The following is a 72,089-nucleotide window of genomic DNA, read 5'->3' as shown; positions in this document are numbered from 1 at the left end:
TAGTGACTGGCCACTTGAGATGTTCAAGAAATAATTATTAAACGAACACACGATACATTCATAAGTACAATGTTGTAGTAGGGGATTGGCTCTGGTGTCAGAAGAACTGGCTTAAGAGGTACTAGAACTTACTGGCAATTTGTTCAACCACTCTGAACCTTAGTTTCCTCATCTATAAAATGGGAATAATATTACATGATTGGCCCACCCAATTATTATTGATTGCTAGTAAATAGCAAAAAGTACTAAAAATTTACTGGGCACCATGATAAGCATCCCTAAGAGTCAGGCACTATTATCCGATACAAAAATTGAGATTTAGAGAGGTTCAGTAACTTGTTCAAGGTCACATGGTAGTAAGTCAGGAAACCAAGACTTGATCCCAGGCAGATCAACTGCAGGGAGAGAAACATTTAACCACTTCCTTATGTGTTGACTGGTATTGTGGTTAACTGAGAACATGGATTCCCAAACACACTGTAAACACTAACATATTACACCAATGTAAGACATTTATCTTCTAATTTTTATAGTAATTACATATTTTAAAAAATCAGCTTCTAGAATTAGGTCACATTGAGCTCAAGAAGGTATTGCATTAAAAAAAAAAAAAAAAAGGTATTGTATTCACTTACACAGTGTGTGAATAACATTTATTTGTTATCATGTCTCCTACCAAGAAAATGGAAGCTGCAAGAGAGCAGGAACTTTTACTGCTGTATCCCAGTACCTAGAGCAGATTAGTAGGTCACTAAGAAATATTTGTTGAGTGAACATTTTTTATATGTTTTTGTTGGTTTCAGAGAGAGAAGAAGGGAGAGAGAAACATCAATGAGAGAGAAACATCAATCTGCTGCCTCCTGCATGCCTCCTACTGGTGATCAAGCTCGAAACCCAGGCATGTGCCCTGACCGGGAGTCAAGCCTGTGGCCTTTTGGTCCATGGGACAACACTCAACCAACTGAGCCACTTGGCCAGGCCTGAATGAACTTTTGAACGCTAGAAAAGATGTGAAGCATCTCTCATACAAAGCTAGTGAAAGTCTCAGTCGATAAAACCACTCTGGATGACAACTTGTCAATATCTAATAAAGTCAAATTACCTATAACTCAGCAGTGGCCATGATCCAGCAATTTCATTCCTTGGACTATACCCTAGGTGATGTTTTGCATGTGGGCATAAGAATATTTATAGCAGTATTATGTGTAAGAATAAAAACTTGGAACCACCTAAGGTCCATCAGTTGAAAAATGGATTTAAAAGTTATGGCATCTTGATGTAATGGGATATAATATGCACTGGGGCTCCCCCAGTCCTCGGACATGAACTTCATAATTACGAAGTTAAGGGAGAAAAAAAACAGTGGTAGAAGGATTCAAATACATCATTTACATCAAATACAAAAATTTGCAAAACTGGCTAGATCTCCTTGAATTTAAGCCATTAGCCCAGGGCCATTTAGCTTGGTAAGCTGCAGAGCTAGGATTTGACCCCAGAGCGCTTTCCACTACATCGTTTCGGCTCTGGTAAGCATCGACGGTCAGACCCGTCCTAGACTCTGGGAAGCCTGTTGACTGCTCTTTCCTTAGTTTGAGTCAGTGGTGGTACCAAGGGAGTGGCTGGGGTGTTGGTGTCTTTTCTTCCCCCATTCTCTGAAATGAATAATAGATGTTTAATCAATTTTATGTAAAGCAGCTTCAAAACAAGTCCCTCTGACTTGAACATGACACCTATTTATAGAAATTTGGAGCCACAACCGGCCTGAGCACATTCTTTGCCTTTATACAAACTAAATGGTCACCTCTAGGTATTCCAGAGGCAGCAATACCTTCAAGAGCCAGAACTCTTTTGTTTCTGGAAGGTATAGACCAACTCAAACTCGGGTTAGGCGGAAAAAAAAAGAGAATTTCTTGGCTAACAGTGAAAAGCCCAGGAAGGGACCTGCCTTCAGGCACGGCTGGACTGAGTTAAAACTATGTGATATTTCGCCTCCTCCTGGTCCTGTTTTCCACTGTGGTGGCCCTATTTTCAGCACTGCTCTTTATACTTATGATTTCTAGCTTATGTTATTCACGGAAACAATCTCAGCAGAAGCGACAAAAGCCCCAGCTTCGAATCACTCCATCATGTGCCCTCTGAATCAGTTACCTGGTGCTGGGTATGGCAGTCAGCTTCACTCAACAATAGGGACTGAGAAAGTGGGAGAGGTGATGCCCCAAGGGAAAATCTGGATGCTGTTCCCAAAGAGAGAATGGGTGTTGATTGGGCAAAAACAACATGTACCCACCAAAAAGAGTAAAGGGGCTAATTTCATCAGAGTGTTCAAACATCTAGGTTATTTCAGCACATTGAAATGCCTTTGTCTCAAAAGAGCTTTCAACATTTTGTCAGTGGTTCAGTAGTAGGTGTTGCCACATCCTCACTTCTTTTTCTGTTTTATCTTTGTCTTCCTTGTCTCCTGACTAATGTGGTAGTGGTGCAACTTTGCTTGAACATTTCTGCACATTTTCATTTACCCTGCTGTTTTTCAAAGGACAAGAGCTGCCAACATTCTAGAAAGAATGTTAGCTCAGATTCAACCTAGCCTGAAGCAGGTTCATTCCTGCTTTGCCTAAAGGCAGGTCAGGGAATTGCTCTCCAAGTTTATCGAGACTCCATTCCTTATAACATGGAATCTTGTATCAGAAACTATAGGTAAGCCCGGCTGGTGTGACTCAGTGGTTGAACTTTGATCTATGATCCAGGAGATGGTAGTTCCATTCCAAGTCAGGGCACATGCCCAGGTTGAGGGCTCGATCCCCAAGTAGGGGGCGTGCGGGAGGAAGCCAATCATGACTCTCTTATCATTGATGTTTCTATCTCTCTCCCTCCCTCTCCCTTCCTTTCTCTGAAATCAATAGACATATATATATATTTTTTAAAAAGCCAGATTCCTATAAGCACAGGACTGGGATGGGACTACAGGTATCAGATACATGTCAGGCACTGCCCAAGGTGAAAATACAAAGGAGTCATGATTTCCAGGGATGTGGAAGGGGACAGAGATTCTACTCCAGATGATGGTGAATTTGTGAGTGTGCAGCTAGAGACTCCAAGGATCACAGTCTCAAAGTCTGAAAGATTTCTAGTAGAAGTTCATTATGGCCTGGCTGGTGTGGCCCAGTGGTTGAGTGTTGCCTATGAACCAGGAGGTCAGGGTTTGATTCCAGGTGAGGGGCATGCAGGAGGCAGCTGATCAGTGGCTCTCTCTCATCATTGATGTTTCTGTTTCTCTCTCCCTCTCCCTTCCTCTATCTGAAATCAATAGAAACACATTTTTTAAAAAAAAGTCACTATGCCCAGAGGGTGGGTAGTGCAGGTGAGAACCATTGTGATGGTGATGGCTTTGTCAAGAGAGGAAGAGCCTAATCCACACTGGATTCCCCCTCCCCCTCCCACAAGCCTCCCTCAACTGGCTCCCAAGAAGGACATGGAGAATCCCAAGTCAGGCAGCACAGGACATGGGCCGTCTGTGTCTTGGAAGAGGAGACTGAGCCACTGTCGGGCGGAGGGGCTTCAGGAGCCAGTGCTGAACCAGTACAGTTACAGTAAGGGATTTCCTGGGGCCAAGTGACTGGGAGCTGCTGGAGACACTGTCCCAAGCAGTGTCCAGCTGAAGTCCTTAGGGATGACTTTGCAGCTGTCAGGCCCTCTCCACTAGTTAGTGGTGGCTCTGCAAAATAGTTCTCTGGTGCCAGGGAAGCTTCTGCTCAAAGTAGAAGCACTTGGCCAGTTTATTCCACTTGGGCTTCTACAGCCCATTAGTCCTCAATCATGTGCCTTGATTTTGTGCCATCTCTTACCAAATTGACTGTGTCTCCCTCCCTGCAGCTGGGTGAGACAATCATTGGCCAGATTAACCTTGTCTTGAATAGGGTCCTAGCAGAGGAAGACCCTATAAGAAATCACCACATTAAAAAACAAAACAAAAAACCCCAAAAACCCCTAGGAATGAGGCCCCTTTGAATGGTTTCAAGTATGCCAGCAGGTATACCAAGATGAGTGACACTGATTGGCAAGACTGTGTGGCTTCTCTAGGAGGAGAGGGAACAGAAGGCAAGAAAGGGAGGGACAGTGTTTTAACAACAATGCTGAGAGCAGCGCAGCTGGCACTGAGGCATGAAGCCAGGAGAGGAAGGCTCATTGGCAGAGCCTTTGCCTGGAGTCCTGGGACACTTTCTAGTGGAAATGGCTGAGTGAGTTTATTGTAGCAACTCTGGGGCACAAAGAAAGGTTTGACTACTGACAAATAGTCAAGAGGACCTAGGCCAAAGAATCTAGCTGGATGGAAGGGCTCTGGCAGACACCTATAAACAGGCTTAAAAGGTGAAGAGGCAGCTCACATGGGGTCCAGCCAGCGTCAAGGTGCTGAGCGAATCCATAAGATGATTCCAACAGATGGGCTTGTGCCCTTTTCTAGAGCAGGCCCTTTGCTCCCTGGCTGTTGGAGACTGCCGTCTGGCCATGGTGGGATTACTGTCAGCAGGTCAGAGGCCTGTGGGCAAATTCTGCCCTCCTTTGGGTAGGCTGGGATGGGGAAAGTTTCAGCCCCCCTTTTACACCTCTGAATTTAGGTCAGAGAATTGCAGCAGAATTGGCCGTTTCTTCTGGGTTTAACCACACTCTATAAAGAAGCATGGTTTCACAAGGGCCAAGTAAAGTCAGGAGGAGCCAAAATGTGACAGGGGCCCTGTATTTTTTTTTTTTTTTTGGTACCATTCCTGACACTAAATGTGTGTTGTTTTTACACACACCAGCCAGTTCTATCTATGACACCAATTGTATACACAACAGATCAATTCAGTTCTGACACTATCTACCTAGAATTAGGGTCAGATCCTGCCAGTTAGAGGGCTCGGTCCCGTAAGGCTGCCCCCCTTCAGACACCAGCTGCAAAAGGGCTACCCACACTTCTGCCCAGCTGACCACAAATTTGAGAGTTTCCATGAGCTCCTCTCAGGTTTGGTAATTTGCTGGAATGACTCACAGAACTCAGGAAAACACTTTCCTTACCTTTACCGGTTCATTAGAAAGGACATAACCTAGGAACAGCCAAGTGGAAGAAATACGTACTCCAAGTTACAGGGGTGGTGGTGGGTGGGACTGAGAACTTTCGCGCTCTCTCCTGTCCTGCCATCTTCCCAGCCCCCGAATGGGTTCACCAACTTGGGGGCTCATTAGCATAAGTAAGACTCATCACTCAAGAGATTCTAAGGGTTTGGGGAGCTCTGTGCCAGGAACTGGAGACAAAGGCTGATTTTTTTTTATACTACAGCTCAAACTAGGCCCCACCACCCACTCTGTCTACCAGAGCAATCAGGTCAAGGAGGAGAAACTTCCAGAAAGGGCAATATTCTCAAACTCTGGTGCACATTAGAATATTCTGGGAAACTTAAAAATATAGATTTCTGTGTCTCAGTCTCAGTGACTTTTGATCACTGAGAGAGGGACCTGGTCTCTGTATTTTTAATAAACCTACATGATTCCTATGCTCCCCAAAGTTTGAGAATCGTGGAGTAAGCATTTCCTTGAGTCTCCTCCACCCCAACACCAGTCCTTTCCAGAAGCAAGTCTAATCACACTCTGAAGGAAGAGCCCGAGTCTGACTGTAGGTCGAGATCCCCTCCTGATTTAAGGACAAAGAATTACAACTGAGCACAGAACAGATCTGCTGTGTGTTGGGCAATGTGCCTGCTAGGTGTTTTTATGTGGTTTATCTGTGAGGGAAGCATAACCATTATTATTTCATGGCTGAGGAAACCAAGACTCAGAGAAGACTAGGGCTGATGAAGTATGGCTAGAATTCTAATACTTACCTCAAAATGGTAAGTAATTAAAAGGCAGCACGTTGAGCTGGTGTGACTTGGTTGTGAGCTGGAGTTGCTGCAGCCACAGGACAGTGTCAATCACTCTATCATCACTTCTGGAAATGGCAGCACCGATGGGCAGCTCTGCCAGCAGATGCTAGTCACTGGAGCGGCTACCTTCGCCGAGCCTCCCTGGGAAGTCACCAGTCCTGCTGAATGAATGTTCCGATATCTTTCTGCTGAAATCCAATCTCTGAGGTAGAGCTCAACCACCAGTTCTGGAAATTGCTGGGGTCTATACATCCCATGCTGAATCTAGCATGGCTGATGCCAACTTGGGCCTCTTCTGACATGAAGAGTGTGCCCTGGATTGTTCGATGGGTCTAAGTCCTGTCTGTAAGGCCAGGGTAGGCCTCATGGAGACCAGCCCTTCTGTTCAGGGTCGGGGTAGAGGGAGAAATAGTAAAGTGTCAACTAAGGCTTTTTGAGTCAGCCAAAGTCAGAACCACTGGGAACAGTGGGAAAATAAGTATGGGAAGAAATGCCCAGCCGGCGTGGTTCTGTGGTTGAGCATTGACTTAAGAACTAGGAGGTCGTGGTTCGGTTCCCAGTCAGGGCACATGCCAGGGTTGTGGGCTTGATCCCCGGTAAGGGGTGTGCAGGAGGCAGTCGATCAATGACTCTCTCTCATCATTGATGTTCCTTTTTCTCTCTCCCCTCCTCTCTCTGAAATCAGTAAAAAATATTTAAAAATATGAGAAGAAATATAAAAATCAGCAGGCAGGACTTTAAAAGTAAGGAAGTGCACTAGGTGATAGGCAGTGCTGTTCAGGGATGAGTCATTGAGTGGACAGCTTGGCCAACATACCTGAAGAATGTGCTATGGCAGGCACAGGAAATATATGCACCTAGCTGGCCTGTGTTCTACTTCTATGTAGATTCTTGTCCATCTTGGGTGGAGGCGGCAGTGTAACATGACATTGATAGAAGGGGCAGGACAGGGAGGCGGTGGTGTCATCAGAGAAACTGGCTGAGTGATCACCAGGGTGTGAATTCACCCATGAGTCCAGGGCCTGGTCCTTGCTCTTCTAGGCAAGAAACCCAGTCTTGTCAGGACCTCAAGAGCTCTCCTAATTAGGGATGCTAATACCAACTACATTCTTAAGAGACTAATGCATAAACTAAAAGCCCCCCCTTTTTTTTTTTCCTTTAAAAGGTGGTTATACTCTTTCAGTCTGTAGCATTGAAGAACTGACGATGATGAATTAGTAATCGAGGGCCATTTGATGAGAGTGGATTGGAGCAAAGAGCTGGAGAGTCTTGGGCTACAGCCAAGCCCCACAAAATAGACCTGCTTCACAAGTGGCACTTACCTCTGATGACCAGATTGCTAATGCCCCCTGGATTCAGTGCCTCCCACGGACAGTGTTGAATATAAGCAGCCAATGTTTGCATTTCGACTTTCTTTTTCTGTGTATCTGCATCAAAGTTGCATAATTTAACTTGTGCTACAACCTTGTTGTGCAGAGAAGATGGCTTTTCCTATTATTTTGTTCATAACTGATCTGGGCTCATCTAGAGCTTCCACCTACTTGATTAGTTGTTGGTGGTGATTATGTAAATGCCTGATCTGGCTTAAAGCATGGTAATGCGATAACTGAAATGACCCTTTTAGGTATGTTGAAAGATAAACTAAAGTATATTAAAAATTTCAGGTTTATGTAAGCAAAGATTGATTGGGATCAGGGCAGCGCCAAACTACAAGTAGTTAGGAGCCTCCACCGGCAAGAGTTTGGGGAAAGGCTTTTAGAGAGAAAAAGCAGAGAAGCAAAGTAGGAAATTATTGATTGGCTACGGCATAAAGCCTCGTTGGCTGTTTGTGGCTGGCTGTCTTAGGTTTCAATTTCATAACCCTGAGGCATTTACAGACTTAGACTTGGGCCTGCTTATGTAGGCCACATGGCATTAGAGCCACTCAGTCTAATGGCCTCCTTGTTTAATTAATTTAATAGGTATGCTCGGTTTCTCTTGGATAAAAATAATACAGCTCCCAGAAAACCTCCCCGTCCCCCTGCCTGTTTTCCTAAAGCGGTGAAGAGGAAGAGGCATGTTTCATGAGCCTTTGGCGCAGCAGAAAGCCGGGTCCCCCGGCTGGGCGCCTCTGCCTCCTCTGCTCCCCTCTCCGCCTGTCTGCCGTATGCCCTGCGGGTTTCCGAAGCTGCAGCAGTTACCCTGAGGCCCGTGACAGCCTTGCCGTGCTTCCTGGGGACACTGCCGCCCTCTCCCTTTGCGCTGGCCTCTCCTCCGCCCCCTCCGACTGAGCCCTGAGCCTCTGCTTTGTTCTCCACTCGCCCCTGCCCTGGGGCCCTCCACGGCCTCTGCAGTGGGACCTTCTCTCTTTTCAGACCCTCATCCTCTCGTTAATTCTACTGCAGCCATCGCCCAAGAGCCTCTCTACCTATGGCCTTCTCCAACTTCTTTTTCTTTCTCAAGCAGCCATGTGATCATGTCACTCCCTTCCTCCAAAATTTCTAAAAGCACCTTATAGGATGGCAATTCAACTGTTTAGTCTGATACACAAAATACTCTGGACAGCTTTACCTCAATTTGCTTTCCAGCCCAGTGTGCCCTTCTCCAGCCCCACAGGCCCGTCTAACACATCACGCCCTTTCATGCCTCTGAGTTTATGCGTTCTTTCTGTTTGGAATTCTCTTTTCAATCTTTAAAGCCTAGCTCAAAATGCTTTTCTGTGAAACAATTTTTTTCCTTTTCTTTATGTTTGTACGGATCTCTTATATGGCAGTTATCTTCTCTATAAGAAGTTAAACTTAAAGGCTTAAGGAAAATTTGTGTCTTCAATAATAATTTAAATACCAATGAACTATAAACAGTCTTTTATGTGCACAAGAAGCAGCCCCTGGACATTAAAATATACCCACTTTGACACTGACATAGCTAAATAATTTTAAAACATGGACATCTCATAACTGGCTTGTTAGGAGTGCTTTTGGTTGCAAGTAACAAGATCCCTGTTTGCAACGGCAAGTAACAGTAGGTTAACAAAAAGAGTTTTCTTTTTCATATACAGTGAGAGCTCAGAACTGAGCTATCAGCACTGGCGCAGCTGCTAAGAAATGCTAGCAAGGACCAAGGCTCTTTCCGTTTTTCTGCTCCACCTTCCTTAGCTTATGGGCTTTGACCCTCATGCGTGTCACCTCATGTCACCCCCTGACTGTTGCATCTCCAGGCCTCACGTCTGCTTCCTAGACAGGAAGAAGAGGGAAAAGACAGTAGAGTTGAAAGGGACAAAAGGGCTCCGCCAGTTACATCTACCCCTTTTCATCTGGAAAGTAAACGTTCCTGGAAATCGTGTCTAAGAGGGTCCTGCTCACCTTGTATTGGCCAGAACTGAATCCCATGGCCGCCACCAGCAGCGAAAAAGGAAAATCAAGTAGTTTGCTTTCCAGCCTCAAGAGTAGAAAAGGGCAAGAGAGCAGGGCATTATGAATGGCTTTGGGGCTGCCAATCCCCAACGTCTATTACAGGGCTATACTCATGAGATGGATTATAAAAAAGAACCCTGATGGGAGGTGGGGAGAAAGAATAGTGAAGGCGAGAGTATATCAAATAAAAAATTCAGGTCTGTCCTGGCCTTAGTGCGTTAGCAAAGAGGTGTCTCAAATCCAAGAGACTCCGAACTTCTCTTTATGATACTCTCCTCTCTTTTAGATTCCTCCTTGAGGATAAAAATCATATTATTAATTAAATTATTGACATAATGTACAAGCCGTAAAACCCACTCATTTACAGTGTGTCAGTCAACGGTTTTCGTACACTCACAGCGTCGTGCACCTACCACCCAAATCGAAGTTCAGAACATTTTCATTACCCCAAAAAGTAACCTCCGACCTAGCCCCAGGCCAAGGCAACCACTCGTTCACTTTCCATTTAAGAACAAACGTGTAAGAGTCTGATTTTCTGCTGGAACGTCTAGTGAAAACACTATAAAAATGAGTGTCAGGGTATAAAGCTGGATTTAAATATAGTATGAAAGGCAGTTCATCTGCTGTGGTGGAGTTTTTCTGTGAAGAGCTGATTCGGTGTTGCACTCGGGGAAAGTAGAGTTTCTGAGCACATCACCTCTCTCCTCATTTTGTCCTAAAGAATCATGCTGTTTTGCTAAATCCTGTCTGTCTTATATTCCAGCCTTTCTTTAAGGTAAGTGAGATTTATAAAAATATAAAGTAGATATAAAGTTACAAAACCCCAATTCAAACTCAAAGTCTCATTAGTGGAAAGGCTTTGCTTAAAAACACACACACACACACACACACACACACACACACACACACACACACACACACACACACACACACTAAGACCTGAAGAGGCCAAACCCGCTGCTGATTGACAGTGAGCACCGAAGCCAGGTGCCCTTTCTCCATGTGGACGGGGACAGCCCCATCCCACTCTGAACATTATAGATGAGATGTCACTTGCCTACTGAAATGAAAAAGAGCAAATGGGCCTGAGGCTCAGAGTAACTGCTTTCACTATTGTTTGCAACATTCCCTCTAACTGTCATATCCTGCTCTACTTGTACCTGTTGCATCAAGATGAGAGAAAACAGGAAATGAGGCGTGTTTCAGCGCAGGCCGAGGACTGCCACCAAGGAGCTCCAGGGCCAGGGCTTTCTGATCAGAGGTCTGAGGAGCTGTGGAAAAAACCAGAAAATTCATGCCAGATAATACTGAAAAAAGAAAAACTGTGCCCCCAAAGAAGTGAGGGAACATTTTAATAAATCACCTTTGATACTGGGCTACATACCACTTAAAGTAGGGAACTTACGCCTGCATATTTGAAGGTTTTTATACCTCTTAGCTGGTTTTTCCTATAGCTTTTAATTACTGTCACCATTGTGGGGAGATGTTTTGCACCAGTTAGCCATTACAAATGGTGTATAGTTGAGCTGACTTTATGTCTGTCCCAGTGAGCACCCCCAATGACCTCACAAGGTACTTCAGCATCAGATGCATTGGTCAGTAACTACTCTGTAGCCCTCCCCAGAGTGGTGTTTTTTTGTTTTTTTTTTTTTGTAAACCAGGTAGCCTAAATTTTAAGTCACATCTTTTTTTTGTAAATATCCCACCTAAATTTAGTAAAAACAGGTCCAGAATATTAAATTTATTTATTTATTTAGCTACGCAATTAGTGTGTCTTACCAATTACTAGTTGTTTGATTTTGGTAGATTATGCATTTTTCCTGAGTCTGAATTTCCAGTTATAAAATGAGACTAACAATACTTACCATATAAGGTGCCTGCATCGATGAAAGGAGCCAGTGTACTTGAAGGATCTTGAGGCCACGCCCATAGAATGGCCTACTAATGGTGATCGCGGCCGTCGTAGCAAACCCACACAGTGCACCTACTACGTGCTGCATTGTTCACGTGCCCTGCTTCTGTATTGACTTGAACCAACCTTGCAATAATCCTATACATAGGTATTATGGTTACCTCAATTCCTCAGGTGAAAAACAGGGAAAAAGACATCACACATCTGGAAAGTGCCAGAGCCTGGATTTAAAACCAGGTATGGAAGTGATCTCCCTGCTTTTGCAAAAGACCTCTTATTTCACAGTTAAATAGTCTGGGAGTCCTTTTTGAAATATTAGGGAAGAGATCAACATAATTAAGCCGATCCCACCATCATGGGCACACCTTTGAGACAGTGTGTGAGGCACTGTGTGAAGAGGGGCACACGTGCTTCCTTCGTGTTAGTTAGCATGTTACTGCAGGCTACCTCCTTGCCCTAAACCAAACAAACATGGGCACAGGGGACACATTTTCTCCTGCTTGCTGTGTGTGTGTGTGTGTGTGTGGCTCAGGACTTATTTAAGAGCAATTTGATGCAGTGGTTGCCATGGTAAATACTTTTCATAAGAACTAAGTAATTGTTGGAAGCTGTTACAATTTATCATTATTTAGTTTCAAAGTGATTTGAATGTTCTCACGTTCCTCCTTAATTTAAACATTTTATCTGCACCAGAATTTCTATTTTCATTTTCTCTGGACAAGACATACACCATTAAGGACTGAGATACAGTAGTTACAGTGAAAACAGATGCATTTTTTCCACCAAAGAAGATGGTCAATGTGGTTTTATGCTTCTTTATCTGCAAGATGTAGAGCATCTGGCTCTGACCTCACAGTACAGGTTGTTTAAATCCAGCAACGGATCTGTCTTCAGCAGTTTGGGAGGAAAGGGCAATTGAGCCGTTTGATCACGGAGGGAGCGTTTGTGAATGCTCACGTTATAAATGCGCTCAGTAGCATCACAATGGAATCACAGCTCATTCAAATTCTAAACGACAAAATTTAAATGCCGTTTCATAGCGTCGACGAGCTCTGCAGCTGTGTGTCAGCATCTACTGCCAAGTGTCCCCTGTCTCACTCTGCTGATACGCGGGACCCGCAGATACCGAGATAATGAAGTATCTTTAAAAATAAAAGGACTCTAACACCAAAATGACATCAAGAACTTGAATTGATATTTGTCACCCATACCTCGATAAAGCAAAAAAAAAAAAGGCAAACATAAAAAAACAATAGCGATGATATTAAAATGGGCTTGCCATTTTTAAATAGAGCAGAACTTTAATAAAGTGCCATGAAATTGAAATTTGGGGGGAAAAAAAAAGGAACTTAAATTGATACAAGTAGGATTGGACCATGAAGTGGAAGGTGTTTGCTGTAGCCACATACTCAGAGGAATGGCCAACCCAACAGTGTAAAAAATGCTCAGGTGTTCTGTAATCACAGGGTTAGAGACTTGCCATGTGTCCTTCTAGGGCAAGCTTTGCTTCTGTTCCTCAGAATCTAAAACGTCGTACTTTCTGAGACGATGTTGTAGGACGTCTATTGTGGACTTACTTGCTTTCTCTTGCTTTTCTAGAATGCACGACAATCCTGCCTATTAGCGAGTTACCTGGACAGGTACGCACCTCTCTTCTCGCCTTCCCAGCCTCTGCCCACCTCCTCCCCGTCCCTCCCTTCCTGCCCTTCTCTCTTTCTTGTTTCTAGACCATTCCAAGGTAATCAGTGACATAATGATGGCATAGATATGGGTGACGGTGAGCGCGGAAGATTCAAGAAACAAAGCTGTATTTGAGGCTGAGTCATGGAAAACACCAAATTCTTTATTCCGAGATGCTTTTATTTTGCTTCCTTTTTTATTAGTAATAAGTGATATAACTTTCAACTCTGTGTTTCCATGAATGGAGGCTGAGTGTCCTGCACAGGTGGCTTTTATATCCCTGACTTCGGAAACAACAGGAGCTGTTTCCAAACAGAAAGCTGCTCAGCCTTTGACTCCGGAACCTCTCCCCTGAGGCCCTCCCGAGTCCATTTTTTACAGTTTGCCTCAAAACTCCTCTTCTCCAGGAATCCTCTACCAATGTGCCGCCGTCTACTGCAGTCTCTTCTAAATAAGTTAAAAACACAGTAAGTATAAAATAACAAGTTTTCGCACCTCACGGGATTGACAGTTGTTAGCGTGCTGGCACGTGGGATTTTAGCCTTTATGTGTATTTCTATGTACGTCAAAAAATATCCCCCAATACATTTGAAGTACCATCGACCCCCAAAGTGACCACATTCCCTTTCCTGCCTCATGCCCTGCACTGTCAACCATGAATTTGCTGTGAGTCCTGTGAGCTCATTTCTCACTTTCTGCTATTTCTTCATTCTGTATCATGAATATTTTTCTTTTCTTTTTAGTATGTTTTTCTTTTATTGATTTCACAGAGAGGAAAGGAGAGGGAGAGAGAGAGAGAGAAACATCGATGATGAGAGAGAATTACCGATCGGCTGCCTCCTGCGCAACCCCCACTGGGAATCGAACCCGAAGCCCGGGCATGTGCCCTGACTGGGAATCGAACCCTGATCTCCAGGCTCAAGGGTCGACGCTCAACCACTGAGCCAAGCCGGCCGGGTTTCTTTTATTTTTGTATGAAGTTCTTGGCGGTGGTGCTAGGACAGTTTTCCCTGCTGGATGGAGATGAGCCAGGTGGAAGCTGTATCCCCCCCGGCCAGCCCTTCTGCCACCGGTCTGTGGACCCCCTCTGGCCACCAGGTTTGGTGAGCAGTGTGTCTTGCCTCTCTCCTCAGTATGTCTTGTCTTCCCCCTGCTACAATTCTGCATCCTGAGTAACAGCTTCATAGGAGAGCTCGAATAAACGCATGATGCTGCACCTAACACCATCTGGGCCCTGTTTGGGGGGCCCTGTGACTCGGACTCCCAACTTGGCTTTTGACTTTCTAACTGATCAAGTTTTCCTCTTGTTTGGCTGCTAGAAGCTCAAAAGCTAATATACAGCTGAATGACCGGGAAAGATTCCCCTGACGTGGTTTTGTGTATTAAGCACATCATGTCCTTATTTTCTAACCTTCATCTGTCATTTGTCTCAATGTTCTTTCTTTAGATTTTTTTTTTATCCTGTATAGTTTATATGGTTCTCTGAGATGCCCCACATTTTTTTTAAGTAAGAAAATAAAAATCTAACGAACAATCTGCTCTGGTCAGTGGGAGTTTTCATTGTTTCTGATCCAGATAACACAGTGAGCTGACATGTAACTGAAAAAGAACATTTCTTATTAGGAGAATTAATTATTTCTTGTACTGAGGTGCACATCAGGTGTGGTAGCCATTTTCATTTATTATTTTTCTATAAACCCTTTGTGAATCTTTCTTATCTAATAGCTAAATAGATTTTGATGCATTAAATGAAACTCATGAAATATGATTTGGAGCCCAACTGGGTGTGGCTCAGAGGTTGAGCGTCGAACTAGGATCCAGGCGATAGGGGTTCGATTCCCGGTGGTTGCAGGCTTGATCCCCAATCAGGAGCGTGCAGGAGGCAGCCCTTTTTCATCGCTGATGTTTCTACCTCTCTCCCTCTCCCTTCCTCTCTCTGAAATCAATAAAGATATATTTTAAAAAAAGAAAAAAAAGAAATATGATTTGGAGCCATGGTTTCAGGGTATATTAGGCTTCAACACTCCCCTCCCCAAAGACCTATATGCTGTCGGTTTAAGTATTTTCCCTTTTACTTTACTTTAAGGAAGAAATAATCAAGATTCTTTTCCTCAGGAACTGAGGGGATTTGGGACTAACCTTAAGTAGGTGGCGTAGGTGACCAACCTGTGGGCATGTTTTCCTACCGGCCTCTTGCATTCTCAAAAGCACCAAATGTCAGAGTTATGTTCCTTTTGGTCTTTTGATTTTTTTTTTTTTTTTTTTTTGTCTCTTTTTGAAACGTGAATTTCCCTTAGAAAGGTAAGCCATCTTAATGAGGATTTGTTTACAAGAACTTCTCATGTTTGACATCTGGCTGGGAACAACCTGAAAACATGTAAGTAGGAAACTGGAGGTACAATAGCAGCTGAGGAAATGTGCTTGCGATTCTGTCTAGGGTGAGCCCCTAGCATAATTGAGTAGTCCTTTTTTATTTCCACCAGAATTTTAAGACCTTTCCTTCCTTCTTTCCTTCTTCTCAAAATGTGAAGTTCAACAGGTTTTAGTCTATTAAAAAAAGAATTATTATAAGAGTTGACAAAAGAGGGGAAAGGCATTCATGCCACATAGGAAATTTCCCCTAACGGAAATTTTCAGTAAATTTTTCCTTCAATGAGTCTTTCTTTTAGAATTTTTCCCTTCAGAAATTCTTTATTTAATTGTCCCATAGAAAATCACATTATACATCTAAACTGTGGTTTCCCAAGACCATGAAGTTTCCTAAATGAAATTAAGCATCAGTAGTGGTGGCACCAAGTTAAACAAATGTGTCTGTGGAGTTGTCAGCGCTGTGGATAGGTTTAGGACAAAACTGCCAGATTTTATAAGATAACAACCAAGTACAGCATGACCTCAATAGACCCTTTTCTTATTTTAGCAAAACCACATTCTGCTTTGAGAAAGGTCAAACTCAGTGCAAGGGTATAGCCTTTTTTCTAGTGGTCTTTCATAAACGTGTTACTTGAAATAAGACACAGGACAAATGGGGAATTTGCCTCATCTAGACAGTTTACAATTTCATCTCAAAGTTCCTAATTCTCTGGGCCGATCTTTTACAGATTTATCTTGTTGTTTTTTCCATAATGAATGATGCTCAGTCTTAGTACTTTGAAAAGTTATTGACTATTCTGCCCTGGCTGGTGTGGCTCAGTGGTTAGAGTGTCGGCCGGTGCACCAAAGGTTCACGGAATTCAATTCCCGGTGAAATGCATGTACCTGGGTTGCAGGTTCGATCCCTAGCCTTGGTTGGGGTACACTCAGGAGGCAACCAATTGATGTGTGTCTCTCTCTCTACCCTTCCCTCCCTTCCACTCTCTTCAAAAAAATAATAAAATAAAATAAAATAAATCATTCTTTAAAACATAGCAAAGTAAACTTGCCGGCTGGGGGTGGGGGCAACTATATTGGGCCACGCACATACACCTGGGGCAGAGCCTATGCCTGAGCATAGAAAAGAATGAAACAGAAGAAGAAAATATGCGGAGAACTAAGCTAGCGACCTCGAGGAAGGAAGAAAGGAAGAGAGACAAGCGCCTAACCACAAGGTGCCCTCGCATGGATTCTGGCATTTTCGCTGCTCCTGATAAGTTTCCATTTCCTGGCTCAGGTCCCTCCTGATGCGTGATGTTACTTCCTGACACTTGGCTTCCTGGTAACACTCTTGTTAAATTTTCTCTTTGCATATGAGGTGAGGACTTAATTTAGTTCAAGTGGCTTTTTATTGCCTGCGGTGTGAGAAAAAAAATGTGATTCTGACAGTCATTTACTAGGTGTGTAACCTTAGGCAAGCGATTTAACCTCCTGGCTTCATTTTCCTCATTGGTAAAATGAGATTGTAAGAGTTTTACTTGCCAGGGTGGCTGTAAAAATGACACATATGAATTAATATATGCAAAGAGTTTAACAAAATGCTTGGCATGTGGTATGTTCTCAACCCATTACATGATATTTTCATTACTGGTTTTCTTTGCAGGCAGACTGCCACTATACTGAGCATAGGACACCTTGTGACGCCACCAAGAATTATACAATGCCACTGTGATGTGACGTGCCACCTAGATTCAGGTACACTCCTGATTTTACCACCCTCTAAAGCAGTGATCTATACCCCTAAGGACTTTCCTGAAAGACTCAGGAGAGACTGGAGTGGGCTGGGCACAGTGGAGGGGGTGCGGGTGGAAGGAATGCCTCTCCAGAGGGACCGCGTGGCCTGCAGCAGAGGAGGGAAGGGGCTGATGCTGGCCCCTGACCCTTTGTTGGGGCTGGGAGTCTGTGAAAGTTGTGAGGGAAGTAAGTTGTTAACGGGACTGGCTGATGGCTGCCAAAGGCTCAAGTGGCATTTTCCTGGTTTTAGTAGAGCCCACTTCCCATGTGAGGACTCTTGGTTTAGACTAGTGACTGTCCAGTGCAGCTCTCCCGGTGATGATCACTGGAAAACAGCAGACTGTGCTGCCGCCGACACCTGCTTCCCTAACAGGCTTTCTGTCCAGCTGACTAGCCGGTAGTGTGCCCGCGTGAGGCTGTTATCACCAGCATCAAAGGATGTAAAATGGGCCTTGAGAAAAGGAGTTCTACAAGCACATCATTTCCACCCCTCCCCAGCTTTACTGACATATAGTTGACATTACGGAAGTGTAGGGTGTGCAAGGTGATGATCTGATACACATATACATTGAAAAATGATGACCACGATAAGGTTAGTCAACGCCTCCATATCATCACATAATTACCTTTTTAAAAATTTGTGGTGAGAACATTTAAGATCTACCCTCTTAGCAATTTTCAAGGATTAATACAGTATTGTTAACTATAGTCACCCTGCTGTACATTAGATCCCCAGAACTTAATAATCTTATAACTGGAAGTTTGTACTCTTTGACCAATATCTTCCCATTTCCCCCCCTTCTCCCAGCCCCTGACAATCACCATTCTACTCCCTGTTTCTGAGTCAGGTTTCTTTAGATTCCACAATTTCTTTAGACAATTGTTGTATAAGTGAAGTCATATAGTATTTGCCTTTTTCTGTCTGATTTATTTCACTTAGCATAATGCCTTCAAGATCCATTCATATTGTCACGAATGGTAGGATTTCCATTTTATGGCTGAGTAATATTCCACTGTGTATATATCACATATTCTTTATCCATTTATCCATCCATCCATCCATCCCTGGATGCTTAGGTTGTTTCCATACCGAGACTATTATAAATAATGTTGCAACGAGCACAGGGGTACATATATCTTTTAAAATTAGGGTTTTTGTGTTCTTCCGATAAATACCCAGAAGTGAGATAGCTGCGTCATATGGTAGTTCTATTTTGAACTTTTTTGAGTAACCCCCAACTGTTTTTTTCATAGTGGCTGCACCAGTTTACAATCCTACCGTCAGTGCACAAGGATTTCTTCTGCAAAACAAGTGGGAGGTGGAATAGGGAAGCAGAGAGAAAAGAGGAAGCCGGGGGATGCATTGATTCGCTTAACTATTTATTGAGGCTTACTCTGCATATCAGGCGCTGTCCTTGGCACTGTCGATAGAAACGAAACAAAGATCCCTGTGTTTGGAGCTTCAGGTCTCGCAGGATAGAGCTGAACAAGTTTTCATCACAGCCTGGACTGGACACGAAAGTGGGAGCTGTTGATGCGCAAGGGCAAGTTCACATTGACGTCTACAGAATGCTTCCTGCCGCCGCATTTGAAACTTGTAGATATTAATTACATACGTTCACTTATGAGGATCCTGGCAGGAACTGCGGTAGCGCTGTTCCTGATGCTGTTGGTGAGCCACCATTCACCGTATATAAGGCATGGAGAGACCCAAAACTTACGTTAGAGAGGAGAAATGAGGCTGGAAAATGTTACATGCTCTTACAGTGTTAGCCTCAAGTGTCCATGACACTGTGGATTTTTCCTAAACTTTGTTACCAGAAAGACAGTTAAGTGACGTCATCTATAGAAAGGTTCAACTCTTCTAGCCTGGAAGACACCACAATCTCCACGAACATTTTCCGGGTCTTTCTTCTGATACGTAGCTACTTAAAAATCACTTGTGATCCTGTAAGATGTGAGATAGCAAGCACATTTCAGAGAAGTGCTTTTCCATGTGAAGGCTGCAGTAGGCACTGCTAGTTACCTTTTCCGTGAACGTTTCCCTCTTTTCTCTTGTTGATTTTGTTAAGGCAGCAATGGCTCATCCCAGCGTAGACATGAGCCTTTATTGGACGTGAATATGCTGGTGCTGGTGCTGGTGCTGGTGCATGTGATACAGTTCTGGCCACTAAGATATCGCCATCATCTGGCACCATCTTTGGCTCCTTCCTTCCATCTCCTGCCTTGAACGGGATGTGATGACTGAAAGAGCAACAGCCATCTTGGGCCGTCAGAGTCAGAGTGAGAAAATCACAGAGGTGTCATCTCTGACTTAACTGAGATGTTGAACCAATGCCTGCAGCCGCTACCTCCATCCTCTTGTTACGTGAGGAAAATAAACGGCTATAATCATGCATCATTTTGGTCAACAACAGATCACATATACGGCAATGGTCCTATAAAATTATATTGGAGCTGGAAAATCCCCATTGCCTGGTGATATAGCCGTTATAATGTCATAGCGTAATGGGTACTCGTGGGCTGGTGGTGATGCTGGTGTAAGCAAACCTACTGCACTACCATTATTTAAAAGTGTGGCACATACATGCTGGTAGGTGATAGCATCGAGGTTTGGGTAAGCACACTCTATGAGGTCCACACGACAGAGTCGCCTAACTGCGTGTCTGAGGATGTATCCTGTGATTAAGAAGCACGTGGCTCTATTTGTCTAAGCCACTGTGGTCCCGTTTTCTGTCACTTGCAACTGAATGTAATCCTAGCTGATATGAGACATTGAGGGCAGAGTAGTGCTAATTCTGCTGGTCAAACATCCTCACAAGCAGTGATCGTAACTAGACTTTATTCTTTCCAGGGTCAAGACCTTCTGGTTTCCATGGGCTTGAATTTCATTTTTCTCTGTGCATTTTGGGATATGCCTTTCATGTGCAGGTTTCCCTCAGATGTCTGGATTCATTGGCTGGCCATTAATTTTTAAGACTGACTTGTGAAAAATTCTTTGGAAAGTGGGTGTATGGACAAGGTTTGTTGCCTGGAGGGCTTTGCTGTAGGATGATTGGGTAGTGAATCAGCCTTATTTCCACTGAGAGACCCTCTGATGTCAGTGTATGGAGGTCTTTTCTCTGGAACTGTCCAGTTTCTCCAGAGGAGAAACCTCTGCTTGGGTGGAGGAAAAGATAGGTATATGCTGGTTGCTGGCATTCTGGGAGCAGGACAGGGAGGAGCCTGAGGATTCCATAGTTCAGTATATAGCTTCTTAAATAATATACCAGATTTCAACTCTATGACTTGTTCTTGCCTCCATGGAGCCTAGACTCCAACTCCAGAGCCTCTTGGGTTAATTTCTCAAGAGTATGAATCTCTATTCTCCGGTGGGGTGGTGAGTAGAGAGGAGAATATTTGTTTGGCTACTTGAGAGTTGGGAAGGGGACCTGGGGCTAGAAGTCCAACCATTTTCTACACATGTGGTCTACCAATCCCACTAATTTTAGTCACACCTTCACTTCCACCTTTTGTGGACCTTCCTGCCTCCAGTTACTGAGAGTCTCAGTTTCAAGTTCATTATTCATTGTAATTCCCCCTCTGCTTAATTTCCAAATTCTCCTGTTCTGTTACGCTGGTGGTGACTTCTCCATTCACTTTCCATCTTCTATAAGCCTGTTGAACATTCTTTGTTTCTGTTCCTCTCCATTTTGCTGCTGGAGCCTGTTGGGGGGAAACCTCAAATGTCTCAATTCAGGATCAATTCCAAAGAACTAACGCATCGTCTGTTCAAATCCGTAAGAGCTTTAAGTGGAGAAACTTACGTACACGGTGGTGGGCTGTGAAAAAAACCGACACCCCTTTCAGGACAGGCTCTCGTTTTATAGGATGTTAATAGTAAAGCCAAGTGCTGGGCAGTCACATAGACAACCAGGAAGAACAACGCATTCCCAAGTTAACAGATAGCAGTTAACAGATAGCATCAGGCCGTTACCACGCTCTACGCCTTCATTAGCCTCCTTCCTGGGGCCTGTCCTGTACCTGTTACCAGCTATCGTTGGGCTGCATTCCAGTCCTCTAAGTCAGCCAAGCCTGAGGCTACAGAGAGTTAAGAGCCCAACATTTCGCACACACCTTGGCTGCTGGAGTTATATGCATCTCCGTGAGCTCCCCTATAGGGGCTAATAACGTTTCACTGTATTTCTTTACTGTAATTTTACTGGTGTTTGGGGGGGGGGGGGGACACACAGGTGTGTGGTCACTCTACCATGTTTTCCTTCCTTTTTCTAGTCAACCTGACTTTGAATCCCAGGAATTTCAGTAGTGAGCATCCCAATAATTGGCTGTAGGAATGAAAACCCCTGAAAATGGTTTAATAGTTCAGCAGATTGTGGCAGGAAATGGAACCATTTTTTAGTGAAAGAAACCCTGCCCAAACAGGCTAAAGCAAAAGAAGTTATTGTCTTATCAAAGTTAGTAGGTTCAGAGGATTGAATGGACAATTTTGGTCTATAAAAGAAATTCAGGAAGATTATCTATTATGTAGGAAGAAGGGAAGCTACCTACATTAGTCAGTAGAAGTGAAATAAGTTAAATTAGCAAATTCAGGGCAAAGTAAACATGCGAGTCAGTAGTTTTGGAAGGAGAAACAAAACAAAGAGAGACATGGGCAGGAACTGCAGGATGTCTGTTTTTAAGAACACAAAAGCAAGGGGAACCAAGAACACAGCGGGAAGTGAACCTGATGTGGTTCAGGCTTCGCTCAGGTTGTGCTGTGCTCTTTCCCCACAGTCACTCTGGCGATGGAACAGCCTCCCAGTGATAAAGGCAAAGACCACTTGCAAATGAGTAAATAACAATTAGGGGCAAAACCACAGGTCGGCTAGTGAACTGAACCTTGGGGGACTATCTGGAGAAGAGTTTTGGAAATGATTTGCAGAGAAACTTTAGAAATGATTTGGCTACGTATTAGAATAATATCACGAGGAAAACAGTTTCTGTTTGTAACAAGGATGATCTAAAACTTGTGGGATTGAGAGAGCCAGGTACTTCCAACCCGATGTCTTTCTCCCTGATTGGTTGACGTTAATGAAGACAAGGAATCACGGGCTCATATATTGTAGCGTCTGACTAGTTGTTTCATTGGCACCACTGTCTGGAAGGAAACTCCAGGAACTCAGGCCTTGGAAGTGCTGGTAGTTTTTACTCCTGCTGAGCTGGGCAAATTGTTCTACTATTGGAATGGCTGAGCCTACTCCTCCAGAGTGGATGATAGGAGAAGGAAAGAGAGTTAATATAGAGCCAGCTTCAGACATAACTGGATCCAGGGACTCAAATGATGTCATCAGGACTGTTTCCCCCTCTCCCAGCTCTGCTTACCTCTCACAGTTTCATTCCAGGCTTCTTCAGTTCTAGACGCCTATGCTCCCAGTTTAGTAAATCCATCAAAAAGAAGACTTTTTCCCAATAGCTTTGAAAAAACACTCCTGGAGGTGACTCTGATATGTTCTGCTATGTCACATATACACCTCTGAAACAGGCAATGACACTAAGGAAAGGGGGAACTCTACTTGGCCTGGGCTGGTCACTTGCACAATCTTGTGAGGATGGCTGTGTGGCCCTGAGTGAGAGCTGAACCCCAACTAAAACACCTAGATTTGGTTTCTCACAGAAAAGAAGGATTCTATCATAAGGGGAAGGAACCAGACTGTTAAAAAAAAGAGATGTCCATGGTTCATTTACCATGGATGGATTAGAATCTTATCCTTGTGTGCTGGCCAACATGGACTGTAAAACATTATAAACTTTTTGAGTGAACATGGAACTGATTTGTTCTATATAATTTTAAGTACACATTAATTTGGTGTGATGATCATAGTACCTGCAGAAATGATGCTATTATAGCCTCACTCTTTTTAGGCTTTATAAATCCCAGCTTAGAAATTTGGTAGCTGTGAGCATGAAGACCATGGCAGTGGCTAACTGTAGAGGAATCACTTCTTAGTAGGGGATGTGTGCCAACTGGCTTGTCTGACTAACCTTCATCTCAATGTCTTTTCATTATCAAAAGTTTTTAATCCAACTTATTGGAATTTTTCCCCCACTGGAGAAGAATTGAATGGTCACGGTGTATGTAAATTATACCTAAAAATGGCTACTTATAAGAAAATAGGGTTTGCTTTACATTTTATATACAGTCAAGTTTTCTGAAATATTTATTTTATAAAATGAGGAATACCTATGGAATATAAAACTGGGAACTGGTAGGGAATTTTTGTTTATTAGATGGAGTCCAAATGTTCATATACCTAGTCGGCCCAGTGGAACCAAAAAAGTCAGACTCAAAACATATGCCTACCTAAAAAACTTCAGTAACTTCCTCTCACGAAATCTTCACCAGTTAATTTGGAAGTTGTGAGTGGGTTTCTTGCTCATGTCCCTGTGGTGGTCCAGTCTCCTGGTGGAGGTCCCTTGTTCAGAACTTTTTTGAAGGAGGCACCGACCCTGCTGCTGGTCCCCTGGAGCTACTTTTCTGCTGCTCCATCCAATACAGCACTTGCTATACTAGCTTTGCTCCATCCATTCAGAAGGAAACAAACACAATGACCCCAGCCCGCTCTGTCCTTTATGACCTGGGTCTCAAAACAAAAACAGTGGTGCATGTGCCTAGTCTGACAAAGTATCCTGAGAAAGTTTCTTCAACTTCTGGTTCTGTCGCTTCTTTTCACAAGGATCGAATGAGTCCACAGAACCAAGTGGGGCAGGGTGGAGTTGCCACATTCTACAAGCTTCCAGGCATAACTAAGTCAAGCATCAAACACCCCTGTGTTTGTTTACAGATTCAAATATATGTCCCAGAACAGGAGAGACTGTGTGTCAACCGCCCACATGCCCCTCTCTGCCAAGTCTTAGGTTCACCAGATCACCTGCTTCTCAGATAAATCGCTTTTTAGAATAATGCCATCAAGGCTTTCAGAAATAGTGTTTAATCATCTGTTCCAATGGATCAAGGAACAGAATGCTATATAAAGGCTGATAATGGTTTTATTCTTTCCCAACCCTACAGTATCCGAGTAGCCTACACTTTCTTTGTTCTACATTTTATACTTGCCGAATTACTCAGCACATATTCATAACTGAGGCTCTATTTCTTGCACTCACATTGCTTAAAAGAGAGAATGAAACGCTGTAAAGCATTCTGCAAATGTTACATGCTGTAATGCTTAATACACATTTTATGGACAAAATTGGGCATTGTCAAATTATTTTCAGATACTTTCCCATTGAAGCCAAACATACATTTTAGTTCTTACCCAGATCCAGTGACGGGATCAGTGGTGAAATAATTCTGAATTTTTTTTACTTGTGCAAAGTTTCCTTTCAGTGGCAATTCTGAACGTGGGCTAGCTCCAAGCAGCATTCCGCAGAAGAAGAATCACATCCTCTGTTAATGAGCTTTCCTGTCCTTCTTCCCCCTCCGAAGCACATATTGATTTGACTTTTTGAGTTTTTAAAAAATGATTTTGCAATAATCTGAATAAAGTTTCTTTTGACGTTATGATTATAGTGGTGAGATTAAAATTCATCTCTAATAACAAAATGTATAGTAATCTGAAGATTAAACCCCTTAGAAGAGTTTGTAAATCATAACAGTACTCAATTTTATTTTAACCCTCTTAATATTTTTATTGCAAAAATATTAAAAAGAATGTTTAAAAGCTTAAATAACTTTATCGTCATATTAGAAGCACCTTTTAAATTTTTTCAAATTCCCTCCCAGTTTTGTCTATATGGGCATATATACATTTTTTTTCCTCTTTGGGAAGAAATTGTACTAAAACGGTGCTGCCTAGGATCTGAGGTTCGATCCTAAAACTTTCCTGCCGTTGTGGAGTGTGCATGTTCTCTCTCATACACACACGCAGACGCACACACGTATCTATACACACATATGACCTTTTAGTATCCTACAGGTGTGCAGGTTAAAACGTGGTCTACTTAAACCAAACATTCAGTTTCTTTAGGTGAGTGTGGAGGTGGGGAGGGTGGCACCTAACAGGCTCTGCATCGCCCTTCAAGCTTCAAGTCCCCTTCCTGTACCGCAGAGGCCTCTAAGCCAAACATCACATCTTCCAGACTCTCTTGCAGCTATTATTATGGAAGTGCCTAGGTCTCAACAATCAGATACTTCCATGTAAGACCTGGAGGGCTATTTCTCTGATAGGCATGGTGAGGAGCCTTTTTTTTTTCTTCTGTAGGGGCCCCAATGTTCAGTCATTAGCTCTGTGAAGGTCAGGAAGCGTGGGACAGCGCATCCATTTTGCTGGTTCAGATGACAGTTGGTTTGGTCTGATTCTGGAGCGGGCTGTGGAAGTGGCAGTTTCTTGATCCTGGTGGCTTCCTGGAGGTGGCTGTGATGATGTAGTTCTGAACTACAGCCTACTTCTTGGGGTGAGGTGGGCCATTTCCAAGATATTTTTATTTAGCTCACATTAAAAAAAGGCAGAAAAGAATTGAGAGCTCATACTTAACAACAAAGTTATTAAGAGTCACTAATCGCTCCCAATTATTTCACATTCTCAGTACCTTTTTAAGTGTGAGCAACTATCTGTTAATTTTGTTTTATCTATATTGTCACATGCAAAACGAATTTACTTTGATAAATTCTACTTACTCTCAACTGGGGACAGAATGACATGATTTTAATCTTTTTATTAAGAATATTTTTAAAGGTCTCTAAAGCACTATCAATTCACTTGAGTCAGAGAGAAAAGTAAATTAATTTAAATATTATTTCTAAGACTTAGGAGAAGTAGCTATAACTGATAGCAAGAATCTGATGTATATGCTAGTCCTTCTCAGATCATTGTTTTATTTTTGCAGATTAATCACAAATTGTTTTTTTAAAGAGGCTAAACCCAGTGGCAGCTCTAGCCCCAAAGCAGCTGTGCTGATGATAGCGCCTGAAAGAGAATACCACTGTGGTTATGCTTGACTACCCAGCGAGCTAATAGTGTTCGAGGCACTTCCTGTGGGGTGCATCCTGGTGGAACGGTGGCTGCTTCTCACCATAACTAACCAAATGCGGATGGAATTACAGGAGCTAGTTTGGGCACCAGTCCTCAGTGCCACTTTCCTGATGATCTCTGTCAAACAAGGAACATGACATCATCACAAATAATGTACTCTGAATTTGACAAAGTGTCATAGGAACTAATTGATTTGCCTCTGAATGGACTTTGTTCTAAGCTGGACTTACGTTAAACGTGTCTTAATTAAATCTACCTATATGGTTCCAATCCTTTGGAAATGTGGCTCATAGATAAGGTGTATATGAAGATTTAGTTTGATTTTTTCAGGAGCTGAGGCAGGAAACAAAAGTTTTGTATTTTCAATGTAGTAGCAAGAATATTGGAAAATGAATTTTGGTATGAGAAGCTCATAGTTTGCATCTCTAGCTGTTCAAATGACAATATCCATCAGAAAATGGTGACACTTTCTCATAATTTCTGAGGCTTTTCTATAGAAATTACATTTTAAAACAAACACTCAAACTGTGTATTATATTTGTAATTTCCTGTGGAAGCTAATTGAATTTCCTTATACCAATAAAAAATGGTGAAAACTATAATTTATTCACTCCTTCCCATAATTACAGTTGTATATGCCCTGGTAGAAATTAGTGAATGAATTAGTATCATGATAAGTGACTTTAAATCAAATCTATATGTTCATGGCAGTAAATCTTGATGAAGGGTATTGGCTCTGGAATCAGACTGCTTGGGTTCCAATCCTGGCTCTCTAGCTTACTAAGTATGTCTTCTAGAGCATGTCTCAATCTCTCCTACATTATTTCTTTACTTGTACAATGGGCACAGTAATAATGCCTCTGTTAGGGGGCTTCTGTCAGAATTTATTGACATGACTTTGTAGCAGTTAGCACAGTGCCTGGTACAATGTAAAAGGCTGTTATTATTACATGTATATTATTTGTGCCTTGTAGCCTATCCTTTGGGCATGTACCTTGTTTCCTCAACTTGATTGCAAGCTTTGAAAAGGCAGGGACCAGCTCATATAGTTTTTTAGTCCCTTCATCATTTAGTGCAACATCTTTTAAATAGTCAGCAATGAGATTTAAAATTAAAGGGCAATTTGGGGATAGATTATAAAGGACCTTGACCATCAGTTTTCCCAGGCCTGTTCCGGACCTGTCTCCCACTCTAGCATAACCCCTGAATCCTCTTTGAATTGTGGCATAGGGAGTTCATGGCTGCTTCTTACCCTAATCAACAGCAGCCAAACTAATTAAGCATTCAGACCATTGGTCCTTTGGCCCGAGGCTGTATGTAGTCATACAAAAGATCCCAGATGGTCGTCATTTAGGAGCAGTTTCTGAGTTTCTTAGGCATTCTGACTACTGGCCGTATATTATTTCTTTCCCTCGTCTAAGTTAAATTATGCAGAATATAACTTATGCGCTTCTTTTCCTCTTCTCAGGGTAGAGTGGTGAGCTAGCTTGTATTTTCTTTATCAAAGAATCTACTTACAGTCTGAACAACGCATCGGCAACAGGCTCAAAGGTCACCCAAGGTCAGTGTACTGACCTTTGTTCTTTAAACATGTTAAGTTTTACTTCTTCAGTTGTTTTTGTTTTGTTTTTTTTTACCTAGCAATTTGATTTGAGCTAGTCCAAAAAAGAATTAATACTGGTAGATATTGACTTATATCTATAGTTCATGAAGTAAACGCTGAGTATAGCAGCACGTTTCCTTACTGATGGTGTGGGAGTTGCACTCTAACCTGGTAGAATCCATAGGTTGGATGAAGGCTCTGAGAATTTAAAATATTTTCATCACCACATGAAATAGTTGGGAAGTTTGTATAAGGCCTTCGGGCTCCTCTCATTCTTCCCAGTGCTCTGCCAATGACATTCCCTCATCTGCAACCAGCTCTGCAGCTCCCTGTTTCATATTTCTCCTGTCCACTTCCACTCTATCTTAATTTTCAAAATAAATTCCTAATTAGTTTTTTTTTAGTTCTATTTTGTTAGTGATTACTTGCAGCCACACATAAATTTGATTATAGCTCTATGGTGCTGTGAAAAAGCTTGCAATTGGATTCCAAAATGACAGTCAGTGTAAATTATAAAGTACAAAACACCGTGTTAAAGCACTGTCAGCAACAAATAAAGATGTTTAAAAAAATGTTTTGGAAAGGAGAAAGAACTAGACTGAGAGAGGAAATAATCCAAACCTAGGAAAGGAACAACCACATTCACGAAAGCATGTGAGGGACAAGAACAATGGAAACACTTAAGTGAGTTTATTTTTAATAAAATATAGTAACATACAATATATTAGTTTCAGGTATACAACATAGTTATTCAACATTCATATACCTAACGAAGTGATCGCCACGATGTCTAGTAGCCATCTGACACTATGCAGTTATCACATTATTATTAACTATATTCCCTATGCTGTACATCACCATGACATTTCCTTTATAACTGGAAATTTGTACTTCTTATTCCCCTTCACCTTTTTTGCCCTTTCCCCACCTCCTTCTCCTCTGGGAAACATCAGTTTGTTTTGTACATCTAGGAATCTGTTCCTTTTGCTTTTTTAAAAAAGATTCTACATATAAGTAAAATCTTATGGTATTTATCTTTCAGACTTCTTTCACCTAGCGTATACCCTCCAGGTCCATCCATGGTGTCGCAAATGGCAAGACTTCGTTCTTTTTCATGGTTCTGTAATATCCCACTATATCTATGTGCCACAACTTTTTTTTTTTAATGTAATTTAAAAAATATATATATCTTTATTGATTTCAGAGAGGAAAGGAGAGGGAGAGAGAGACAGAAACATCAATGATGAGAGTCATTGATCGGCTCCCTCCTGCACGCCCCGACTGGGGATGGAGCCCGCAACCCGGGCCTGTGCCCTGACGGGGAATTGAACCCTGATCACCTGGATCCTAGGTTGACGCTCACCCGCTGAGCCACGCCCGGCCAGGTGTGCCACTTCTTTATCCATTCCTCGGCAGGGGGCACTTGCATTGCTGTCATACCTTGGCTATTGAAAATAATGCTGCAGTGAACATAAGGGTGCGCTACTTTTCAAACCAGTGTTCTGGTTTTCCTTGGGTAGATACCTAGAAGTGAAATTGCTGGGTATGGATCCTTGGTAATCCTCCAAGGACTGAGTCACAGAGGGCATTAGGTTGCATTAGATCTGCCGGTGACTCTTCTGGAAGACATAGTGGATTTTTATTCCCCAAGGGAGGGCTGGCGATGAGACTTGCAGAGGAGCTATTGCTCGGCACCCCTTCGGCATAGTTGAGCCCTAACTTGTTTCGGAAATTGCACAGGAACTAGGTTTGCCAAGATGAAAACAGCACAGTTCCTGTCTTCAAGCACTCTTAGTCTTTGAAACAGAACGTGCGAGGCGGCAGGTGCAAAGGGCCCGTCTGCAAAAGGAGAAAGCGCCGGCTGAGCTTGGAGGAGTCCTCAAGGCTCCGCAGAGGAGGAGCGCCGGGCTCCACATGGCAGAGGGAGTTGCGATCGGCTTTCGTGGTTTAAAAAAATAATGTGAAATAGATCGTCCCTACAGGAAAGGGTTGGGATGATGACATTTTACGTAGAAGGTTTAAAACATTCAACTGGAGCAGGAACTTAGGCAAGTCCCCTGCGACTGTCGGAGAGGAGAAGGATGCCGATGGCCCGCGCGTGCCGCTGGTGGTGCCGGCGCCGCCCCGCGGCGCGTCCTCCGCAGACCCGCACTTGCGCTCGTCAGTGCCGACTGCCTCTCCCTCCGCTAGGGCCGGGCCCACTGCCATCGGACTCCGACGCAGCGCGGGGAGAAGGGTGCCGGAGCGGCTCCGGCACCCTCCTCCCTCCCCGAGTTTTAGGCTGCGTAGGCACATCTGCAGTAAGTTCAGCGGTTTTCCCTCTTTTTCATGACAAATAAAAGCATTCAGATTAGGGCGGTTAACACCCGCAGCCCCGACCCCTGCCAGCCGGCCGCCCGCCCCGCAGGGTTCCCTGCGCGCCGGCCTCGGGCTCGCCCGACAGCGCCAACCGCCGCCGGGGGGCAACCGCCTCGGGCGGCGCGCGCGGAGCGTTGCGCGGCCGGGACTCGGGCCGGGGTCGAGCAGCGACGGAGCCGGGAGGAAGGCGAGGCCCGGCCGTGGGGGCTTTTGACGAACGGCCTTGAGAGCCAATGGGAAGCCCGGTCGACTTTTCCCCCTGCCAATGGGGAGCGAGCCCCAGGTGGGGGGGCGCTTCCCGCGGGCTGCGGCTGGATTCGATCCGCGCGGCGGCGGCGCGGGCGGGGCGGGGCGGGGGCGGAGGCTCGGCCTGGGCAGCGGGCAGCGGATCCGGGGAGGAGGGAAGACCGGAAGCCGCGGTCGCGTCCCATCCTTAGATTCGCTCCCCGGGCTGGGAGCGGAGACGGCGCAGCGGGTGAGGCTGGATGTCGGCTCCTTAGTGGAAGGGAGCGGCCGGTCGGGAGCCTCCTCCCCGGGCGCGCGCCGCAGCCCCCGGCCCCGGGCGCGCCGGCCCGCGGACGGACGGACGGACGGACGGGCCGCGCAGACGCCGCCGGAGACGCGCCGTCCGCGGCGGAGGCTGACGGGCGCTCGAGGCCCGCGCGGCGCCGCCACCCCCACCCGCCTGCCCGCCGGTCCCTCCGGCCGTCGCCATGTCCTCCTCCTCCTCCTCCCCGAGGGAGACGTACGAGGAGGACCGCGAGTACGAGAGCCAGGCCAAGCGCCTCAAGACCGAGGAGGGGGAGATCGACTACTCGGCCGAGGAAGGCGAGAACCGCCGGGAAGCGACGCCCCGGGGCGGGGGCGATGGCGGCGGCGGCCGGAGCTTCTCACAGCCGGTAACAAAGCGCGGCGCCCCGCGGCGGCCCCCCGGGAAGCGGGGCCCGGTGGCGGGGACGGGGCCCGGGGCCTCCCGCCCGCCTTGTTTCCCTTTCCTGCTGCGCAGACCGGGTAGGGAAGCGCTGCCTCTTCTCTTCGGGGCTTTTTCCTTGTTTGCGCTGCCTGGTCTCCGCCATCCCGGCCGCGGGCCCTGAACTTGGAGAGGGGCGCGGGAGGGGCGGCGGGGCGCGGGGGGCTCTTTGTTGGTCTGACTCTCGGGGCTGCCGGCGGGCCCCGCACGGCCCTCCCGCTCCCTTCCCTCCTCCGCGCGCAGCATCCACGCGCGGCCGCGGCCACGGCCACGGGCACGGCCACGGGGCGGCGGCGCCTGTTCCTCGCCCAGGTTCGTAGGAGAGCCTCCGCGAGTGACTTGCTTCGCTCTAGCGCTCACGTCCCGCAGTTCAGAGGAGGTTTATCTTAAATTTTTTACTCTGGGCAGGTATGGCGCGCATGCTTTGCTACCCAGTTTTATGGTTATTGCCTAAGACAGTTTTTAGCTCTACATTGAAAACAATGTATCGGTACGTGTTAGGACGTCCCTACTTTCAAGGGGGGGAACACACACCTTAAAGGCACCTCGGTTCTTCATGGACAGTTTATTCCCCGCGGAAGACGGACTTGAACCCAGGAGCATGAAACACGTGTTCCTAGATTCCTGTTTCTCTCATCAAAAGTGTTAGCTGGAGGTACAAGGAATGTGAAAGTCGTTTATCCGTAGCAAATAGGAACTCAGACTTTAAGGAAACAAGCAAAGCAATTGTTTTTGCCCCTTTTATTGGTGCATTAAGCTGTCATAATGACTTAGATGTTCTTTAAACCTTTAACACATTTTAACCGTGATTTGATTTTATTTTCCTTTTTCTTTTCTTTTTTTTTAATCCTCACCTGAGGATGTGTTTTCCATTGCTTTTCAGAGAGAGTGGAAGGAGGGGGAGAGACAGAGAGAAACATTGATGTGAGAGAAACGCATCAGTTGCCTCCAGCTGGAGACCAGACCCAGGCCAGGGACGGAGCCTGCAGCCAAGGTCGGTGCCCTGGGCGGAGTGGAACCCGGGACGCTTCAGTCCTCGGAAGACGCTCTAACCGCTGAGCAAAACGGCTGGGGCGTGACTCTGTTTTTCATTTTTTTGTTTTTTGTTTCTTTTTCATTGTTTTTGCCCTCCCTCCCTTTCATTGTGATTTTTTTGAAAAGCAAACCATACTGGATATTTATGAAATTATACACATGTTCTATATTAAAGTGTTTTTCACCTTTGGTAAGAGGCAAATTAAAAGCTTTTTAGCTAATGTCTGAATTTTTGCGTAAAAAATTCTGATCAGTAGTCCCGAAACTTCTGTTAGAGTTTCCAAATACTGTATGATAATATGATGGATAAGGTTATAACACTTTTTAAAAAAGGAACTCTTCTCTAAATAAACTAGTTTTCTTATGGCTAGATACTACATTTGATTTTTGTGCCTAGCTATTTGGATTATTCAAAATGTAACTTGGAAGTGTGAATAAAGAAAGTACATTTCTTTAAAGAAATGTTTAAAGCCAATTTCATTATGGAACTTGGAAACAGTAATATAATAACTGATATTTAGATTCATTGGGTCAGTGTGTTTCTTTTGCCAAACTCTTGCTTGAGTTTTTGTGCAGCATCACGAAATGTCTTCCATTAAATGTTAATCTTGGAAGGACAGTTAGTTTAGAAATTTTTTTAAAAAAACAGATTAAACATTAAGCCAGTAGTATAGGATGTTGGGAAGAAAACAATATAGAATTGATACGTCCGGAGAGAGTTGTATCTAGAAGTGGAAGTAGCACCAGGCAGGACTCGGGGAGAGTCAGAAGTCTTAATTAGCTACCATGCAATCTATGTGACCTTGGGAAAGTCAGTTAACTGTGTTGAATTCTTAGTCTGTAAAATGTGAAAGTTGATCTACATGCCTTCCATACCTGAAGTTGTAGTTCAGTGATTAATGTAATGCAGCTTTGAAATTACCCAGGCAGGAACTAATATATACAGATTGAGTTATAAATTCAAATTTTTGTTTATCTTACTGCTGTTAATGTTTCTTATGGGAGAGTGAATTGCTTTTATTTAACAGTAGAATCCATATTGCACTGTGAAATCTAATGAATGTGTATTTTTCTTGTTTTTGAGTATTTTTCTTCATGTAATTCTTGGTACTGTTTTGAAATCGTTACCACTATGGAAACCTGTACAGAGTAAAATACTGTTAGGATAGGCATTTTCTGGATAGAAGTTTCCTGTCTAGTACGTCATCATCTAGAAATATGGTAATTCACCTAACTGAAAAGGGTTTGACTCCACCCTACTGGTCCTTCAGCCCAGCTAGAGAAAAAACACTTTTGTGGTCAAACTGTTAGAGTAAATGCAGAGTAGGTACAACATGGGCAGTCTTTTCAACTCTAGTTGAAAGTTCGTAAAGTACAGAGTAAGATTTACATTGTTTGGCTTTTCATAATTATTTTCATGAGTGCTTTAATAGTATAACTAGATTTAAAGAGGAAAGTGAATACATATTTAAGAAAGTGTTCCAACAAATGTTCCTAATTTAAAAATGGTCATTGTGAATGATCATGATGTTTTAAGGTACAAAGAGAAATGAGTTAATAGTTTGGACATGAGAAATAACACATCCTTCAAATTTGTGTCTTATGGCACTTATTTTGAAGAGCAAAAATTCCCTGAGTGATATAGATTCACTGGGCTACATTGCTGAACAAAGCTTGATTATGGAGGTTTTATGGTATGTATTATACAGTTACTTTATTCGTACACCATTCTTAAGTTTAGCAGGCATGACCTTCGAGGTTAGATTAATAGAAAATTTCTGTATCTACTCACTTTTAAGAAAGCATTTTGACTTCCAAATGTTACGGCTTCACTTGGCAAAACTAATTGAATTGAATTGTAGGTTACCTAGGAAAGATCTGCTTTTATAAAGACTGGTATCAAAAAAAATTTCTGGAGTACTAATTTATTTTGAAGATTTTCAAGTTTTTCTTTTACTCTGTTCTGCTAGTGAGTAAACTAAACAGGAAATTAAAGATTGTTAAAGTGGTTAAATTAAAGATTGTTAAAGAGGTTTGTTTGCTGATGAGGTGAAAATTTATTTCTCAACTTTTATTAAACAGATTTGCAAAATGGCAAAATGCCAAGATGAAAACGTAGATCCTGGGATTTCCAAATAAAGGAATACATATTATGTAGAGAATCTAGTTGAATTTGATACACTACTATACTTTAATGATCTAAGTTACAGTGATGATAGGAATATGATGATGGCTTACTGGGTGTATATATGATGGGAGATGGGATAAGGTCACTTTGTTAGCTTAGCTCCCACAGGAAAAGCTTAGAGACTGTGACAGTAAGCATGGTAACTACACTCTGTGGAATAAAACATTTCAAGGATGTGTGCCCTGGAGGTAAGTACCAGATCCTTGAGGCTTCTAGAGCAGGAAAATCTTTAGCTAAACTACAGTAAGTGAGGATTTGTAGGCCTAATTTTGGGAAAGAAATGAAAAGCAGTAGGTATTACTATCTTTTGGTTTTATTTCTTCATGTTAATAGAGGCATAAGCCCAAGCAAGGCAGGTGCCTTGGCTCTGCTACCAACATGCTTTGGAACTCACTTTGCTACCTGTCACATGAGATGGTTGGATTAGATGATCACTGTGACCTCTTAACTCATTTAAAAACTAATTCTTGAGCCCTTACCACGTGCCAGCTGCAGTTCTCAGTGATATAATAGTAAAAAAATTATGTTCTGAAAGTCAATGAGTCTACATCATTCAGTGCTTTTCTTTTTTCTCTATGAAATTGAATGTAACTTTCAAAGCTCGCATTTGCAGTCACAGCAACAACTCAGATGAACTTAAGCAAAACAAAAAGGGGGCAGGGTAGGGAATTTATTGGCCTATATAACTGGGAAAGCCAAGTTGTGTCGCTAGTTTCAGGCATGGCTGGACCCAGGGATTTAGATGATGTCATAGAGACTTGATTCTGTCTCTTTCCATATTTCAGCTCTATCTTATAACTAGCAGATAAAGAGAACATTCTCTGTTCCCCAATGCCCATATTTATCTCCTCTGATCAACCATTTTTTATCTCTCACTTAATTCCCCCTTCTAATCACTGTGCTATCTTTGAAGTTGGGGAGACATGACTGTGTGATTGAAAATACCAATATAATAATAGGGAGTTGAAGAGGTTTTTTTCTTTTTCTTTTTTTGGTGTGTTTAACCAGAAGTGGGAAGGGGTTATGGGTAGGGAAAACCAAAGGATTTGTAGTACATGAGGGGGGAAAAGATTATTTTTAAAAAGTTATTTGAATCACATGGCTGTTCTTTATAATCTTTGTTAGGTGATCAAATATACCTAAAAACTTTGGATGGGAAAATAAAGAGGTTCTTATATTTTGGATCTGTTATATTGTTTCTTTAAAACATTAAAAAAAAAAAAAAAAAGACCAAGTAAAGAGATGTTTTAATTTAGTAAGAAAAAAATGTAGTTATATTCTAAGCATAGTGTGAGTTAAAAATATTTGCAGCTGCCCCGTAAAACTAGCTTGTAGGAAATCTCCAAAGTCAGAGAAGGGATGATCTTAAATATTTGGAAATGCTGTACTCCTTTCTTGATATTACATTGATAAATTCTAATGTATCCATAGAAAGATGACCAGAATGGAGAGGGCACTTAAAAATCACATCATAAGAGGAATGATAGAAGAATTGGAGGGGGGGAGGGTTATTTGTCCTGAAGGGTAAACTTAAAGGTGTGATTTAAAAAACCATAAGTAATAGAAGGTTATCATGTAGAGAGGGAAATGTAGATAAGGGTAGCAGTGCCAGCCTTTATTGAACCTTTATTCAATAACTACATCTTGCGCTGCTAGGCATTTTGTATCTTTTGTTTATTGTAATCTTATATGATGAGGATATTGTTCTTTTTTTTTTTAAGTCAAACTCAGAAAGATTAACTAGTCTAAGATCATGGAGCCAGTAAGTGTCCAAAGATTCAAAAGCTGATCTGACTCCAGAGGCCATTTTGGATAGGAAACTACAGGAAGACAGAAATGGATGCAATATTTTGAATATTTTCTAAAAATGTAATGGATCGTCTCACTAGGTAGTATGTGTCCTATCATTGGAGGTGTTTAAGGAGAGGCTGGATAATCACTTGGCAGTGGGTCTCGTGTGTCTGGTGTTGGGAGATGAATTATTGAATTTGAGATTGGTCTTTCTTAATCTTATCATAGGAGGGCTGAAAAGAGAGTTCAGTGGCTCTTGAGCAACAAAAGAGCTGAAGGAAGTTGTGCCTGGCCTTTGTGAATTTACAGTTAAATTGTTGCTGTTCTGTATGAAGAGATGCTAATGGGTTTTGCTCATTCTTCTTAGAAGCTTCCCTTCTCTATTTAGTAGAGCTTGATTTTCAGTCTCCAGTTGTCAAAATTAGCACCTAAGATTGGTTTATTAGAGTTTGTTCTTGAGATAGTCTTTGAGGGACCGGGAGTTTGGAATGCTTGTGACTAGACTGGTCTGTAGCCTGCAGTGGGGACCAATTAATGCCTCCATAGTTGACCCAGTTCACCTAAAGAAGGGCTTGAGTAATTAAAAATAATAATAATAATAAATATATATATGTAAATATATATAAATTGCAGGCATGCTTTCATTTGTTGGGTACTCACTTGGAATATTGTTTCTAGTCTGATAAATAATAGATATAAATAGAGCAGGAGAGAGCCTAGATAAGTAAATGTTTGAAATGGGAAGAATTTAGGCTTCTGTATGAGAAAGGATTAAAAAAATTGATTAAGCTGGAGACAACATAATTAAAGTTATTAATATTTGGATGGGGTAAACAGTACTGATTTATTCACCAATTTAGGAATCAGATGCATAGTATGATGCTTCAGAGAGGCAATTTTAAGGCAGGTAAAAGAAGGTCTATAAAGGACTTCAGATTTCTTAGCATCAGTATATAGTATAGGTAGAAATAAGAAAAAAAATTTTTTTTTTAGAAAGGTCAGTGTTAAGCACTTTCATTGCAATAATAAAACTTGAAATTCATGTAGTGCAGGGGTGGTGGTGGGGTGGTGGTTAGGCAGTAGGCAGCAGTAATTTCCCTCACCAAATAACTACGCAGGACAGCAAAGGAGTGTGTTGGGGGGGCCAGTGAGTGTGTGTGGAGGGGGGCAGTGAGTAGGAAAAGCTAGGAAACTGAGATCAGCAGGGGAGGCTGAGCGTCAAAAAACAGGAGATTCTGCCCTGGCTAGTGTGCTCAGTGGTTAGAGCGTGGGCCCCTGGACCAGAACGTCTTAGGTACTAATCCCAGTCAAGACTTGATCCCTACTCCGGTTGGTTGGGGCATGTGCCGGAGGCAACCAATTGATCTCACATCGATGTTTCTCTCCCCCACTCTAAAACTGAATGGGAAAAAAAAATTCTTGGGTGAGAATTAAAAAACAAACAAACAAAAAAACACACACAGGATATTCTGAAACTGTGATGACCAGCATAGCATCATTTTCTTAAGACAACATTCAAGGCTTTGTCATGATAGCTGGGCTCTCATTCGGTGTTACCTGTCTACGAACAGCACCTTCAATTTAAACTTTCGATTGAAGTCCTTAAAATTTAGGAATTGGAGCCTGGATAGCTAAGAGATTATAAAAGTCCTGAATATCTTAGGGGGGAAAAACACAGGATTGGGGTATGGGGGACAGCCAGGCCATGAAGAAGGCTTCAGAGGTGCCTGCTGGCCCAGGGACATATATTTCTCGTGTCCAACATTGCAGTGAAAATGATTTGCTTTTAAAAGGCAGAGGGTTTAAGGGAAGAGTGGGATGGGGCAATGGAGGCAAGTGCTCTCCGCCTCCCCACTTCAGTTTTGGGTAGGGCTCTTAATTCAACCCAAAGACATCTCTCAACTTGGAGATACTTTGGACCTCAGTAGCAACTCAAATCTATGGCTTTACAGCTCAGCGGCAAAAATATTTAACATATAATAGATAAAAAGTTTCATCCAAAAATAAAGATTGTGTGTCCCCCTCCCACACCAATTCCTATCTGAAGTTAACCCATTACTTGTATTGTTACTACTTGACTAATGTAGATCCAAAAGACTGAAACTGAATCTTCACCCCCAAATCAAAACAGAATAAAAAGAGTAACTTGAAGTTTATTGTATATAGTTCAGGTCAACACACATATGAGGAGAAAGAGGAAGAGCAAAGCTGGGTGACAGAACACAAGGCAAATATTTATACAGAGAGTGTAGTAGAGCATTAGGAAAAGCTCCGGCAGGTCCCTCTCTGGCACATCCAAGAATAGGGAGCCCAGGGAACAGGCCATTCCTGTCATTCTAGGTTTAGAAGCTACCCGTCAAAGACCAGAGTGGCACCACGGACATAGTCTTGGGAGATAGTTTGGCTCTCTGAACCACACTCATCTGGGCAACCCCTTCTTCCCAGCCTTGGATCACCTTCTGCTTGTCTAGCATAAATTTAAAGGACTTGTTTCTGTCCCAGGAGAAAGCAGATTTCTTTCCATCTTCATGCATCCCTGCGTAGTGCACCACGCAGGTCTGGCCCTGCTTCAGGAAAGTGCTCATCTCCCCCTGCCCCCCTCAGCAGAAGCATCGGTGGCTGTGGCCGCAGTATGATGGCGGGGGGTGGGGAGGGGGTGTTCCAGGGCTTTACCTCCACCCCAAGAAAATACTGATTTAAGAAAAGTATTTGAGGGGGGAAGAGAGGGGAGAAATATAGTTTGAAAAGATATCTTTAATACCATATGTCAGTTTTATATTTGGAAACAACCCTAGGGTTTTTTTTTCTTTTTAAACTATAGAAAGAATGAGAAATTTTAAAATTCAAGAAAAGGAGACATAATTTAAAGAGAGATAAATATCAAGGTAGGTAAATTCATAAATGGCAAATTCATTGAGTTGGGAATAAGGAGAGGATGTGTTCAACTGAGAGTTAGTTTCATTTATTAGACTGGCTGGTAAGTTATATTGTTCTTCATACCCTTTTGTAGGTCTTAAATATTATATAATAAAATATTTCCCCAACTTTTTATTATATAAAAGGTTCAATTAATATGCAATTTTTAACATTTTGTTTGGGATTTTTATCTCTCTGTTTTTGCCTTGAGGGTGAGGTAATCATATCTTTTCCTGAATACCATGTTGATAGCATTCAATATTTTTCAGCTTTTATAGAATGACTTGAGTCTCAATCTGTTTCATTTGGGAACTAAAATAAAATAATAAAATATTAAAGTCAGATCTTTTGAGGGATTTTAAAATCAGTCCTGTAATCTGTTTCTTTGTGAGAAGATCAACTTGAAAAAAGTCATGTTCTTTAGCACTGTGTACAAGATAGTGGTTATTCATGATGGGAAGGGAGGTAGGAGGAGAGGAGGATGTGTTCAACTGAGAGTTTCATTTATTAGACTGGCTGTTAAGTTATATTCTTCATACCCTTTTGTGGGTCTTAAATATTATATAATAAAATACTTCCCCAACTTTTTATTATATAAAAGGTTCAATTAATATGCAGTTTTTAACATTTTGTTTGGGATTTTTATCTCTATATATCTATATACTCTTTATATACATACTTTTTTCCTAAACTATTTAAAAGTAAGTTACAGACATCACAATTATTCTTAAGTATCCCAGCTATTCCTAAGAATAGAGATACTCTTTCCTATACCATTACCATTCTAATGGTACCTAAGACAAGAATTCCATTATATAATCTAATATCCTGTCTATTTAAATTCTCCGATTGTCCCTAAGATGTCTTTTATAGCAGATTTTATCTATTATAAAATGAAGGCTCACTTACTGCTTTTGGTTGTCTCTAGTCTCAGCCTGAAATCTTCCTTCCACTGTTTTTTGATACTTTTTGAAGAGTCCTGGCCAATATAGTTTCTTTTGCGTTTTTACCTTTGCCGGCTGATTTCTAAGGATCAATGGAGATGATAGATTATCTTATTTCTTGCACTTTATTATTGTCTAATTATTTTTAGAGTAAAACTTGTTATTTATACTTTAAATGTATGTCTAAATTCACGTTTTTAGGTTTTATTTAGAGCTCTCTTCCTGCATTGTTGTTCAGTTATATTTAAGAGCTTAATGGTGATAATGCACCATTGGTGGTTGAATTTCACAGGTCTCATTTGTTTAGGTTGCTGAGAGAATGTTGGCTTATATAGGGACAATCAGAATGATTTGTTTTAAGTTTAGTGACGTAATGAATATCTGTGTAAGCATAGAAAAGACTAAACCTAAGCAATTCAAATGAAATTTCAAGGATTGAATTAGTATTTGCAAAGGACTTAAATTGTTTTTTGGCTATGACAATCATGTGGCATCGTCCCATGATTACTTTACATATTTAAATCAGTTCTTTAAACTGACATAATTTTTTATTGGCAGGGCATAAGTGTTTTTCTAGTCTTTATAATGAAAAAAATTTTGGCAGGTCTTTTAAAATAGCCATAAAGAGATTTAATTGTCTTAAAATGATTCTTAAGTTTTATGGTGCATTTAAATTAGTCTGTTTGGATGACCAAAAAAACCTTTCATTCAATAGACTTTTGGGATATATATAATAGATATATATCTATATCTACATATCTCTCTATACACATATATATACATATGTATATATGAATGAATTGTACATGGAAGTCATTTCTGAAGTGATGCAAGAGAGGTGCCTGGCGGCTAACTGTAAATAAATCTTTGTCTTGATAGAACTTGAATAAGTAAATGAGAGTATTTTAATTTTCAAAGTAATTCTCCTACATAGTCCCTTTTAAAATAAATTTTAAGACCATATACTTACATTTTAAAACTTCCTGCTGGGCGTACTCAAAGATGCAGAATACTCCATAGGAGCCCTGGAAGGCTGGTGTTCTGAGTACCCCTTGTTCAGCAACAAAGATGGTACCTTGTATAAATTTAAGTTGTCAAGTATACTGAGTAACTTCAAGTTATAGTGGGACTAGCTAACCAATTAAACAAGGACAAAAGATGATATAAATCTATTATATTACAGGAAAAATAAAGTATATAATCTTAAAGAAAAGTTTTAAATGGGACTTTTTGTTTATTTGGACTGCTTGAGATTTTTATTTTATGGAGGTAAAACTGAAATTATGAGTATAAAATATATTTCCAATCATACTTAGCATGCTCTGTGTTATCTGCTGAAGTTTTTTCTGAGGTTTTCTAGAAGTTGAAGTAAGTTATTAAATAACCTACTTTTATTTATTATTGAGAAAGAACACTCCCTTTTAAGAAATCAAAATTTTCATGCCAGGCATTTGATTGGTGATTTTACTTTTAGGTCCTTTTGCTAACTTAAAAAAAAAAATGTTTGCTTTTTAAGGCAGAGTTGAATGTACTAAAAGATGCAATTTAAATTCTTAAAGTTTTTAATTACAAATTATTTTCTCTTACCAGGAGGCAGGCGGAAGTCATCATAAAGTTTCTGTTTCACCCGTTGTCCATGTTCGAGGACTCTGTGAATCTGTGGTGGAAGCAGACCTTGTGGAGGCTCTGGAAAAATTTGGGACAATATGGTAAGGACAGTAGGGCCTTCGTGTAGACTGAACACAGTGTGGGAGAACAAGCCTTGCTTAGTTGCTGCTGCCTTGAGGTTTAACCACTGTATATATTAAGTTTGCTTTTCACTGTATTTTTTTGGAATGTTGTTGTTTTTGACTTTTGCGGGATGATGCATGGATGTACTTTTGTGGCCATAATCACATTACCTCTCACTCCCCAACCAGGGTGTATGTAAAATTGATTATGCTTCCTTCATCTGGTTTTCAAATTAGTCCGTGATTCCTCCTTAAACACTGCTTTAAACCGATGAGTTGATTACATCCTTCATCTTCAGAGTTTGAAGTGGTTAGTGGTACTTAAATAGTGTTTTAAAAAAAAATTATTTTGGAATATTTACAAGTTGGCAGCTAAGAGTGGGTAGGTGAAAGGTAGGCATTATTTGCTTAGCTACATGTTGTGGTGAGTTCTTTTGCAGGTCCTGAGCAGTCAGTGTTTTATCCTAGCTTGTCTTCCATTTGTGTGTTGAATTTACTCAGGCTCCTCCTTTCTCTTACCACAGCTGGTGTGTGCTTAAGAATATTGGGAAGTGAAAACATAATTAGAAAAATGAATCTGCTACCAAAAATAGACACTTAAGAATCCTTCCTAAATTATTTTTGGAGTATGCCTGGTTGTTCTCTTCTTAGCATGCATAATCTAGAGTTGATTTTTATTATTGTTTTTTCCTTGATGACTATGTTTGGGATTTTTGCTTTAGGCCTCAGTGATACAGACTAAGTCAAAATATATAAACAGGAGAAAAATTTCAATATATTGGCTCAGATAGCTTGATTGCTTCAATTTTATAAAAATTTATATGGAGTTTTTGAGTATTGAAAGGTTGATGCATAAATAGATGGTGAGGGAGTGATCAGACATGTCCAATAGAAAGAAATCATTGCTTTAAAAAAGTAGGAGTAGTTTTAGGCGATACCTTCTATTATGGCATCTTTTTTATTTCTTTGGCTACTTCATTGAGAGGTGGATGACTTGGCAAACCTGTTATCCTCAACTTATGTACCTCAGAAATCACTGACTGATACATATTGTTTATCCTTGGAGGTACAAATTGGGAATCCACATGGGCGTAAGAAAGCAAGCCCATTTCCTGAAGCATCATCACTAAGGTGACTATATCACTTCTCAGTCATTTGGAGTGGATCTTGGAAGTTAAGTCTGTCTGGAGAGTTGTGTATTGAAGCAGACTCCTTAGACCTTATTAGACTTGCATGTTGGCACTAGCCTAACTTGATTCACTATAAGGACCTTCTTCTAAGTGGTGCACTGTCTCATGGAGTTATAAAGAGATAGTTATTTCTGTTTTATTTTTCTTTTGTTCTTATATATTTAGGGCTTTTATTTTCTTACAGCTAAGAAATACTGAAGCATTGTGAGAAAAACAAGTTGGTGAAACTGTGATGTTGATTAGGACCATGACCTGAATGTTGGGATTAAAGAAATAGAACTATGTGTTTAAGTTGGTAATTTGAGTTACTTTTGGGTGGCCTATTAATTTTTAGAGTCTGTACTGTTTAATACCATGTTCATGGTAAAGTGTTCCATATATGAATATTACTGAGTTAACTTGCATAGTACATCACTCTGCCCTCAAGATTGGTAGTTATGTGGCTAGGAAGGTCGTGAAGTAATTGGAACAAATTAGTGTATAAATTAAGAGCTTAATTGGCATAAATATGAATAATAGGAGTTTTAGTTGTATGAAATGATATTGAATAAGTGACTGCAATTAAAGCTGAAAGAATCTTGAATAGACTCCCATGAAGAGCAAGTGTTTTACTTCAAAATGTTGTATTTATAGAACCTTTCCCTCTTTGTTTATTTTGTGATATGTAATTATACAGATAATGTAGAAACTGCTCATATTAAAAAGGTGAATCATCAAGTTCAATATTTGGTAAGTTTATACCTAAAAACTAGATGCATAGGAAGAAGTTCAGGAGAAACTATAACAAGATGTTGAAAATGATTGTGTCAGGATAATAAAATTGCTATATTTTATGTCTTTATTCTGTAGTATATTCATGTATTATAATCAAAAGATTTAAAAAATATATACTGAGTCTCCCTTTCCCCCTTCCATTTTTTTAAATTCCTCCCTCCCATTAAAGGAGAGGATCCTAGGTAGTGATTAGTTTAGAATTTTATAACAGAACTTTTGAGATGTAATTTGTATAGTAAATCTTTTGCCGCCTCCTGTTTTTATTTAAAATTTAGTTAATATGTCTCAAACTGTAAGCTGAAAGCACCGACCATGTCCCTTAGACTTTTTGTTTATTTTTTTTCTCTTTGGTCTTTCAGTCTTCCTCATACTAATGCTTTTTAAAGATTTCTAAAAAATTATGTGCCAGACAACTTAAGCGCATTGTTAAAATATCTTCGATAATTTGAATTTTCTCTATCTTCATATGATACCACTTTCCTGGGTAACTTTTTTAACTTTTAAGGCTTTGCTTCTAGCTCACTTCTATTGTAGTTCTAGAAAGCAGTTTTACTGTGATCACGTCTATGATATGCCAATAAAGAATTTTTTTTTTTAATGTTTATTAAGTTTTCTGTCCAAAGAGCCAAAAGCCATTATTAACATATTTACTTGGCAATATTATTTAGCTATTAAACCAACTTATCTTTATGAGAGAATATTTATTCTTCTTTAATTTCTTCAGCATAGACCTGATTCCAGGGTTTTCTATTTTTTGTATGCCCATGACTTCTTTTTTATATATCTTGATTGTTGAAAATATGACAGATGTCTTCCCCCTCATTCCGGTAAGGAGTCTGTGATCCTAAAGGGAATGTTTCTCTCCTAGGACTTATATCTTGTATTTATAGTTGGTAAATCTTTAAATCCAAAGCCTTATTGTTTCTGTATTTTCTTTAATTTTGCATGATGTGAGCTAACAAGCGTCATAGACCAACAAATACTGATTGAGTGCCTGTTTCATGCCAGGTTCTTTTTTTTTTAGATTCTGAGGATATAAAAGTGAATGAGGCAAGGCAAGCAGTTTGTGTAACTGTAATCTTGGTAACAATTCTCCAAAGTTTTATAAATGAGGAGGCTGAAATTCATAAGCAGTTACATAATTTGTGAGGCTACAAAGTGGTCTGTTTTTTATTAGTAAGCCATTTGCCAGTTTTTAAAGAATAGCAGTAGGTCCCAGATGCCTAATTGAGAAGCATTGTTGTCATCAAGTACTTGACCTGATGTTAATTTTCTGGCCTTCTATTATAAAAACCATGTTAATTATATTTAAAAACATTTTTAAGGTTCTTATTTCTGTGAATAGAGGACGTTGTTTCCCCAGTTGTGATCCATGTGCTCTGATTTCTCTCTTCCCTCCCTTCTTTCATTTATTTTTAATTTCATTTATTAAAATATATTCCTCCCCCCAAAAGAATATACAGTGAAAAGTAAATACTTCACCTTCTTGCCCATAGGCAACCATGATTACCATATTCTAGTGAATATTTTTTCACATTCTTTAATATTTAAAACTAGTTTTGGGGGAGATTATTGGTGTGGAATTTGGTCAGTTTGCAATTGCTTTTGTTTGTCTTTGCTTCTCTGTTTTTAGTAAGATAAGTGAAAGTATAGTCAGCTATTAGTGTGAGCACTTATTTATTTGGAAAAATCAATAGAGGTGGTGGTTTCTGTTTTTAGGGGTCCCATCTGCTAAACTTCTGTTGAGTTTTATCACTGTAGATTTCTGTATCTAGATATTTTCTCATGCTACTGGGGAGTGGCAGCCTGAGGAATAAACGGTGTGGTGTCATTAGTAACTGATAACAGAAAATGGTGCCTGAGGAAGGCATGAAATAGATAAGGTTTCAATCACAGGAGGATAAGTTTTCAAATATGCACCATCTACGTGGTATATAGCACAATTTGTTTGGATGATTTAAGAGTTGACTAACTTTGGATACAAGTGGTGAAAAGTACTAATCAGTGTGATTTGACACATTTTTATTAAAGTCTGCTTTTACTTGATTGAAAACAAATAATGTTAATTGAACTTACTATATTTGGGTATTCCCTCCCAATCTTCCTTTCAGCTATGTGATGATGATGCCATTTAAACGGCAGGCTCTAGTGGAATTTGAGAACATAGATAGTGCCAAAGAATGTGTGACGTTTGCTGCAGATGAACCTGTGTACATTGCTGGGCAACAGGCTTTTTTCAACTACTCTACAAGCAAAAGGATCACTCGGCCAGGAAATACTGATGATCCATCAGGAGGCAACAAAGTTCTTCTATTATCAATTCAGAATCCTCTTTATCCAATTACAGTGGTATGGATTTTTAATATGACAAACTAAAAAGGGATTTTGGAATTTGCTGCTAGAGTGACTAACAGTTTTCTTCACTGCCATCTGGATATTTAAAAATAATGGTTGTTTTTAGAATTATTAAAATTAATCTTAGTTTTGACTTAAGTTTAATGAACAAAGAAATGGTGAGCACTGATGCTAAAAAGGTCAGAAGCACATTTGTCATAATTAAAAAAGCACATTTAAAATAAGCACATTTAAAGCAATAACTATTTCTAATAAGGGATTAGACAGACTTGTTGGAAATGAACCAAGAACTCTCTCTCATTGATGCCAGCACATGTGTCAAGAGCATCCCAGTACTAGGCAATGACAGACTCCCATAGTATAGTAAGATGCATATGTCATTATTATAAGGTCCTTTGATATAGCTTCCTAAAAACTGTCCTGATTTACTTAAAATTCCCTGCTTCACCCGTTAAAAAAAGTGATGTTAGTAGAATTTTAAAAAGGATTCATGTTCTGAGCCAGTTGAGTGTCCTACATTATAATCACATGCTGTTTCACAATAAGCTAGTAACACAGACACTTGACTTTTGTAATGAATAGAAAACACAGTAAAGGAAACTTCATTTAGTGTCTTTTCTAGTAAAGGTATATGATATTGGGACATACATATATATAGCATTGTATGCTTTAAATTTAATTACATATTTATCTTTATATTTATAGACAATATACAGTGTTACTATATTTACAATATTTGGTGTTTTGGGAAAAGAATATAACTTAATCTCATACAGGTACTCTGGTTTGTGTATTGTTGTATCCCTAGTACCTAATGATGCAGCTATGTAATTGTAGGTATCCAAGAAATTTCTAGGTTTTTTTTTTTTTTTTTAATGTATCTCTATTGATTTCAGAGAGAGGAAGGGGGGGAGAGAGAGAGAGATAGAAACATCAATGATGAGAGAGTCATTGATCGGCTGCCTCCTGCATGCCCCCGACTGGGGATCAAGCCCGCAACCTGGGCATGTGCCCTGACTGGAAGTCGAACCACGATCTCCTGGATCCTAGGTTGATGCTCAAACCACTTAGCCACGCCCGGCTGGGCATCAAGAAATTTCGTGAAAGTTGAATTGTTCCTAAGAAGATACTTAGGTTTTCTCTTCGATGATTCAGGCACCTTGTTTGATCTCATCTAACACTATATAAATGATCTTCCCTGGGTCTTTTCTGAATAGACGTTGTTCCTTGAAAAATGGATACTGAGTTAATTCTACTACCGCCCCTTAATAAAATTTATTACCATAATTCAAGTGATTATAATATGAAACATTTCAGAGTCATATTTGGAAAAAACAAATTATTGATTACAGTTTTGGTATTAATTGTGTATAGTCAGTATTTTAATCACTGGTTAAGAAAATAAAAATTGAGGATTGGTAATAGTGCTTTTCAAATATTTCATTGGAGCTTCTCTAATGTGTGGGTATGTTGTGTAGGTGAAGAAATAACTTTAGATTTATTGAAGTTTAACAATTTTTAAAGTTTCAGTAGTAATTATTAATAGAAGTGACATCTCGATAGTTTTTTTGTTACTGTTTTTTAGTAAAGGAAATCAGTGTGTAACTTTAATGTTTTTCTAAATATAAAATGTAAAGAAACCTTTTTCTTTCCTTCTTAGGATGTTTTATATACTGTATGCAACCCTGTTGGAAAAGTGCAACGTATCGTTATATTCAAGAGAAATGGGATACAAGCAATGGTTGAATATCCTTTATTTGTAATTTTTTTTATTGATTTGTATGAATGCTGTGTAACATAGACTTTATTTTTCCTGCATAATCATTTCTAGACAATTCATTTTTATTCCCCCCCAATCTTTTTCTGAAATTAAAAAAAATGAAACTGTAGTACCCACAAAGAATTTTGCTCGCTACCATAAAACAGTCCAGTGCTTCATCTTACACTGTGCTTTGCATTTTTAATGAGGAAAAATAACAGTTTGATAATATGTACACTTTTACGTTTTTGAAATTTATCTTGAACTTTTCTGATTCTCTTCTGAAAGTAGGTCATTTGGAAGTACCAAAACTTCAGAATCAATAGAACCTTTCTTACCTCTCTTTATTGAATTTTAAATGGTCATAGTTTATGTAAGAACTATGTTTGTTGTATTTGTTAGGCATTGAGTAAAAACAGCAAGTTGTAAAAAATAGTATAGTACAATCCCATTTGAAATAATAATTTTAAAAAACATATACATAGAGTAAGGTTAGGGATATACAGCAAACTCTTATAATGGTGTTGCTGGCAAAGTGTGTTTTGACTTTTTTTTTTTTTTTTTTACCACTTGTTTTATTTTTTAGGGGAAAAGAATTATAGACTTCTGTAATGTTTAGAAACCAATAAAATAAGATATTTACCAATAAACCAATAAAATAAGATATTTACCAAAAATTTTTAGAAACCAATAAAATAAGATGATTATAAAATCAAGCCTTTTCAGAAATATATAGAAATTAATTTGTGTTGTATTATTTTGGTTCTTTGTAATGTTAAGAGTAAAATATTTCTTGTTTCAAGATAGCAAGCTGTCTTTTGCTAGGGAATGTGACCATGCTCCTTTCCCCTTCTCTTCAACTTATAAATTACTTCTGATTACTTAGGATTAATGTGTAGATAGATGGGTTGTATTATGGTGATTTTTTGTTTTGTTTTTATATATTTCACTGATTCTTTTTTATTTTTTAATTTATTTTTAAAGTTTATTTTTCAGTTACAGTTGACATACATTATTAAATTAATTTCAGGTGTACAAACATAGTGATTAGACATGTTATATACCCTACAGTGGTACTGTTGATCTTAAAAATAAATTCCCCTAGTAAAACTCATCTAGAAATTCTATTTGTTAATACATTTCCAGAAGTGAGGGTTATTTCTAATTTTTAAAGCCTTTTTCTTAGGGATTGGATAATGATTAAATATTGGACATCTTAAACCAGATTTCCTTAATAGAGCTTATGTTTGAATCAGTCCTTTGTGCCCAGAAAGCTAAAGCAGCACTCAATGGAGCAGATATCTATGCTGGATGTTGTACACTAAAAATCGAATATGCAAGGGTAAATATTTTTTCCAACATTTCACCACAGAAATATTTATGCTTTGGATATACAATTTGAACTTACTTTCTTTTTAATCTTAACAGCCAACTCGTCTAAATGTTATTAGGAATGACAATGACAGTTGGGACTACACTAAACCATATTTGGGAAGACGAGGTAAGTATTTTATTCATTTTAGAATGTACTTATATCTGCTGAAAATTTTTACATGCAGTTAGATTCCTTTTTCCTGAGAAGAGCTAGTTCATTCAAATGAAAATCTTGTTGGTGAATGCTTTTGTTGCAAAAGGCCATGTAATGCTGGAAAATAACCTTGAACATTAGTGCCCCCTACTGGTATGTACTGAGTTATTTATATTTAGTTCAACAAAGGAGCCCACACATACAAGCACGCCCGCAGTTCAAGGACTTGCATTTCTCCAAGCAGCTCTCTCTCTTTGGAGGAGAGGAAACTGATTCAGAATATTCCTTACAAACTTCAAACTTGCACACTGCTTCTCTATGGAAAGGACTTTCCCCCCAAGCTGGACGAGGCATTAAGAAGGATAGAGGACTCCAGCAGGCTGACTCTACACTTCATCATGCACAACATCGGCATCAGCAAAAGCCCTCTGAAAAACTCAGACTTGCAATTCACCTTGACTGCATACTGCATGCACCATCACCCAAGTTTGTAAAGGAGGACACTTACAGTACTTCAGACTTGCATGGGATGAACACCATGATAGACTGTGCCCATTTATTCAAGTTGTATGTATATATTGGTCTGATTTCCCTTAAAGTTTCAGTTGTAGAATTTAAGATTTTTCACTAACGGATACTAGACTTTACCTACAATGTTGTAAATCTTAATGCCCATTACTGTAACTGTTTGCAGCTTAGATTCAAATTGTTAATTGGCAAATAACCAGGGCCAATTTATCTACAGGTCTTGGGAATTGATAATGCTCAACCAATCCACACAGATATTAAAGATAAAAGGATTAGAAAGGTGCACACTTGCTGCACTTAAGTTTTTTATTTCCCTCAAGTGTGTTCATTGAATAGAATAATATAATGAAAAAGTGCATTATATGTAAAAGACTATATTTTCTGTGTGGTTTGATTTTTGTAAAGTGGCTGTTTATAAGTTGTTACTTTTTGTAACAATTTAAGGTTATCACTCATGTTAATTTGTATAACTAGAAATTTTGATATTTCAAATGTAGGTGAAAGTAACATGTCTGTTCAAGGTAGAATATATTTAAACTTTATAAATCTGAAAATAAGAGCAGTTCATTTGAGATACATATTCACCTATAACCTATAAATGCTAGATTTCATGAGCATAGATTTTACTGGTAAAATTGTTCAACTAAGTGTGTGGCAATTTTGGAATATACAGATTAAAATGTGGATCTTGTAAAAACAAGGGGGCTGCAATATTGGCTACATCTCAACTACAGTATCAGCATTTGAACCATATGTTGGGAAAACTCACCAAGATGAGTATATCTGTAAAATTTAATCAACTAGGAAGAATTTTTATGGCATCCAAAATACCTTGGGCAGTAGGGACTCTATAGTGCGTGAACTCTTGCCCAAAGATAAAATACAATGCAGTGATCCTTTGCCTGTTCAAATATTTAGGACTTTTGGATGATTGGCCCCTTTCATTCTCAATTCTCAGGAAATCATCTTGCCTTACATATGGGTGACAAAAATTTGCTTTGTAATGCAGCTTTGCCTGGACCCCTGCATTTTTCACTACTCAAGGAAATCTGCTTGGTGTAGGCTCGGTGCAGTTGAATACAGTATTGGAAAACAGAGCCTCAGCACCAAACACCAGAACAGTGGTTGATGAGAAATCTCTCACGTCTGTCAAATTATAGTTAGTTATTGAACACTCAGGGTTTTTGTTTTTTCTTATTTGAAATAGTGGTTTTGGTTACATTTCTCTTAATGTCTCTTAAAACGTTTATAGACATGCTTCTCATGTTATTAGTGTTAACACCTATTCTTTTATAAGGTCTAAAGTTTACACAAAGCCAGCTTACATTTGTTTTCATGCAAGGAATTACAGTCAGAAAAGTTTAGCAAAATGTGTAAGGTAGATATTTAAATAGTGAAGTATAATGAAAGGAAGTCAAACAATTTTAGTAGTTTATGCTTTCAAGGGAAAAGAATTTTTGTTTTCTAATTCTTTATAGGTAGATATTTGTCTGGAAGACTGTAGCAGTTTATGTTTTTGTTCTTGTAGTGACTAGCTTCTACTCAAATTGATATTGAATTGTATCTTTTTCTACCAAAACGCTTTTTATAAATATAGCCTCATTTTTAAAAGTCCTTTTCAGCCCAAATTACATTTTAGCAAAGAATTCTTAGCCTGGACTTCAGGGAATCACTCTAGAAATGTTAAGCAAAACTTGTCTGTATATGTGTCCCTAGGGGGAGAAGGCCCACAGCTTCTGTCAGATTTCAGATGAATCCAGGAAAGGTTATAAGCCACTTCTTATAGATGGGAGTATTCAGTGTCTGACGCTTCTACACACTTCTATCTTATGTGACCTTACATTAGGCAGCGAATGCTTCAAAGAAAGAGTATTATTAATGATGAAAATATTTGGCTGACAGGTACCTTGGAGATCATCTACCCTAACTCCTTCATTTTATGAATGAAGATTGTTTCTGTGATTATATAGCAAATTAGTGATTAAGTGGGGATATTCTGATTCTCAGTCCACTGCTCTTTCCTTTATAGCACACTGTTAACTATATCAATAATACTGAGCCTTGGAAACATGATGGTTTTGGTTTAAGATTCCTAGATCAGATAAGGAATTATATTTAGTGTTTGGTGGCATGCTTAAATAGAGGTACATTAGCACAGTGTATCAGCAGATTGGATTGGTTCACGAGGAGTGAGACTTAAGTGATGATGCCGGAAGCCATGTAATGAAATGAAAAGAAGGAACTATGAATGTTTAGACTGGAGGAGAAATGACCTTGGGGAAATGGAGGGAGGATCATCATAGCTTTTAAACACTTGGAAGGGTTTTTGATGGGATAGAATATGGGTACAGGACTGTTTCTATACAATACAAAAATAAATTTCCTGATGATTTAGGACTACCTTGAAAATGTAAGGGAAAGTACTGAGTATCTTGTTACTGGTGTTGGGTAAGCAGAAGCTAGATGGACCCAACTGGTCAGGGTGATGTAAAGAGAATTTAGACACTGAATAAAAGTTGAACTAGATGACCTCCTAGGTCCCTATCAGTGCTGCAATAACTTGGAATGGGTAATTAATACAATATTTCTCTAGACTGAAGTGAAAATGAAAGTATTTCTCATCTCCCATAAACCTCATTTGTTTAGGTGACTAAAGATATATTAAAAGCCTCTTTCTGAATTTTCAAAGATTAGAATGACTGGACTCTTAAGATACATTTTTTAAAAATCTTACTGGACACTATAATTTGATCAGCAAACTTTCTAAAAGTATTGTACAATGAATTTTAAAATTTACTAACCAACGTAGGAAGTGCTATTTTAGAAACTTACTTTTTGTTGACATCTCACATTAGATTTGGGGAAATTGGCATGCCATCCCTGAAAATGTAGCTAAAATAAAAATTATCCTTTAGGACTATTGATTGTAGTACTCTCATCCAATAATGTAGCCCCCTTGGTTAGCTTAATCTTGGCATATTTAAACTTTGGGGGGTGCTCGTAGTCCTGCCTGGTGTTAAGATCTATACACAATGACCAGTCCATGATATAATCTGGGCCAGTGATGTGCAAATTTCCAGCTCTCAAGTCTAGGTGTTTGTAAATATGTGTATATACATACAAAATACTCTGTGTTTACTGATTGTGAAACCATGTAATACAGGTTGTTGTTGGCTTATGCTGAACTTCTTGAAAGAAGCCCACTTTGAAAATGTGTTGCTGTTGAAGCTAATAGTATGATTCAGGTACTGTCTTTCAAAAGTACTGCACTTAAAGCTTGTTTTAAAGACATGTATTGGTAAAAACTTCTGTACAGTGTCAAACTCTAGCATTGTGTACATTCACTTTCTGAAAAGTATCCATTCTTCTTAAACTTGAAAGTGTGATTGTATTTGGCATTTGCCAAAAAGATATTTTCAAGTTAAGTGGAGTTTGTTAGATAGAAGTACTTCCTTAAACTTTTGGTGTTTGTATTTAAAATGGATATGAATGGATGTTTAAAGTTAACCAGGAATCATACTTCTTTTATGAATTGTAATGGATGTTTTGAATGGGTTTTCCCATGTGAGAACTCTGTTAAGTACTTGAGTCAAAATTGTTAAAACCATGTTTCTACTTTTGTGTCAGATAGAGGAAAGGGTCGCCAGAGACAAGCCATTTTGGGAGAACACCCTTCTTCGTTTAGACATGATGGCTATGGTAAGTTTGTCAAGGCAGAAGGAAGGTAGTATAGATGAACTGTTAGCATTTTTGCATTTCTGATGAATGGCACATTTCTTGTTTTCTATTTTTCCTGCTCACCTGACTTGGTTTATATGGGATTGTTCCCTTATAACTACTCCCAAGGAGTTGTCCAAAATCTTCTGTGTTTTTTTTTTTTAGAATATTGATATATCATATAATCCTTGAGAGAAAGGAGAGCTGTTGGTTGGGGATTTGAAAGCTTTTTTACCGTTATGTTTTGTTTTGTTTTGTCTTGGTTTTGATTAGTAATGGGCTCTGGTTCTGTTAGAGGACCAAAAAGAAGTATTAGTTGCTCAGTAAGTGTATTTTGTTCCATTCTAGCAATTATGAGCAAAGAGGAATTTTGAGTAATAAAGGCAGAAAGAATGGGGTATTTAGTGAAAAGGAAACATGTTTCTGGTTAGATCTTTTTTAGTTCTACAGCTGGTATTTTGGCTTTTGGTTATATTGGTTTTATATAATTTCTCTTAAAACTTATTTAGTTTTAATGTTTGCTATGTTGGTAAGTTAAGATTATAAAACCTAGAATAATATTCTTCCTCAGGAAAGAGAGGTATCAGGCTATTGTCCTTGTGAGTAGATGTTGAGAATTACTATTGATAAGATTTTTAACTGGTTATAAGTTCTGTGGTTTTAAACATTTTCTAGTTTTTAAAAAGCATTAATTATTGACCCCACCTATTCTGTGGCTTAAAGTTGATGCCCAATGCTATTTGAAGTACTAGAAAATAGAAATTGCTATTTCTGTTGGGATTTTTCATTGAAAATCCCTGGTTGTTGCCAGTTGTCTGAAATATTTTCAAATTTGCCTGCATGTTTGATGATCATTCGTAGCTGTGAGTTTTAGCCTTTTCCCTGTTGTCTTTTTTGGAACTCCAGGAATTTATCACGTGTGTGTTTGTTGAAGTTTCTATAGTAGTCTATATGGCAGAAGAAATTAAAACAATATATCATAAGTGTGGTGTAGAGAATTAAAATCTTACTCTGTGCACAGTCATTTTAGTGTGTGTTCCTTGATAATTTGTCTTAGTTTCTTTAACAGTGTGAATATTAAAAATGGTCCCATGGGTAGTTCTGACCCTGCAGTAAAGAAACACTTATTAGGAGCCCACTGTGCTTTGCGTGATGGAGGGTTAGGAAAGAATTGCTAACCACAAGTTTGTAGTGGAGTTGTGGAATATATAACTGTCATGGATCAGCCTGAAGGCTAAAATTGGTTAAATGTTTTGCCAAAGCAGACTAGGAAAATCTGTGAAAGGATAATGAAGGGTGAAGAACTCTACTGTAGTAGTGTTGACACAGGCTGTTTTTTCAGTGTGAGTTTTCAGGTTTTCCATTCTTTATAAATCCATCTTATTGAAAAATTTTATAAACAAAAGTATGTTATATGCCCTAAAAGAACTTTGTATTTTTTTCAAAAGCCTGTTGTAAAATACTTTGTCAGTTTTATCCCCTAATTTATTCAGAGTGTTTGTTTGTGTGTATGTATATAAATTTTAAAATGCAAGCTTACTTAAAGAGATAAGGTGCAGGGATATTTGGAGTGATGATGGTTGTTAAATAGGGATCTTTCAGGCTCTCGAGAGTCCTGCTGAAGAGAAATGGTTGTGGTGGGGTTGGATAGTGGCATCCATTCTGAGCTATGTCCATTGAAACAATTGAGAATAATCCTACTTTCCTAGGGAAGTAAACAGAATAGGGTGTAGGAGGGGAGAGGGATGGGGTGGAGGGCAGGGAGAGAGAGAGATGAATATAAAGTAGAGAAGTAAGGGTGACACTGGGGAAAGGCAAGGAAGATGGGAGTAGGTTCTAGTGATACTGAACTTTTTTACAAATACTGCAAATCACAGCTGTGTCCCCTAGTTCAGCAGTTCAGCAAAACAGGTTTATTTGCATTTTTGTGCCATATCATGCATGGCTTTTCCCTTATGTTGGTATGTAAAAGGTTTAATTGTTTAATTAGATTAAACTCATTATTTAATTTATTATAACAGTATAAATCTATGCTTTCAGAATTCCTTAATTCTTTTTATTTGGGAAGCCCAGCCCTATGAGATGAACTGGTGGAAGCCCTTATATTTGAAAAGTGACAAAAATAAATATACAGATTTATTTGTTATGAGCCCAAGAAAAGTTTGTATATTAATTGCTAGTATCTTTGGATATTATGGTTCCTGGACCAAAGATTTTAGAATATCAAAGAAGGAAAATGCATTCAAAATGTTAATAATGTCCATTTATGTAGCATTTTTTCACGTAAGTGAATTTTTTAATACCTGAAGCATAAGTTTTTTTTAAGCAACAAAACTTTTTTGCATAAACTATTTAGTATAGAAAACTTTTAAAAGACTTCTATTTTATCTTCTTAAACAATATAGGTAACAATTTAAGTTCTATAGGTAACATAATTTAATCCTGATGGCTCAAGGTCATAATTTTAAATATCACTTATACTCTTGCACTGAATTTGATCGTTACGTATGGCAGTAGATCTCAAAGTTTTTGACCTTGGCCAACTTAGGCAGAGTGAAAGGTTTCTGCTGCCTGTCTACTATACATCTTTCCACTTTCCATGGAAAAGAAATTTAGCAATAATAGTGAAGTGTCATTACTGTACAAGCAAGTGGTGGGGTGGGGTGCAGTATAATATGTATATGTACTATTGCAGTAGGGGTAAGAATGATCTATATATGACCCCAGTGTATGTATAACAGCTTAAGTTAGAGGCCAAAATATGTGTAGTTACTAAGAAGTAACTCACCATGAACTATATTGATTGTTTTGATAAACTATCAGTTACCAGCAAGAATAGCAGTTGAAAACCTGAACTAATTTAAGGCAACACTGATGATGATGCATTGATAAAATATTCCTCTATACCAACAATTTTCAACCTTTTTCATCTCATGACATACATTAAACTAATTACTAAAATTCTGTGGTACACCAAGAAGTATATCTTTGCCGATCTGACAAAAATAGGTATAATTTTGATTCGTTCAACTGGATACCTATTGTTGTGTTGGCTGTGGTCATTTTTTTATTTGACAATCTAAGAAAAGAAAGGTCAGTGCCCCTGACTAAGAAGTCAGCTATTGCATGTTTTAAAAATTCTTGTGGCACACCAGTGTGTTGCACACGGATTGAAAGTCACTGCTTTATAAAATTGCAGGAATTCACATAGTTTGCATGTGCTCAATGGTAGTGTTGCTGTGTTGTTATGAATGGCAGCTACATTTAGAATACTGAATACTGAATTGGGGTCTACCTAACTCTAATAGCATGCTATAATACCAAAATACAGTAGTTCTTAGTAACTCACCTGGTAGATGACAAGTGTCCTCTTATTCTTTGTTATTTTAGTCTTACATAAAGGTGAAAGTTAGAAGCATTATATACTCTTCACTTTTGAGAAACGAGGAAAGGACTTGGGTTTGGACTCGTTTCTTGCCCATCAGAAGGACCTTTGCATGTATCCCAGAGTATGCTTCTGCGATTACTAACTCAGGGGCACCTAAGATGTGTCAGTTTCTGTTTCGGAGCTACCAGCCTTGAGCTTAGTTGCCTCTTTTGAGTTCTTAAGCCTCTTGTTGCTGTGAGAGTGCCCTGTGCCTACTTCACAGCTTCTCCAGACCCACTCATCCCTGGTCTTTCATTCATCTAGCTCTCTTTTCCTTGTTACTTCTAGTCTGTTGTGGAGGGGAAAACCAGATGAAGTTGTTTAGAACTACTCTAAAGTTGGCAGGTTGATTCTTAAGAATTCTTAATATAAGAGACATAGATTTTGTGTTTCTGTGACAACAGGTTCAGATACTCAGCTATTTTCTTCTCGTTCTTGATGTTGCAAAAAATGGGTTGCCGAATGACACCTGAATAGGTGTGATATAAACTAAATCTATGGTTTTAGTTACCTGAATTAGAATTGGAATAAAATACTAACCTGAAAGTACATTATAGTAAATTATATTTAAAGGAGACAACTTTTCATTGGAACTAAAGATGTTCTTTTTGTTATATCTGTATAAAGACAGTTTACTAGATTTCACTGTATGTTATTGTATTATCCTCTAAAAGACATTGACAGAAGGTGTTTTTAAAACTTGAGTTATAATGTATATACAGTGGCCCAAAGATTTACACTGATTTCCCCCTCTCTATCTATGGCCTGATCCTATATACTTTTTTGGGTTAAACTACTGTTTTTTAAATATATATAAACATAAAACCTGATGTATGCCGGTGCATGCGGGCCAATATATATTGGATCTAGTACAAATAAATGTAGATTTTATTAATTCTCACAGGTTATATTTGAACATTCATGCAGTTGAGTTTTCTTTGGACATACATTAGACTATAGTAAGAGTTTATTTTTTGCGTGGTATAGTGTATTTGCTAAAGCTGTGTTTTCTCTCTCTCTCTCCCTTCCTCCCCTCCCCTCCCTCCCTCCCTCCCTCCCTTCCTTCCTTCCTTCCTTCCTTTTTATAGGATCGCATGGCCCATTATTGCCTTTACCAAGTCGTTACAGAATGGGCTCTCGAGATACACCTGAGCTTGTTGCGTATCCATTACCGCAGGCTTCTTCCTCTTATATGCATGGAGGAAATCCCTCTGGCTCAGTTGTAATGGTTAGTGGATTACATCCACTGAAAATGAATTGTTCAAGAGTCTTCAACCTATTCTGCTTATATGGAAATATTGAAAAGGTAAGTTTCATGTTATATTGGTTTTTGTTGCTAAGATAATGTAGTAAGAAAATCTGAAAAGGCAGCAAATACATGTTTTGTCCTTGAATTAGGAACTACCAAGGTTTTTTAGTAGTGACCCACACGAGCTAAAAACTCACTAAGTAGGACCTCTAGAAATTGTTTTTTGTTGATAAGTTATTAGTATAGGTTGTTGCTACTAAAGATATTTTTTAAATAACTAATATAAATAGAAATCTAAAACAGTTGAATCAATTACTAGAATATTTTAAGTGCAAATCTTACTTTTTATCATTTCAAAGAGATTCTAGCACTTAACATGTTAAACTGTGGAATTTGAAAGAGTAGTAACTTTCATGGAGCTATGTATACATATAAACATGCCTCAGGCCTGGCCACAACTCATGAGTCTTAGGAGAGTCTAGATTTATATAATTGCCTTCCAAGTGCTAGAGTTCTTGTATCTTCTAATGAACAATGTGCTTTTAGCTTCAGCGGTGTCTGAAACTGACCCACTTTGACAAAATGTGTCCAGAACTTTGGAGGCTTATTACTTAAAAAGAGCAAAACATTTGAATTAAACATATTTTGAAGATCTTTAAAATTGTAACCTTATTTTCACCCCATAACTTTGTGTTTTCCCCAGATCTGTGATATTTTGTTCATTGGTAATCTTACAAATACTGAGGATAATCCTTGTCACAAAGTAGATGTTAAACTACTTTTGAAAGAATCATGGGAAATTTAACTGGGGAAATGATTGGTAGTCTTAAATTACTAATTGTGTGATACACTTGCTAATTTGAGTTTCAGTATCGTAGTCATGATGTTTTCCTGTTGTTTTAAGTGATTTTTAGTGTTCTTTTCACAACAATAAAAAAGTATAAGTATGTGAGTCTCTTGGTACTCTTAGTTCGTATTTTAATTTTAAAGCCTCCTTGATTTGAGGAAGCAGCTTGGAAAAAATCTCTGAAATAAGAATTTCCTCAACATAACTATTTGACCACATTTTTTTAATAAAGAAAAAATTCATATTTGGTCTAGGGGATAACATGGGATATTTCTACTTATATAACTAGCCAGGACTACATGGGACAGAGTTAGCAACATGGGGAAAAATAGTTCAGATTTTTTTCATACAGACAACTGGGTGTTTAGTTAAGGTCTAGGAGCCTCATGCTTGATAACTAAAAGGGCTTTAATGTGAATTTTAACCTTCTTTATGTAGTGTTACTTTTCTATTTGTGCTTTTCATATTTGTAGATAATCAGAATCAGTTTAATCAACATCTTTAGTAGATCTTTGTCTCTGTGTTATGAACTAATTATCTTATGATTTAGAAACCAAATCTCTTTGTCTAATAAAACTTAAGTTTTCTGTATATTATTTGAACAATTCTAGTCTCTCACTCCACATCTCAGAAATGTTTGATACATTAAACTCAAGCCATCATATCCTTAAAATATCTCTATATAGTTCATTTTTCCTAACTTCTTTTAAATATATATATATATTTTAATTGATTTCAGAGAGAGAGATACAAACATCAATGATGAGAGTCATTGATTGGCTGCCTCCTGAATGCCCCCCCCCTTGGGGGTAGAACCTTGAACCCTAGACCCCTAGAGTTGAACCATGACCACCTGGTTCATAGGTCAACACTCAACCACTGAGCCACACTGGTCCGGCCCTAACTTTTTTTAAAGATTTACCAGCACAAGAACTACATACTTCACAGATAAACTTATTCACTATTAGATTTGTAGGACGTTATTAGATTTAATCAAGGGAGAGAAATTTTCCCCACAAGAAGATAATTGATTTAAAATAAAACTGAAGCCCTAGCCAATTGGGCTCAGTAGTTAGAGTCTGTCAGCCCTCGATTAAAGGGTCAAGGGTTTGATTCTGGTCAAGGGTACATACTTCATTTGCAGGCTTTGATCCCTGCCCCGGTCGGGGCGCATGGGAGAGGCAACCAATCAGTGTGTCTCTCTCACATCTATGTTTTTCTCTGTCTCTCTTCCTTCCTTTCACTCTCAATAAAAAATCAATGGAAAAAATATCCTCATGTGAGGATTAACAAAAAAAACAATGAAAAACAACTGAAAAGTCCTTTTACAGCTGAGTTTTGTTCAAGTACAGGTATAGTATAAAAATGCTAGGATAACCCACTAACAGTTGTAGTGGTGGATATAAATGCTGTGTTGCATTTGTTTTGTAAGTCCATTTCCAGTATTCAATATTTTCTTGAGGTTAACTGATAAGGAAGTATGTTCAAGATGTCATGGACATTAGTGGTACTTAATAGTTATTTACAGACTTTCCAAGGGGTAGGAAAATCACTGTGCCGAGTGATTTTCATACTTTATCCCCTCTAACCCTTATAGCATTTATACTAAAATTGGAGTAATATAAGAGGATATGTGGCATCTGCCCAAGATGTCATGAAAACTTATGGAGTATTGCCTATTTTTTAAACTACTACTACCTTGCACAAGCCTTTCTACTGGCAATGTTATCTCAAGGCCATCTTGTATTTCTTATATGGGATTTTATATATCGCTCTAACAGCACCCTGGATATTTGGTACTTATTACTTACTTTTAAATTTCTGACCTACCTACTAGAATATAAATCTCAAGAAGACCATGTCTGTTATGTTCACCATTAAATCCCCAGTGATTAGCACAGTGCTTATCAAAACATATTGGGCATTTAATAAATATTTGTTGAACGAATAAGTATTGAAGAGTCCTGTCAGATGTTGTTATCTCCATGTTGTGGAGGAGTCTGAGGCTCAGAGACATGAAGTCATTTGCTGTAGGTTCCACAATTGGTAAATAGCAGAGCCAGGGTCAGCCTGTGCTTTCCTGGAGTGCGCTCTACCTTATAATTGTGGTCTTCCTTTTTAACGAGGTTGAATTTTTATATGCGTTAAGTGTCTAATAGCATATCAGAATAAAGTTTAATATTCTAGGTGATCTGCATTTGACATAAACCACTTAAATCATATTATCTTTTATAAAAGGGAGCTAAATGGTCACCTTTTGGGGGTTTTGCGTTTACAGGTAAAGTTCATGAAGACCATTCCTGGTACAGCACTGGTAGAAATGGGCGACGAGTATGCGGTGGAAAGAGCTGTCACACACCTCAACAATGTCAAGCTATTTGGGAAAAGACTTAATGTTTGGTAAATATCTTACGTGGTAAATTTTAAAATCTTTATCCTTTTCATTAGAGATGTAATTTCAACGTCAGAATATTTTACTGTGACCGAGGGCACGTCTGAAACTAGCACCTATGGTATTGTTATTTTAGACAAAGTGTTAGGGTCATAAAATTCAGGTTTTGCTTACCTGTGCCTGGCTTTTAGTTTTATGATCATAAAACAGCATGTTAAAATGGGCATATTTATGTTAAAGTTTTCTCATTTAAAAACAGTCATAGAGTTTTCTTTCTAATTGATGTCTAAATTATAAGAATGATTTAACTCAAACTAAATGTAAATATTTAAGCACATGTTCGAAATGTTAAATGTGTAAACTGTTTAAATAGCTATGTGTGCCTTTTTTGTTAAGGTTGGTGCCGGTATATATGTTAACATTCTGAGACTGCCTTACTTGCTTTTTATCTAACAAGGTATGTTCTGTACCTGTTTCCTTTCCAACCTTCAGTGTGTCTAAGCAACATTCAGTTGTTCCAAGTCAAATATTTGAGCTGGAGGATGGTACGAGTAGCTACAAGGACTTTGCAATGAGCAAGAATAATCGCTTTACAAGTGCTGGCCAAGCATCTAAGAATATAATCCAGCCGCCCTCGTGTGTGCTGCATTATTATAATGTCCCACTGTGTGTCACAGAAGAGACCTTCACAAAGGTGGGCGCTGAGATACAAATTTTGTAAAATGGTCCTCTTTTCTATTTTAAAATAGGTCATATTTTAGCCTCATTTTCAATTCTTGCTCTGTTCATCTGCTTTTGATATTATTAGTATTCTGTTCTATAGTTTATTCCTTGGCCAGCATACTTTTCTGGCCTCCCTTCTTCATTGGTCTTGTTTTGGTTTGTGGCACAATCTTTTTGAGAGTTGGAATTAGAATGAGATGCCCTTACTTCTGCATTCAGAAAGGGTTTTTTACTATGTTCTTAATTCTTACCCATACAAAATTTTTATAGCTCTGGCCTGTTTGGCTCAGTGTTTAGAGCATTGGCCTGTGGACTGAAGGCTCCTGGATTCAGTTCTGACCAAGGGCACGTTACTAGGTTGCAGGCTCGGTCCCAGTTGGGGTGTGATTGGGAGACAACCAATTGATGTGTCTCTCTCACATCGATGTTTCTCTCTCTCCCCTCTCTCTGAAATGCAATGTAAAAAATATCCCCATGTGAGAATTAAAAAATAATAATAATAAATTATATATCCCTGCCTTTTCCCCTAACTGTAGGAAATGCTTCAGAAGAGAATTGATTTTCTGGACTCCACTCCTATTGGTCATCCAGTAAATTCTGGTCAACTCTGAGAATACGTATTTCAGTTACAAATCTGTGGTTTTATTGTACAGCGCTAAATTATTTACATAGTTTGTAGAAGATTGCCATTTTTAATTGATTTTTCTCATACAGCTTTTTAATCTAAAAACATACTTGGTTTAATTCATTCATGTCAGGCTCAAAACTTAAACGCTGCCATAAAGTTTACTTTCTTTAAAGAGGTAAGAATATTATTTTGGCCATATTTTTAATGGAGTTTTACATTTCTTTAACAGTTGTGTAATGACCATGACGTTCTTACATTCATCAAATATAAAGTGTTTGATGCAAAACGTAAGTGCACACTCCCTCTTTTTAAGTTTTCTGGTTAAGTTGATGACAAGCAGATAACAACTGGATGTGTGATTCTTTGTTTTAGCTTCTGCCAAAACGCTCTCCGGGCTGTTGGAATGGGAATGCAAAACTGACGCGGTAGAAGCCCTTACAGCACTCAATCACTACCAGATAAGGGTTCCAAGTAAGTAGAATTGTGTTAACATGTGTCAGCCGTATATGAGAGTGCCCAGTGCCCAGCACTCTTGGCAACACTGAATGTAGTCAGATTTTGAATTTTTAAAAAATTTCTATCAAATGAAATCATCACAGTACTTACTCTCTCCATTTTGTGAAGGCCTCTTTTTTACTGTGTAAAGTATTTAACTTTTGAAGGTTTGTGCTGTGCAGTTTACTTTGATCCTGGACCTAAAGGCTGGTTAAAACTATTTTTCTAAATAGTGGGAGAAACATGATTAATTCCATGTGGTAGCGACTGGTAGTTAAGGGGGGGATACAAACTGAAGGATTTATGGGTGGAATAACATATCTAGAATTTGCTTTAAAATATCCCAGCTCTGCTGCGGTGTGTGGGGGCAGGGAGATGAGATGGCACTGTCGAGTATTGACAGTTATTGAGGTGAGGTGACACGTATGTGAGGGTTTATTACACTACTATATTTTTTTATGTTTGAAAATTTTTATAAGATAAATAAGTAGGACTACTCATTTTACTTCTAGTCACAAAAATAAATTTTAAGTAGTGAGCCAGGCTTAATTTTGTAGAAAGTTTTATTAAAGTATATATGATATATGCAAGGTAGTGTGTGAATTGTAAACTTTGTGGAGACAGGTATAGTTATTTCTGTTTTGCCCTCTGCAATGTCTTGCAAATACTTATTGATATATACACTTTTTCCTTTAATCATTTTTTTCCCCCTTATGGAACTATAACTTTGAAAGCTAAAATTCTGGTACACTAAGATACCAGAATTGTTTCTTTGCATAATCAGTTGATGAAGAGTTACCTCTGCTTGGTCTGAAAGTTAAAGAAAAATGCATGAAATGGAAGTATTTTTGTGGATTATACCCATTTTTTTCCAGCTAATTGATATCTTCGTGTGCACTCCAGTCTGGTCCCACTTCCCAAACTATATTTGAATTGGTTTTTGTAAAGGAGTTACCATCAGTAATATTTTCTGCAAAGTGAGCTTTTGCTCGTAGACATAGGCCTAATCCTGATACTATTTATCTGTAATGATTAAGTCACTTAAAAAAAAAGTCAAGTGCCTTGGGTGTGTCAGATAATGTTTAGCACAGTAGGAATGCAGCAGCAGTCCCTGGGGACAGTCCCTGGCTTCATGGAGCTTACCTACTTGTAGATAAGAACAAAAGTAGTCTTCCCTTTAACCTTACATAGAAATGTTCCTTCTTTATATTCCTGCTTCTAATACTGTAAAAAGGTGAAATAATTTACTCTGCTAATTCAAGGTAATCTTGAAAGTTTGAAGAAGTGAACTATTAACTTTGTTTTTAATTTTTACAGATGGTTCCAATCCCTACACGTTGAAGCTTTGCTTTTCTACATCGTCCCATTTATAAGAAGAAAGAGCATGTTAGAACTTACGTTCACATTTATTACAATTTTAAAGCTATTCTTCATTTTAAAAATCTAAAAATCGGATGTTGCCTTGCTTACTTTGACTTAAGATCCTGTTCTGTAATAAATATTTTGCCTTGAGTAAATTTGTTGTAAACTACATACTGAATTGTTTTCATTTTAAAATAGAATGTCATAATGTAGACTATCTACAGCTTCCCTGTAGATTACTCAAATATATCATTTCTAATCTTATTATTTTTCTTCCACAGTGAAAATATATTTGCATTCTTGATGCTAATTATCTGCAAGTATTTTTCCATTGTGTATGAGATTGACGCAGGTGGAAGGATTGCATTTTAATACTATAGAATTCCTATTAAATGTTTAGATGTTTTAAGTATGTTGCAGTTATTCATAATAAACATAACTTGTATTTATTAAGTATTTTAATCAAGTTTGAGAATAATGTTACACATATTAAATTTTAAGTACTACAGATTTAGCTGATTTTATATTTCTGAAAAGCTAACCGACATGGTACAGTGTACAGTATGCACTCAGACTTATTTAAATTGGTGTATTTTTTTTTAAGTCATTGTCCATTTGTATTGACATGCCTCTGTTTCTAGTTCCAGTTTGGAGATTTTATAAAGTTACAACAATGAGTTAATGTGTTCATCTTCATTGGTTGCATGTGACTTGATCTTGAAAACCTGTCTGGTATTTGGCATTGAGATTTTAATAGAAGTTATAATTAACGGTGTCTCTTCTAGATAATCTGAGATCCATGGATGGGCTTTAGGGAGTCTGTGAACCCCCTAAAATTGTATGTAGAATTTTGGGTACTTGCATTTTTATTTTTTACTCTTGAATCCATCAGTAATATATGTATTTTTCTATATGGTGCAAGGTATAAGGATCTAATTTTATTTTTATTCCAAACAGATAGCTATTTGTTTCAACACCATTTATTAAACATTCTTTCTCCCAGTGGATCTGTTTCCCCCCCCGCCCCTTTATTTGGAAAATAATAAGTCTCATACATAGGCAAGTAAGATAGAAGGACGAAACATGGGATTATCAGACCATAGCACACTTGTTACCAACATCACAGCTTACTTATAATAGAAAATCGATAGTGATTTAATTTTCATCTTTAAAAGAATGGAGAATGTTTCATCTACCTACAATAACTGTGAAGTCTGTATAGTTGGCAATAGTAGTTTTGTGATCCTGAGACTTTTAAACAAATTTGCATATAGAAGTTGCATTTAGATCTTTTCTAAAAGCTGTATTTTGAATTTTACCACTACAAGAAGGCAGTTTCCCATAATCTTTTTAGAAATGACATGGGTGTAAAAAAAATTTAAGAGCTGTTGAATAGAAAATTTAGATAGAAACTAAACACATTAACATTTATTTCCTCTTAAATTTTGACAACAGTGGACCCCAGTATTCCTTTAGTCCTCTAAAGATCTAGAAAAATTTAAGTTCAACTTAGAACAGCAGTTTTCGACCTTTTTCATCTCACAGCACACATAAACTAACTAAACTCTATGGCACACCAAAAAATATATTTTTTGCCAATCTGACAAAAAATGGGTATAATTTTGATTCATTCACACTGGACGGCTATTGTGTTGGCTGTTGTCATTTTTAAATTTGACAATCTTAGGGAAAAGAGGTCAGTGCCCCTGACTAATTAGGTATTGCATGTTTTAAAAATTTGTGCAGCACACTGGTTGAAAATCGCTGATCTAGAAGCATTTTAGACCCTTATGGAATCCAGTAAGTTACACCAAGGGTAACTTGTGTATGAACTGTTACAAGTGTATGATACTGGGCTGTGTATATCCCTCACTCAATGCCAATTTGAATTTGATACCTAAGTTTACCTAACTTTACAATAAACAAAGCTTTTTTCTCCCCCCTGTAAATACTTTTCTTATAATACTATAAATACATTTGTTGCAAAATTGAGATCTTAGTTTTAAAAGGTAACTTGTGAGTTTATGTAAAGTTGTCTCTTTTCCTTCCCCTCCTCTGAAAGCTAGTATGGATGGGTGTCAGTGTTATGGATTATTTTGTGCCTCAGATTCTGGGAAACCCGTGAATGATGACAAGGCCTACTTACTTTAGGTTGGCTTTAAGTGGTATTGACTTGTAGATATGAACTCTGTCTTAACGGTCTGTCCTCGCCACCAAGTGGCAAGTAAACGTCCTTCAGGAGTAAACTGTAAATTGGGTCTTCCTAATCTATGCACTGGTATGTCAGCCCTGGACTGTTGTCAGTAATTTCTTCGACAGTTTATTTGGACGTCACCACTATTAATGGAGTTTGCTTTGGCAACACTCCCTCTTAGCCTGAATAATGTTCTTCCCTTTGCTATCTTTCTGCTTTTAGGAGAACATGAAAGAGCAGATTTTATAGATGTAAAAAAATAACTTTGAGTGTAGTTTTTAAATATTGAAATTCCATTCCATATCCAATGAAATATTTGATAATAAATTTGCCAAACTGAGTTATGGAATGTAAGCTGCTCTTTAAAGTTCATTGCTTTTTCCTGAAACCTAGCATTTCCACCAAATGGGTTCAGGTGTTAATTAAAACCTGATGTATTTTAGTTCAGCTAGTCACCTTCCTAGCCATCTCAATTTTAACATGCTTTGAGCTTGAACAAATAAAGTAGACTTTGCTTTACTAGTAAAAGCTTCTTCAACATGAAGCCCTTTATCTGAGGGAGCACTTGAAATTCTCTTAGTTTTAATTTACGAATGAGGAAGTTAGGAATTGTGGCTAATTACCTCTTACCCTCCATTCCACCTTCCCCGGTTTTGTAGAGTAGTCTAGGTTTGAGTGAACCTGACAGACTTAGTCTCCTCCCCCCCCTTTGGGGAACATTTTGATAGTTTATTAGGGATGCTTTTTCCCCAATTTGGAGGATACTACAAATATTTGATGGGCAGGGACCAGGAAGAATTGTCCTGTGTCTCCTACAGGAGTTCCCAGTGTCCCATCAAATAGTAATGTATCCTAGAATGTAACACTGTGTATCTAAATACGAAGTATTTTTTGTGTACAGTACACTGAATTTTCTAGAAATGCAACCACCTTGTAAATCAAGTAAAGATGATTGTTTAGAGTATTTTCAAGAGATGTTCACCACTTTGGAAAATTACATCATAAAAGTGATATTTGAGTTGACATTACAATATATCAGGGTCACTATTCATTTGTAGCATTCACGTTAATTTATGTCTAATATTGTAGCCATCGCTGAGCATTTGTGTATCACAATGCATTTTCTTGTAAATTTTATTTCTCCTTTATATTAGGGTTTTATTTTTTTCTTCAAATTGCGTGTGTGTGTATAAGTGGGTTGGTAGTATACCTGTCTAGGAATATTATTTCAGCATAATAAAAGGGTGTCAGATTATTTGGGCTGGGAACCATTGCTTTAAACAAAGTCATTTGGTTCTGGGTTGAACAGATAAGCCTAGGTTGATCCAAAGACAGTGAAGCCAAGGATTTGTTGAAGAATGGGTGAGGAGATGCTCTCCCAAGGGGGTGTGGTTTGTCTGTGTGAGGTGGGTCTGTGACTGCTGTTGTCATTTGCTATTTCAGAAACAGCTGGCAGAGAAAAAATGGTACACGGAAGAGGGTAGAACTAAAGGCGCCCAGATTTAGATGCGTTCGTCAACCACTGTGGGCATAGACTAGTTTGACCATTTCATGCTTAGACTTCTGTCTTCAGAGTTCCCTTTTCAGTGATAATTCATGGCTCTATTTTAAGAATCTATGGTTGCCTAAATCTCACCTTTAACTCACCATTCTAATAGACAAACAATCATCAAATGAAAGAGCATTGGGAATTGACAGGAGGCACTATTTTTAAACCTGAAATGTTTATCTTTTTGCCAGTCTTAGGCCTGTGAACCCATCTTATAGTCTCATAAAGTTTAAACAGGTGGAATATTTCTGGACCCTTTTCTATACTGAGAATATTCTGTCTAGATTTGTTAATGACTCCCTTTATTTTCAAGAGTAGAACACATACATACTCAAAAATTCTATTGTGTAACTTAAATCCTTTTATGTAAATTATAGGGAGCTGTCCATTGAATTAAGTAGAAGCATTGAAAGAGTGGCGTTCCTGATTTGGAAACATACATAATCACATAGGCTGAAGCTGCTAGACAACCTTGAGATGTTTGCTGTGAGTTAATTTGGTAATTTGGTTATCATTTCTGGTTTTGTTTTTTTCTACCCAGAAATAAATACCAAGAGAAATCAAGAGCAATATTGCGCCATTCTGGGGAGTAGTTACGGTTTATTGAGAGCCTGGAAAATCAGTAAATGGCTCGAAAGATTATGGTTCCTATATTTTAGAGCAGCTTATTAGGTAATACTAGTGGGATGGTTTGGGGGCTTGCTACTCAGATTACAATTTATGATTGTGAAATTTAGGTTATTAAGATGATTTGGGGGTGTGATTTTATTTGAAATACCTTTTTCTCAGGACGGTAGGAGAAAATAAAAGTCATGGTAGATAATGCTTGTGTTGCATAGTAATATTTAGCAGTGATTCTCAATGGCTAGAAAAGAGGGTTTTGGGGGGTGGGGTGGGGATAATTCCATCAGTATAAACTAGAATCACGTGGGGAGCTTTTAGAAAATACTGATATCCTACACCATCGGCAGATTTTATTTTTATTTTTTTCATGGGAGAGGGCTCCAGGGGGGTTAAAAGGATGGCTAGTGGTTTTGGGGAGAGGCCCAGGCAGAAGCCAGAGCCCAGGGGGAAGCAGGGGGGCCCTCGGCGGCCTCTGGGCTCCAAAGGCTCCTCGTCTGCCTGAGGGGAGCCTTTGGGAGACTTGCCCAGCCCAGCCCGGGGCCGGCCGCGGGTCAGTCAGGTGCCGCCCGTCTCCTGAGGGGTCCCGCCTGCCGCCCGCCCGCCCGCCAGCCCGCCCGCCAGCCCGCCCCCCTGCCCGCCTGCCCCCCTGCCCGCCCGCCCGCCCCCCTGCCCGCCTGCCCGCCCGCCCCCCTGCCCGCCTGCCCCCCTGCCCCCCTGCCCCCCTGCCCCCCTGCCCGCCTGCCCGCCCGCCCCCCTGCCCGCCTGCCCGCCCGCCCCCCTGCCCCCCTGCCCGCCTGCCCGCCTGCCCCCCTGCCCGCCTGCCCGCCTGCCCCCCTGCCCGCCTGCCCCCCTGCCCGCCTGCCCCCCTGCCCCCCTGCCCGCCTGCCCGCCTGCTCGCCAGGACGCGGGTCCCGGGCGCAGAGCTGCGGGTCCGCGGGGCCGGGCCGGGCCCCTCCCCACGCCGCGGCGGCTCCCGTGGCGCCCCGAGTTCTGCCCACCCGTCTGCGGGAGGCTCCCGCACGGCCCGGAAGAGGACGGTTTTGCATCTCAGACGCCCGCGCCCACGCGGGGCTCCGCCCACTCGGGGAGAAGGCCCGCGCCCCGCAGAGCCGCGCGACCGCGGGGGAAGCGCCGGAGAGGTGGGTGCAGCGCCCGCGGTGCGCGGCGGCCTCCCCGGGCGGATTCGCCGACGGATCCGGGAGCTCGTGGGTCTCCGGTGAGGAGTGAGGTCAAAGAACCGAGTGCGCTGGTCTCGGAGGCCGAGGGGGTCCCCAGGGGGTGGCTGGGCAGAGGGGGGCCGGAGGCTGGAAGAAGGGGCACCCCGGGCCTGTTCGAAAAAGCAAGAGACAGGCCCGGGCGCTGCGGGCGCTGCCCCTCGGCAGGCTTTGACTTCATTGGACAGCGTGTGTGTGTGTTTCTACTGTCAAAGCAAATTGTATTATTAATTTCCATTTAAAGTTTATTTGGTGATACTGTGATGTCACAAAGCATGAATGGAAAGGAGATAAGATTGTATTAGATGCAAAAGAAAAATGTCAGTTTAAACCCCAAAGGCTTAGTTTCTACAAAAGCTATTTCAGAAGTGTCACTTGGAACCATTTGGCTTCTTGGATATTTAACTCATTTATTTTCCCAGCATCTACCAAGTGCGTGAAGTGGGCCAGGCACAGAGTTCAAGCAGACAGTTACCTTTAAACAGTCAATAGGTTAAGTCCTTATGAAGGAAGCAACGGAAGAGTGGCCGAGGCATCTTTCCAGGACGGAGGCAGAACCCTCCTCCATAGGAACTGAATTGATCAGGGAATGATCGTTGGGTAATATACCCTGAATCTGCTGTGGCTTTTACAAATTTTGTGAACTGGGAGAAAAATGAGGTCAAGGGCTGGTTCGTGCCGCGTGGAGGGCGACGGGGATGGTCGTTCTGTTTCACAGGTTCATCAGAGGCCAGATACCGTGATACGTGCATGTTTAACAAGGCGAACCTATAGGGACATTCGGACCTGAAGTTAAGTTTGGTTTAGGATCCAGATGTTCGTAATCAAAGTTCTGGGACAGACAAAAAAGCCTTTTGCTTCATTGAGTTAATTGGTCCTCCTGAGTGCCTGGAGATATTAGCCGCATTGCCCAGCTGTTAGTTGCTCTGGTAAGTGGTTAGAAAGGAAAAGAGTGGTTGCGGGGGGCTGGGGAGTGGGGAACGGGGAGGGCCTGCTAGTGGGTACAGGGTTTCCCTTCTAGGGTGATAGAAATGGTCAGCTGGATCGTGGTGATGAATAAAAGGAAGGAGCAGGCTACCCACCAATGTCTTGCATCACAAATGCTCGTGAGAATCCTTAATGCTGGTGTGGGTCAGAGAGGTAACGGGTTAGGGCAAGAACCTCTGACCCCAGTTTATGAGAAACTAGAGAAGCAGCTGGTTCGGTCCTTGCGTGCTGGGGCCAGGGTGTGGGTTGCTGTGATGGGGAGGGAGGAATGATAGTGTTGGCACATCTAGGTATTGAGTTTGGATATCTTGAAAACTGCTCTTGAAACACCAGCTTTTCTGAGCTTGAAGAAATATTTGAGGTACACCGGGTCCTAACTCCAAGACTTGGGGGAAAAGAAACACAGTAGTTAGGACTTAGAGTCTCCCCCCTGCAGTTACGTGATTTTGAGAAAAATCTAGACTCCTGTGGTCACAAGAAAAATCTCATTGTGCTATTGGCTATCTGGTGGTGAGAGGAGTAATCATAGGCGTTTTAAAAACATCTCCATGAAGTGGGAGAGACCTTGCTGGGAAGACCTGGTCTATATAGTCTGTGTGGACTAGTCAACCAAAAATCCTGCTTCATTCATGTGTGTATCTTGCCAGCTCCCCAGGATTCTTGGAAGAAATATCTCTGAGCTGGCAGACAAGCAATTGGATATACTGTAGGAAAGTGGCATTTTTCAGTTAAGGCACAATTTATGTATGTCCCAAGGTAATATAGGAGTTAAGAAGGGACAGACAACTCGTTCTGGTCATTTTGGATGAGTCAAGACTGAGTCTCACTAACGCTGAGGTGGCCCTGTAGTAGGATACTAGGACTTGTAGGACCTGACCAGTCAGCTCTGCCGGCTGACGAGCTGTGTGGCTGAGCAGGTCATTGAAGGGAACTTTTAACTTTAGAGTCCTTTTATATAAAATGAGAAAGGTAACATC

General features: G+C 39.9%; 1 protein-coding gene across 1 annotated transcript; it reads left to right on the top strand.

Annotated features, from left to right (window-relative positions):
* Window positions 1-30,694: 30,694 nt before the first annotated feature.
* On the top strand, window positions 30,695-65,549 carry HNRNPLL (heterogeneous nuclear ribonucleoprotein L like). The gene is made up of 13 exons (XM_087823485.1): window positions 30,695-30,895; window positions 41,431-41,549; window positions 45,646-45,883; window positions 47,550-47,630; window positions 48,889-48,990; window positions 49,077-49,149; window positions 53,332-53,403; window positions 57,937-58,154; window positions 61,223-61,344; window positions 61,829-62,030; window positions 62,917-62,974; window positions 63,060-63,158; window positions 64,500-65,549. Exons 1-13 carry the CDS (start codon window positions 30,710-30,712, stop codon window positions 64,553-64,555), a joined length of 1,626 nt encoding a protein of 541 aa, XP_087679611.1. The 5' UTR covers window positions 30,695-30,709; the 3' UTR covers window positions 64,556-65,549.
* Window positions 65,550-72,089: the final 6,540 nt, after the last annotated feature.

Source organism: Miniopterus natalensis, chromosome 13 (genome assembly GCF_054644295.1).
Source record: "Miniopterus natalensis isolate mMinNat1 chromosome 13, mMinNat1.hap1, whole genome shotgun sequence".
Classification (NCBI taxonomy): Eukaryota; Metazoa; Chordata; class Mammalia; order Chiroptera; family Miniopteridae; genus Miniopterus; species Miniopterus natalensis.
This window is presented reverse-complemented; position numbering and strand designations above follow the sequence as displayed.

What these genes read in the sequence shown, in the direction of transcription:
- HNRNPLL (XM_087823485.1), top strand. Translation starts at nt 30,710, where the DNA reads ATGTCCTCCTCCTCCTCCTCCCCGAGGGAGACGTACGAGGAGGACCGC. An exon ending in TATATGGAAATATTGAAAAG is followed by an intron (nt 58,155 to 61,222) that starts GTAAGTTTCATG and finishes TTGCGTTTACAG; the next exon opens with GTAAAGTTCATGAAGACCAT. An exon ending in TAAAGTGTTTGATGCAAAAC is followed by an intron (nt 62,975 to 63,059) that starts GTAAGTGCACAC and finishes TCTTTGTTTTAG; the next exon opens with CTTCTGCCAAAACGCTCTCC.